Source organism: Staurois parvus, unplaced genomic scaffold (assembly GCF_062004578.1).
Source record: "Staurois parvus isolate SC_StPar_1 unplaced genomic scaffold, SC_StPar_1.0 ptg000147l, whole genome shotgun sequence".
Lineage (NCBI taxonomy): Eukaryota > Metazoa > Chordata > Amphibia > Anura > Ranidae > Staurois > Staurois parvus.
This window is the reverse complement of record NW_028317943.1, coordinates 16,364,565-16,425,512: the sequence shown is the minus strand read 5'-3', so window position 1 is coordinate 16,425,512 and position 60,948 is coordinate 16,364,565. Positions and strand designations below refer to the sequence as shown.

The 60,948-nt window shown below is 42.0% G+C and overlaps 1 protein-coding gene across 1 annotated transcript; it reads right to left on the bottom strand.

The window, feature by feature from the left end:
• Window positions 1-473: 473 nt before the first annotated feature.
• Window positions 474-27,372, bottom strand: KRR1 (KRR1 small subunit processome component). Its single transcript, XM_089674088.1, has 10 exons — window positions 27,262-27,372; window positions 22,781-22,959; window positions 20,621-20,755; window positions 12,842-12,967; window positions 12,679-12,762; window positions 9,619-9,675; window positions 9,328-9,498; window positions 5,234-5,311; window positions 4,953-5,046; window positions 474-2,377 (listed from the first exon to the last, which is right to left on the bottom strand). The coding sequence occupies exons 1-10, from the start codon at window positions 27,326-27,328 to the stop codon at window positions 2,238-2,240; spliced, it is 1,131 nt and encodes a 376-aa protein (XP_089530214.1). The 5' UTR covers window positions 27,329-27,372; the 3' UTR covers window positions 474-2,237.
• Window positions 27,373-60,948: the final 33,576 nt, after the last annotated feature.

Sequence of the window (60,948 nt, the reverse complement as noted above, 5' to 3'; positions counted from 1 at the left end):
ATTTTCCATCCTTCTTTACAGTCACTGGCTTTAACAGCATTGGCTGGTGAAGCCAGGGTCCTAAGGGACTGTACAAGTTAAAATACTAGTGACTTAGCCATAATATTCTCTTACCTGGAACAAGCATAAAAAGTTAATGCAAATTTGGAGCTCCTAATCTACATGCTTGTTACAGGTGTACATAAAGAAATATAGAACAAAAACAATGAAAAAGCACGACAGGCAAGGTGCCAGTATTTTCAGAAAGTGAGCAATCTTTCATAAATCCTGGACAGGCGAAAAAAAGCATATTCTTAATCTTATATTTTAAACTCTGACTTACTAAGACGAAAGTGGGTGTAAAGACCCACCTTTTGTAGCACATCACACCTGTCAGTCAGATTTTCATGACAGAACACAATGTGTGCATACATTTTAAAAAAAAAAAAATGTATGCATCAAGACATTCATTTATCACACACACAAAAGATAAATACTGATATGTAAAAATATATATTTACAAAAATGATACAAACAGCTGCAATGCTAGTTGGAAAAAATGCATTTTCTAGAAAACAGCACCACCTGCAGGCTTAGAATGACATTAGTCTCACTGTTTCCAGCTTTGCTAAACGATTTATGCATATACCCTCTTGAAAAAGTAATACTTATCTGGATAACTTGGTGTTATTATATCATAACACTTGAAGTAAACCTATCTATGGAGGAGGGGGGCATGTAACATGAGACAAGTGTCACTATCCACAGCCATGATCCACCATTCGAGCCCCCAAAGATGGTATGCAGTCACATTTTTTTCTGAAAATATTTATTTGCATAGGGTCAAAAATAGTATCCCTTATTACAAAAATGGTAGACCACAGCAGACAAAAATGCCAGTGTTTGTATCTGCTGTATCCTACTATTTTGGTACTGCAATCTATCGGAAGCTACCTGTTCAAATTCAGGCACGAAGTACTGTTTTACATTCTGGGCTGCGGGAGGATGAGTAGGTTTGCTCAATACCCATTTTTCAATTCACGTTTTCTATAAAATAGCTTGCTATGACAGATAGGGCTGACTTTCAGGACCACTGAAAGGTACAATAAAGCCAAACTCTGGGCATCCATTGTTTCATTGATTAGAAGGACTTAGTAGATGTTTAGTTCTGGTGTGCAGTAAAAAATGTCGGCTTTCTTCAAATAACTATTAAAAAAAAAAATAGATTTTTGTTTTGTTGGATAGTACCACAGTATTTCTGGCCCAGCGCCAGACATCAGCAACTCAAGTAGAAAACACCAGCACTGGTATTCAGGGCTAGGCAAGAGGGACAGCTAGCCTCACTGCATGCTCCAGATGAGTGGCTGGCAACCAGTGGGTCACAGCTACATGTCTGCTACTACATCTGCTGTCTGCCCACAAAACCACACTGTGCATGCACAACTACCTTCTAGCTGGAAAAAGTAACTGACTGGCCACACATGTACAGTGCACACTTCATGCCAACCATGGGCAGCTACAGCAAGGTGGCAGAGGATGGGGGCAAGGCAGTACACCCGTTCTACGTCATGCATTAGCAGCAGGAAAGGGGCGCAGTTCTGCATTGTTGCCCTGTGCTTGGGATTATCCTGTCCCAGGACTGTAGGTATTTTGTAGCTATCCCTGCCTCCTGTAAGCCATTCTGCCATACCTACAGTGCTGATGTCAGCACGGCACCAAAAGTAAAGCTGAAGTTGTGCTATGCAGCAAAACTACAAAGAAACTTTGTAAGCGGTTTGAAGAAAGCACACATTAAAATACTACACAGTAGCGATTGACACCTGCTAGACCCTTTAGAGGTTTTCTATCTTAATATTAATGCCCAACGTTTGCACTTTCATAACCTTAAAGTAGGCATTTATGTTAGAAAGGGGACATTCAAAATAACCTTCACTCCCTATACTAATATTTGGGTTTACTGTTAAACAAATGGATTTCAGATGAAACTATTTTGAATAATTTTGCACAGAAAACTGGTGAAAAGACTTTTACAATGTCATTGCACTAAACCAGCAGCAACTGTTATCAATGCTACCCCAAATACTCATTTGCTAGATGAAAGGTCACAGTTTATGAAAAGGAAAGTACAATATTCTCAAATATGTACTCTATTTAACATGATGTTATAGTAGGCCATTGGAGGATTGGGCTATCTTCTTAGAACAAAACAATCTGATAAAACTTTTCTATTAAGGAAGAGTATCAGAAAAGCACATCTATCATTTTTTCTTTTTCTTCTTGTCAGATGTTAACAACTTTTGTTTTACTTCTGCTTCTGGAAGAGCACCAAGCTTTTTTCCCTTTGCTTTCTTTACTTTTTCTTTAATGGCATTCACATCAATTTTGGTGGAAGTGGGCCCTGGAAATATAACAGACAGTGTTTTGGTTAGTACGATTCAGATGACCATACACAAAACCACCTTTTTTCAATTTTATATACAATCCTAAATGATCAATAAGCCAGTCAACAAACAGTTCGAGTGTACACACGAATAGAAACTTTGTTAAACGATTGCAAGAATTTCCCCATTCTTTGGATAACTATTTTAATCTGATTGCAATGACTACACTGAAAAATATCCAAATCTTCACCAGCACAATATTAATACAGCCAGCTTAAGGGCCCTTTCAGACGGGCAGACCGATCGGGTCCGCCTGTCTGATTTTCATTGTTTCATTGTTCTCTATGGGGAGGCGGAAGTAAACGGACATCCCATCCACTAAAAACAGGTGGATGGCGATCCATTCCACAGCCGTCTAGTGGATCAGATGACAGTCAGATGTAAACAGATCTGACCGCCCCATAGAGAATAGCAGGCTGTGTCCATGTCCACACTGCATGTCCACCAGTGTGAAGGGGTCCTAAGAATTAGTCCATACGATCAGAATTTTAGCTCTGCGATCACAAATATATGCAAGGTGAATGGATGGAAAATGCCAGAAATATTTACAAGAATGGTTGTTAAAAACTTCTTGTGAAGTGTATTCCACTTTTTGACAGTCGCTGTTACTGGGACTCCTAGAAACATGCTGCAATCTTTCCAGTCATTTCATTATCCTAGCACCAAAGCTTGCAGTAACCAGGGTGCCCAGGCACCCTGGAGTGCCTTGAGGTTTCTTCAGGGGTGGCCTTGGCAAAATGTCTAAAAATTGCCCAAAATTTGTATACAAGCCAGCAATGGAACGAGCCTGCCTTTTAGTTACACAAAGCCACAGGTTATCATTGTGCTCCATTACGACCTTCTAGTGTCGGCATCCTGATAACTAATGACATCATTTGATAAGGAGGATGTCAGCTGCCTGCACAGCATCCTAGTTTGACCCTCCTCTGCCCTTCTCCATCAATGCTGGGGTCACATAGTTTTTCACATTTTAGAATGCGGTGCCCTTTTAAAATTATGGACAGTCTGGAGGCACCCCATTTTAGAATTTTAGAATGGGGTGCCTCAAGATTGTCCGTAATTTTAAAGGGTGCCTCGGGACTGTCCATAATTTTAACCATTTGACGCCCGGCCAATAGCCGTATGGCATCTGGAAAAATCCACTAGCTTTCCGGGAGGCCGCCATATGGCGTACTCCCACACATGCGCAGTTCGCATGCTTGCAGAGCCGCGCAGCAGCGCGATCTGTCACCGGCCGTGTACCTCGGATACGGCCGATGACAGATCTGAGTATCGGCCCCGTTGCCGGTACCATGTGACCTGCTGTGACCAATCACAGCAGGTCACATGACAGTTGTATACAATGGATGGCTTAATTCATGCCATCCATTGTATGCTAGTGTCTAGCTGTGAATGGTCACAGCGATCACATGCACGTCATGTGATTAGCTGTGGCCAAATCACAGCTAAGCACAAAAAAAAAAAAACCTGAATGAATCGATGTCATGCAGGTAAATGCTTGCTTATAGCAAAGTAATTCTTTGCTATAAGCAAATTGTGTAAAAAAAAAAAAATACTGATCACTTCCCCAAAGTAGTACAATGTTACTATGGTAACACTGTACTACTTTGGACATAGTGAAATCTTAAAAAAAAAAAAGAAAAATTTTTTTATAAAAAATTAAAAACAAAAAATAAAAAAAAAATATATATTTTTTTTTTTTCACACTGTCACCAGTCAGTGTCCCTGATCACCGCCATGCCAGTTATATGATGACGCTGTACTGCACTGGTGACAGTATGTAAAAAGAAAAATAGTGAAATTTTTTTTTTATTTTTTCATTTTCCGAAAAATGACAAAAAAAAATACAACTTCAAAGAACTCGCCATGCCTCTTATGAAGTACGTCAGACTGTCTACTTTGCAAAAAGGGGTCATTTGGGGGATATCTGTACTATTCTGACATTCTTGGACCTCAAGAAAATAGATTGGCTGTCAGTACTTCAGGATTGATCAATGTTCAGATCCATACCATAGTTTGTGAACTCTATAACTTTCCTACAAACTAAAAAATACATCCTAATTTGGGTTATTTTCACCAAAGACATGTAGCAGAGTATAACGCGGCCTAAATTTATGAAGAACAATTATTTATTTGCAAACTTTTATAACAGAAACAAAGAAAAACGTATTTTTTTTTTCAAAATGTTCTGTCTTTTTTTGTTAATTTAACAAAAAATAAAAACCCCAGTGGTGATCAAATACCACCAAAAGAAAGCTCTAGCTGTGTGAAGAAAATGATAAAATGTTAGTTTGGGTACAATGTTGTATGACCGCGCAACTGTCATTTAAAGTGTGAGAGCGCTGAAACCTGAAAAATGGCCTGGGCAGGAAGGGGGGAAAATGCCCGGTATTGAAATGATTAAAGGGAGCCTTGACTTAAAAAAGGTTGAGAAACACTGGTCTACACACACACACACACTAAAGAAAAGCAGTTTACACTATGTTGTCAACCATATAATGTTAGGTGTACAGCCGCCGTGGCTCCTATTACCTTTCTGAGGCTCTATTGCTGGTTTCTCCTCTGGTGGTATAAACGCTTTGTTTCTCTCTTCCTGCCGTTTAGACACAGCTTCTGCTTGTTTGGTCTGGAGGGTGACAAATAAAGATCACATTTTAGACTAAGTATTCTGAGGCAATGCAGTTGACTGGTATATCACTATGTTGACAGCAAGAAAGCAAACCTGGATTATCGGTTTTGAGCAGAGATTTTCTTTAAAATACAATACACAGACATACACTTATGTGTTTTAAAAGTATTAGACAAAACATTACTTTTATTTCTTCCAGTTTCTTTTTCCTCTTCTGACTTTTTTTCAGGAAGTACGCTCCACTTTCCAGTTCTTTGTCAATCTATAAAGCCAAAACAGGAAATAGTTTAAACAGTTTTACATATAAAACTTACAGAAGAGTCATACATGCCACCATGTTAGAATAGTTGGTACATCATTCTTTCAGACATTTAACCATCATATGTCCATCGGCTCAATTTCCTCAATTTTTCAAGGGACTACGAAGAAGTCATTAGCTCATTTATTACATTATAATGATAGTTATTTTTCTGCTACATGCTTCTCTATCTTGTCACTAGTGTTGCATGTGGTTTTAATTTGAACACTTCACTGGATTTTCTCAATTCCAATGTAGTTAAATAAATTCTGTAAAACAACCTCTATGTAGAAAACAAAAAATAGGTATGGAATTGTAGTTATGTGAAAAGCACAGTCCTTAAACTGGCACTACTTATGGGAGTCTTGTAAGCAAGTTCCAGTGCAGTCTGAGACCATGGACCAGTGTTCAAACACTTGCAGGCATGCACACCACTTGACATGCATACCACAATCTGATGGCATGCAGGACCCTTTGGGATCCAGCACAGAGGTCCAGTGTTTACAGGAGGAGAGCCGTGAATTTTCCCTGCATAATCTACAGGACTGAGCGATCAGTTTGACAACTTGGGTCCTGCCCAGCAATCCTTTATGAAAGAAAGCTACTATTGTCGCAAGGGGCAATTGGGATTTGTCACACCTCCGCCATGATCAGGTATGTGGCTGGTCTGATCATACTGGATCTCCTCCTGGCCTGATCATCCATTTTCCTCTTCATCCTCCCCCTTCTACTCTGAGCTTCAGCCATGGGTAAGCATCGAGGCATCATGGCGGTGCAGCCATGGCTCCATTGTCTCCAAAACTGTGCAAGGCCACCATCATTGGGTATTTTGCTGCACTGACACAAATTGTGTGGGTTGTTCTTGCAATCACTAGCACAGATGTTGTGGGTTGTTTTCGCAGTCACTGACACAGATGTTGTGGTTTCTTCACACTTTTAACCTTGATGTTAATTTATTACTATGGTTTGCTTTACAATTTATTTACTGAATCCTCATTTCTATCATTGAGAGTGTGAAGTAGACATTTTGTAACATATCTGTCAATCTCAATTTACCTATAGCCATTTTTTGCTACATTAGGTTTAAAAGATTGCCTACTCTTGACCTAGACTATGACAGATAACACAACTTTATTATAATTAGTACAAGGCAGTTTTGATTGGACTGGGACTGCCTTTGCGCTTTTTGACTTTTATTATGTCTCTATATATAGCCCCCACAGCGCGAGTGCGCGTTAATGGTCACCTTTCGGACTCCTTCTCAATTGGCAACGGGACCAGACAGGGATGCCCCTTGTCACCCCTCTTATTTATCCTTACATTGGAACCTTTATTGAATTGCATTAAGGATAATGCTAACATCAAGGGGATTTTGATCAATGACAAACTACATAAAGTGGCAGCCTTTGCTGATGACATACTTCTTTTCCTAACAGACCCGCATATCACGTTGCCAAACTTGCTACAAGATTTCAAACTATTTCAATACTTGGCTAACTTTAAAATCAATTTTTCTAAATCTCAAGCACTTAATGTATCATTAACTCCGGATGTGTTGAAACAAGCGACATCAAATTTTCCTTTTACTTGGCAACGTGAAGCTATCACTTATTTAGGAATCCAATTACCAACACATCTTTCGGAATTATATACAAAAAATTTTCTACCCCTCTTACGTGACATCTCCAAAGACCTACAGACATGGAATAAACCCTGGTTTTCTTGGTTTGGTAGGGCAGCTATACTAAAGATGAACGTGCTCCCCAGAATATTATATCTTTTGCAGACAATCCCAATCCAATTACCAAACTCATTCTTCAAATCCTATAGAACGCTCTGTACCTCCTTTCTTTGGTATAATAAACGCCCAAGAATTAGCTTTGCCCAACTCACCATGCCCAAGAGGAGTGGAGGTATAGGACTTCCAGATATTACCCGTTATTACAGGTCCTGTCACCTAGCCAGAATAGTGGACTGGACAACAAACCACACTCGTAAGGTGTGGGTTGGTGTAGAGGCTGATTTCTCAAAGATACCACTCTCCACCTCCCCGTGGCTGAAAACCTCTCACGTCCCTTCCGAGTTTCGAGAACACCCACTTATAGGTCCCACTCTATGCTGTAGTGCTCAGTTGTTCCAGAAAAAAGAACTATCTTCCTTTCCGAGCCCTCTTACTCCGCTTAAATTGAATCCGGACTTTATTCCAGGGATTTCTCCGACCTTTCTCGCTGGGTATGGCCGTGATGAGAATCTTACAGTGGGTCAATTCTTCAAAGATTCTAGCCTATTATCTAAAGAAGACATTGCAAAGACGTGGCCATCCATTACACTAACACCATGGATGTATAGACAAATCCACCATTTCTTACGTAACTCCCCACATCTAAAAGACTATTCAAGACCGCTTACTGCATTTGAGAAGCTCTGCTTTACAGACATCCCCCAGCGGCATGTTATATCTAAGCTCTATTCCTGTCTTGAAAGTACTAACACATCTCATTCGCGGAAGACCTGTTCAGCCTGGCAACGTGACCTACAACTTCAAATCTCACCAGAGGACTGGGACCACATTTACGACCATATGCATAAAGGCTCCATTTGTGTCTCTACACAAGAAGGCAATTATAAATTATTTTCCAGATGGTACAGAGTTCCATCTGTGGTTCGTAAATTTGATCCTAACGCCTCAGATCTATGCTGGAGATGTTCCCGGGCAACAGGTACTCTTCTACATATCTGGTGGGACTGCCCGCGGCTGCAACCCTTCTGGAGAAAAGTTTTGGACATAATAACACAAGTAACTACATACACCCTAGACTTTACCCCAGCACAGTGTCTACTTCATCATTCCTCACTTTCAGTGAGGACTTATCGTAGGTCGCTTGCTTTACACATGATAAATGCGGCAAGACAGTGTATTCCGATCCATTGGCGATCGGAATACGTTCCCACCGTGCGAGAGTGGTTTCTTAGGATCATCAGGTTCGCAGAGATGGAGGAGCTGATTTCAGTGGCAAAAGAACACCCCGAGAGATTCAGAAAGACTTGGGCGTGTTGGAATCATTTCCAAACTACCGATACTTATCATTGTCTAATGAAGGAATGAGCGAGAGGAGATTTGGTGACACGGAAACCCCTAGAACGTGCACCTCAGGAATAGTTACATTACGGGACTTTAACGAAATTGTATTTCTAAGTAAAGATTGAATCTGTCTCAGCCTGGAAGCTGCTAACTGATATGTCTGGTTTGGTTATGCCTATTTAGTTATATAACTCATCCTTCCCCCATTCACCTCCCCCTCCCCCCCTCCCCCTTTTTTTTTTCTCTCTCTCTCTCTCTCTCTCTCTTCCTCTGTATTCGTCCCCTATGTCCTTCCTCGCCCCACTATGATATTTTTCCTCATACTCATTCTCTTCCTCCATTCCCTTGCTCGTCTCATTCCCATCTCTTCTTTCTCTCAGTTTCACTTCTTTACCGTATTCTAACTAACTATATTTTTCATAAGGTACAGAGTACTTACAGACACACAGGTGTAACAATACTCCTCAAATCTAATCTATAATGTTCAGGTACGGAATCCTAAGACATATATGCCTTGAGTTGACACGACTATTGTTATATACCTCACTGTCCTGTCTCTTTAGATCTCCCTACACAAGGGCTATTGTACCCCGTCTTTCTATATATTACATACTGCTAACATCATTGCTATGGGTATATACTATGCCTTCCTCTTAGGACTGTATTTCAGGTTGTGCTACGATTTACTTATATGTCCTGAACCCGTCTGCGTTACGGGAGAACATGCTTAAAGACTTGCGCGGACTGCGATCCGTATTTGTTTATGACTTGTTATGCCTTTCATATCTCAATAAAAATTTCTTGGAAAAAAAAAAAATAAATAATTAGTACAAAAAAAGTGCCCCTCTTTTTTCTGACAAATTTTTCTTACATTTACGCATTGGCAGAAGCACCATACCTTGCTATCTGGCTGTGGTGGTGGAAATGGTGTATATTCTTTCTTGATTTTCTTTTTCTTCGGTTCTTTCCTCTTGCTCACATTTTTGTGTTTAAATTTTGGCAGAAACCTGTCCCAGCTTTTTGTTCTCAGATCTGGGTCTTTTGACAACTCGCGTTTGATCATTAAAGCCTATAGGATACAGCATAAAATCATGGAAAAACACATAGGTAATTCCTTTCAACCACGATACCACAGCTTTTTAAAAAGCTGGACATATTATCAAAAAGAAAATACAAAACTACCTTTTACCTTAATGTTATATATAGGATGGATATTCTTCATGGTGTCCAGAACAACTTTTCGAACCTGTAGGGTTAGAAAAAAAAAAAAAAAATAATGCTACTGGAAAAATGAAAGGTGGATGTTATTTAAGCTAGGATGTCTCATATGAGGCTGTTTGCATAGCATGGACACTGAGTGAAGAGATATTCCAGTATCAGAGCACCACTGTGCTCTAGTTAACTGCTTCCCATCCACCCTATAGCAGACGTACTGCTACAGGGCAGCACGGGTGCACAAAATCACGTATATATACGTGATTTTTCATTTCCCTGTAGGGGGCGCGCACACCCTACCCGCACTGCCATTCACGGCTGAGGGTGTCAATCACTGGGTCCCGGCCGGTGATTGCCGAGCATCTCTGACGCTCGCACCAAATGTTAACCTCTTCCTTCCCAGTACCATTAGTAGTGTCAGTGCTTTTTATTAGCACTTCTCACTGTATTGGTGCCACTAGGGATGTCAGTGACACAAAGTCAGTTTCCCCCCAGTGTCAGAATACCCATCACAGTCCCACTATAAGTCGTTGATCGCAACCATTACTAGTAAAGTTAAAAAAAAAAAAATTTAAATCCCAGTGTATATATACACCGCCATTTGTAAACGCTATAGCTTTCATTTAAACCAATTCATTTACTCGTATTGGGATTTTTTTCAGCAAAGGCATGTAGCAGAATACATTTTGGCTTAAATTTATGACGAAATTTGATTTTTAAAATTTTGTTACTGGATATGTTGTTTAATAGCAAAAAGGCAGAAATATTTTTTTTTCTCAAAATTGTCAGTCTTTTTTTTTTTTTTATAGCACAAAAAATAAAAAACCGCACAGGTGATCAAATACTACCAAAAGAAAGCTCAATTTGTGGGAAAAAAGGATGTAAATTTCATCTGGGTGTAGCGTTGCATGACCACACAATTGTCAGTTAAAGAAACGCAGCGCATTAACACAAAAATGGGCTGGTCAGGAAGGGGGGGTAAATCCTCTGGAGGGCAAGTGGTTAAAAAACTTTTTAAACCAATATCAGCTATTAAAGTGATTTCAAAGGTATTTTTTTAAATAACAAAATGTCATACTTACCTACTCTGTGCAATGGTCTTGCACAAAGCAACCATGATCCTCTTCTCCTCAGATTTCCTGCTGGCACTCCTGGTTCCTCCCTTCTGATTAGCCCCATAGCAAGCCACTTGCTATGGGGGGGAAGCATTCTGGTTAAATCCCAAACTGGGCTCTGTGTGTCTATTGGCTGTGATTAACAGCAGCAGAAGGCAATGGCTTCCGCTAATGCCTTCATGTCCAATGAGGAGAGAACTGCTCCCAGGCACTGCGCTGGATCAAGATCGGCTTAAGGTATTTGGGGAGAGCTTTACCTTACCTAATGACTTCTGCCTTTAGAAAAACTTTAAGTATATGCACATATAGTCACTTGCACATACACTCTACTCTCTATAAGATTATGTACTCTAGATATCCCCAAACCTAGAATGTGAATATTAAAGTGGAACTTTAGGTAAAAATTTAAAATGGATGGAGAGGCAGCATTTTTAATGCAGAAGAGACATGCTTTGTCTCATCTGCATTAAAGCTACCTACCTTCCCGTGTACAGTGAGCCACGCAGGCCTCTTGGACAAATGCCAAAATTTGACAGAACTCCTGCACATGATATCATCCCCACCCAGCCAATGAGAGCAGCCGGCTTTCAGGACCCAGAAGCTGGGTGCCAGGCAGTGAACCCCGTGAAAGCACATTGTGAGATCGGAGGTGAGTATTGATCTACTTTAACTTCTAGCTGCAATGTCAGAGCTCAAACATTCCCGTTCTTCACAAGAACACCCCTGAATTGGTTAAAGTCTTGATGTTGTCACGTTGAGGGATAAGAAGCATGCCAGAGCTCTGATTTTTGAGCAGAAAGCTGATATTTGAATCCAGAATGCCCTGGGATTTCTAAGTGTTTACCGTCTCATTGGTCCCCAAAGCCCTACTACCTAAAAACAATTGTTTCCATGCAATGCAATGATGATAGTGAACAAGCCTAAAACAGCCATATAAAATTTAAAATAACTGGCTCTATAATTAACGGCTATATCTCTGCTAAAAAAAACAAGCAGTCCTGGATGTACAGTTGTCCAAAGGGGAAAAAAAGAATTGATTTGAATTGCTCTGTGCAGAGCTCAGCGGCTCCAAAACTGAAAAGAGTGCAGAGCATGCCTGGGGCTTTTAACAAGTACGATGCGCATTCTTGTGATGCTGGGGCTGAGTTTCCAATGGCTGGCTCGACCTAGCAACCGGACAGGATGGAGCTATGCAGACTTTTTCTTAAAGGTGAACTAACCTTCTATGTCTGCCTCACCATAACCTGTAGGAATTGGGCTTGTTTTTAACAGTTTCATTGGGTTGGAAAAAGTAAAAAAATAAGTGTACTTTTCTGCTAAAACTGTTACAATGCCATTTGCCTACCAGCAAAATATTTAACTTTTCTGTGAAACCCATGCTCAGTTCTACTATTGTATTCCATTCTATTATTGCTGCTCTATCCTAACTACGAAGGCTCAATTTTTCTGATCCTGCAGTTATACCTCTGAATGTCATCTCTGCTTTCTGATATAAACAAACTGTGTGCTGCTTAGATACCAACCAGCACAGTGCCATTTTAGGCAAATGACCACACCGTGGATGTGATTAGTGTCAATCATTTTAGCTATACACTTTTCTTTTCTGCAGCTACAGCAGACACTTCTATAGTTCACTTAATGTAAAATGACAGCTGGTGGGAATGATGGGAATTTACTGGTAAGTAAGATTTAACATAATTATACTTAGTACAATTGGAAAATCTATTGTCTTTCATGCACACCCATGGACTAAAGAGATATTCCATTTCCCTGGGGTTCCTAAGATGTTTAACAACCATATGGACTTCCTTTGTCAGATTACACTATGAGCACATTACCTAAAAGAGCAATGGAATCACTCACATACAATCAAACCAAGAATAATACTTGTGAAAATATAAGCTTTTTTTTTAGATTACCTCTTTAAGGCCATTAAAGGGTCCAAGAACAGATACTGTATTTCCCTGAACCATTATGTAACAGTTTGTGAGAAGCTCCAGGGCCTGAAAAGAATCATACGTTAAATAGACAATCTTGTGAAAACAATATTTCTGGAGCAGAGATGAATGTTCTGTAAAATACCTTCAGAGTAGATCCCTTAGGTCCTAAAAGCCGCTGTCTCCTTTTAATGAACCTTTCCCTGTTTCGAACTAAAGTGCCAATTTTAATAATGTCACAGGCCATGTCATCTTGGAGAACCCTTACTGCCTGAGGGAAAGAAAGGTGAAATAACAGTTATAAATCATTTTTTCTTCTCATATAGCAAACAAAATCACAGGTAATTACATCAGGCAACATTAATAGTAACAGTTATAAAGCGGGTAATCAAAAGTGAAGATTTTCTAACAGTATATTCTGAGACAACTGCATTTAAAGATACAAAAGTAAAAAGAGAAAGCATTAGACGACCATCAAATCAAGCTCTATTAAATAATTAGTATGAATTTATGGTTAATAGTCTTTAAAGTATTGGGCCTCTTGCACACTGCAGCATGAAAAAGGCTCAGTACAGTGTTTTGGGTTTTTTTTTACAGATCTAAAATGCAGCCCATTGTTTACAATTTGCCTGTACACATAGGTGCATGAACAGGCACTGCATATTCTTAACCACTTGCCTACAGGGCACTTATACCCCCTTCCTGCCCAGGCCAATTTTCAGCTTTCAGTGCTGTAACAATTTGAATGACAATTGGGCGGTCATGCAACACTGTACCCATATGACATTTTTATCATTTTTTTGAGACAGTTAGAGCTTTCTTTTGGTGGTATTCAATCACCTCTGGGTTTATTTTTTTGTTAAACCAAAAACTGAAAATTGTGAAAAAAAAAAAGTTTTAGTTTTTGTCATCAAATTTTGTAAATAAGTGATTTTTTTCCTTCACTGATATGTGCTAATGAGGCTGCAGTGATGGGCACTGATAGGCTGCACTGATAGGTGGCACTTGTGGGCATTGACAGGCATCACTGATGGGCACTGAAAGGCAGCACTCATATGTCACTGATAGGCAGCACTGACAGGTGACACTGAAAGGCAGCTCAGATGGGCACTGATATGTGGCATTGATGGGCACTGCTGGGGCTACACTGATCATCTGTACCCTGATGATCAGTGTACATGTCCTCTCTGTGTAATTCCAATTACCGGCTCTTCTCTCGAGCTGTCAGCGTGACAGCTCAAGAGGAGAGAAATGCCGATAACCGGTATTTCCCTATTTACATGCGATCAGCTGTGATTGGACACAGCTGATCACATGACCAAGCTGACATATTTGGCTCTTTCCGTTGATGGGTGATAAGGCGGTACTGACTGGCACTGTTAGGCGGCACTGACTGGCACTGATAGGCGGCACTGAATAGCACTGATGGGTGACATTGAAAGGTAGCTCACATGGGCACTGATATGTGGCATTGATGTGCACTGATATGTGGCAGTGACGTGGCACTGATGGACACTGACAGGTGGCACTTCTGGGGCCACACTGATCATCAGTGGCCTGATGATCAGTGTACATGTCCCCTCCGTGGAAAGCCGATTACCGGCTCTCCTCATCAGGCGAAGAGAAATGCCGATAACCGGCATTTCCGTGTTTACATGTGATCAGCTGTGATTGGACACAGCTGATCACATGACCGAGCCGACATCTTCGGCTCTTTCCTTGATCCGCTGTGTCCGAGGGACACAGCACTCCGGCGATCGCCGCGCTGCCTGAGCCGCGCATGCGCGGTGAGAATGGAAGGACGTCATATGACGTCCTATCAGAACGGGAGAACCACCTTGCGCCCGTCATTGTACTATATGGCGGGCGGGAGGTGATTAAACAAAGTTAATGTTTTTGTAAATAAAGTCCTGAAGACCTGAACCCTAGCAGCCAAGTGCTTCAAAGTAAGCATCCTAGCCTTTGTGCTGTCCCAAGCAGCTTTTAAAAGGACAAGTTCACCTTTAAAAAAAAAAAAAACAAATGCAAATTTTTTTTATAATGGGGCAATGGCCCCAATCCATTTTCTCGAGTCCCTTCCCCAGCACTCCTGGCCCCCTCCCTACCGAGTTACCTGATAGCAATCCGCTTGCTATTGGGGCACTTGTGTGTGCTCATTCCAGAGCTGGCTGTGTCTATAGGACCCAAAAAGCACGGCACGGCTCCACCCCCTCTTCACTGACTGTGATAGCAGCAGGAGCCATTGGCTCCAGCTTATGTCTGAGGAGGGAGAGAGCTCAGAGAGAGCCTGCTTTTGTGCACGTCACTGGATTGAGATTGGTTTCAGGTAAGTATCAGGGGGTCTGATGGGGGTAGCTGCATGCAGAAGGTTTTTTACCTAAATGCATAGAATGCATCAAGGTAAAAAAACCTCCTGCCTTCAGAACCACTTTACCAATTTCCCTCCGGAAGATTTACCCCCTTCCTGACCAAGCCATTTTTTGCTATTTAGCACTGTGCTATTTCAACTGGTAATTGTGCGGTCATGTACCCAAACAAAATGTATGTCCTTTTTTCACACGAATAGCTTTCTTTTGGTGATATTTGATCACACCGAGTTTTTTATTTTCTGTGATAAACAAAAAAATTGAAAATTTTAAATTTAGGCCAAAATGTATTCTGATACATTTTTGGTATAAAAAAAATCCCAAGGCGTGCATATTTATTGATTCGTGTAAAAGTTTTTACTTTCTATCACATTTCTAGAGGTGCTAAAATGCCAGGAAAGTAGACATCCCGAGGAATTTGCTAAGAGGCATGTTGAGTCTATGGAAGATTTTATTTTTTGCCACAAATTTTTTGAAAATGACCAAATTTTTTTTTCCTTTTTACATACAGTTGTCACTTAAACGATATATTGCTCACGTATGCCATGGCTATATGTGGAATAACACCCCTAAACACATTCTGCTACTTTTCCTAAGTATGGGGATACCACACGTGAGAGACTTTTTGGCAGCCTAGCCACATACAGGCCCCCCAAAATCCAATGACCACCTTCAGGCTTTCAAAGGGCATATTTCCTCATGTCACTTCCTCACTACCTATCAAAGTTTCGGAGGACCTAAAATGCCAGAATAGTACAAGCACCCCCCAAATTACACCTTTTTGGAAAGCACCCCAAGGAATTTGATAACAGGCAGAGTGAGTTTTTTTGCAGATATAATTTTTGTCACAGGATTTTGAAAAAGAAAAGAAAAAATACATTTTTGAATTTGTACATTTCATTTTCCAAAAACTTGTGGCAACAAATGATATCTTAAAAATACTCACTAAGTCCCAGACTAAATACCTTGGGAGAGTCTACTTTCCAAAAAGGGGTAATTTGGAGGGGGGGGGGTGCTTCTACTATCCTGGCATTTCAGGGCCAACATTAGAAGTGTATGCCACACATCACCCACTCATATAACCACTTGAAGACCAAGCCTTTTCTAACACTTACTGTTTACATGAAAAACTATTTTTTTTAGAAAATTACTTTGAACCCCCAAACATTGTATATTTTTTTAAAGCAATGGCCCTAGAGAATAAAATGGTGAGTGTTGCAATTTTTTTTTTATGTCACACAGTAGTTGCGCGGCGATTTTTCAAATGCCAATTTTTTGTGGGAAAAAAAAATAAACTTTTTTGGAATCTTAATGCACAAAAGACAATATATAGCCCAATTGTTTGATACAATATAAAAGATGATGTTATGCCGAGTAAATAGATACAAAACATGACATGCTTTAAAATTGCGCACGCCCGTGCAACGGTGGCAAATTAAGTACATTTTTAATATTGACAGGCATCGCTTTAAAAGACTTTACAGGTCACCTCTTTATATATACACAGGAGGCCTAGCACTAGAATTACTGCCCTCGATCTGAGGTTTGCAGTGATACCTCACATACATGGTGCAGCCTCTATTTACATACCGAAACGGGACTTGCCTTTGCGCATAAGTACAGGAAGGAGGGCGGGGGTGATTGTTTATTTTTTTGTTTAATTCTTACACTGTCCCTGTTTTTTTTTAATCACTTTTATTGTTCACAGGGAATGTGATAGCAATAGGCAATGACAGGTGCTCTTTTCTGAGAAATCTGGGGTCTATTAGACGCTAGATCTCTCCTCTAGCCCTTAAAGCATCTGATCACACCAAGATCGGTGTGATCAGATGCTTTCCCAACTTGAAAATGGTGCTGTTAATATCCAGCAAAACGGAAATTATGAAATGTTCATAGCCTCCAGTTTCTTAGACCATAGAGATGATTGGAGCCATTCTGGTCGTCCCCTCCCGCTGCTTGTAAAAACGATCCAGCAGCTAATTAGCCACTATGATTGCTTGGATGAAAGCTGACCCCCGGCTGAAAAAAACAATACCAGAATGATGCCTGTAGCTGCAGGCATCATCCCAGTATAACCAAAGTCCAGCAATCTAGCAGTATGTTGCTGGTTCTTGTTGGTCATATATGTAACAGCAGACAACATTGGCATACGATGAATTGGGTCTGTGGACCAAAATGACCGCAATTCATTCTTTCTTGTAATACCCACGTTGAGAGTTAGGCACAAAACATTTTTAAATTCCATGCGAATTGTCTGCTAAGAGCTAAATTTGGGTGAGCGGTGATATACTGTGCATATAAATTGCTTTGGGCCACAATCAATTGATGCAAAACTTCCGTGAAAAACAGAGGAGAGGCTAAATGCTAGTGCTGGCAGCAAACGGGAGGCACTGGTATAGTTCTCTTTGTGATCAATATCTTGATCCGTACAAACACTATACTAGTAATGGCGATGATCAGCGACCTATAGCTTGAGTGCGATAGTGTGCAAACAATCTAACGTTAGCTGACCCTGGCTGGGAGAGGTGCTTACAGACCCTGACACTATCTGATCTCGCTAGTGGCAGTAATACAGTGATCAGTGAAAAATTCTATATACTAACACTGTACTAACGGCACTGGCTGGGTGACGGAGTGATCAAAGGGTTAAATGTGCTAATCTAAAGTGTGTATGTAAAATGTAGTGCTTTTACTCACTGTGATGTTCTCTCTTCTCTCCCTGGACCGACGGGGGAGGCAGGGGGGGGCGCAGGCATGTTCACACCCCTAAATAGAAAGTGACGCAAGGGTATGTCGCTTTGACCAGAGCGGCCGCTCACTCGCACATTGCAGGCAGGCGGTTGGCAAGTAGTTAAAAAATTTTCAGTACAGTATTTTATTTAAACAATTTTTTTAAAAATACTTCTATCAGAGTAGTACGATGTCACCATAGTAACATCGTACTACTCTGGGGGAGGGGGGGATGATCAGGGATTTTTTTTTTTACACTTTGCTTTGCAGGAGCAATAAAGTTTATTGCTCCTGCAATGCAAAGCTTGCTTTGAACTGTCATGAATGGGTTAAGTTCATGACAGTTCAAAATGACAGTGATCTGCGACTGGCTACATTGGACACATGGTACAGGGTGCTGTGATTGGCCTCATGTACCATGTGAGAGCTGTAGGCCAATCACAGCTCACCAGGAAGAGAAGCAGAGCTATTATGATTCAGATCGCATAATGATCACAGGGTCCCTTTCAGGGGGATTTTCATTCCGATTGCAGCTTGGGAGCACTGCGTGTATGAAACTTTTCTTGTAGCTGCTGCCCGTCCACAATACATTACAGGTGGGCAGTCAGCAAGAGGTTAATGCTATTAAAAATGACCTTTCCATTTCAATCTGAAGCTGCTGTAACTTTCTAAACCTGTACAAAAAAATTCAGTGCTTTCTGTTGACATATGGAATGCCCTTGGAAATATCTTCTTCTGCTTTTGTGATATTCAACAACATTCTTTATTGTTCCAAATTTTTATACAGGTAGGAATGCATCAACAATAGCACAGATGTAGACAAAGACAGTCCAAAAGACAGTTCAGTACAGCAGGTAATACAAAATCTCTCCCTTTTTTTTTCATTAAGATACACGTACATTTTAGGCATCCCCTGCAATAGGATGTGATGACTAGGCAGCATGGTCATGTAACCATGTGGCGATTAGTCAGCATAGTCATGTGACCACACTGACTAATCACTGCTTGCTATTGCAGACATTATTCTGAAACACAGCCTCCTGGGCTGTGTACTGAGTGAGAAGTGTACTGAATGGTACATTGGCAGGCATGCAAGTGAACTCGTATAACAAAAATTAATTGCAGCGACGACTGGGGAGGGTGCTGAGAGATAACATTTTCATTTTTGCACGCAAAGTGGAATTATCTTTAAACGAGCTGCTGGAAAACTTCAGTAAGTACAACCTGAAAGCTTACAAGCAGCTTTAAAGGAACAGTCAGCGCTCTGTGTTTATCCTTTTAACAGTGCCCCCCACCAGCCCTTAACCACTTGCCTACCGGGAACTTATACCCCCTTGCTGGCCAGGCCAATTTTCAGCGCTGTGGCACTTTGAAAGACAATTGCGCTGTCATGCAACACTGTACCCATATGACATTGTCTATCCTTTTTTTCATACAAATATAGCTTTCTTTTAGTGGTATTTAATCACCACTGGGTGTTTTATTTTTTGCGCTATAAACAAAAACAGAGCAAAAAATTAAAAAAAAAAAAAAAAAAAGTTTCTTTGTTTCTATTAAAAATTTTTCCAAACAGGTAATTTTTCTCCTTCACTGATGTGCGTTGATGAGGCAGCACTGATAGGCTGCACTGATAGGCAGCACTGATGAGGTGGCACGGATAGGCAGCACTGATGGGCACTGATGAGGTGGCATGGATAGGCAGCACTGATGGGCACTGCTGGGCAGCACTGGTGGGGGGCAGTGGTGGGCGACACAGGTGGGCACTGATCATCAATGCCCTGATGAACAGTGCCGATCACTTCTCTGACAATTGCAGGTTATAGGTAGTACTTTCCTCATGTTGTGACAGCGTGAGTAAAGTGTCATTGGACACAGCTGATCACACGGTAAAAGGCCGCTGTGATCAGCTGTTTCCAAAGGACACAACGATCATCTGCAGCGCACCACTGGCGGCGTGTTCTGGAATTTCGTCCATGGACGTAGTCCCAGAAGTAGACACAAGACAAAAGACAGCTACAGCATGGTAGGGAAGAAGTTAAAGTGAGCTTTAGTGGGAGCATGTTCTCAGCACACAATCTCAGGCTGCTGCGGACACATATGGGTGGAGGCTGGGCATTAGAGCCCAACTTTCTTGTCACTGCATATATACATTACAGTCAGCAAGAGGTTAACATTCTCATACTGGAGCTGAACGATATGTTAAAGATTTCTAGAAAGCTGCTGGAAGCTTCATAAAAGTTTGGTGTTCACACTATTCTTTTAAGATGAAGCCCGTGTCAACTAGGCCTAAAAGATAATACTATTTGGGTACATTAGATGTGTATTTAAATTTCCCTTTCTTCTAAAGCCCAATCTGCGTTCAGATCATGCTTACGTAAGTACAGACAGGCAGTGCGAAAGCAATGACGCTTCCTCACCGCCTGTTTTAACACCTTTTTTTTGCTGACAAGCTTGCCATAACTGCATGCACTGCATTCGTAGGACATTTAAGGTGCTTCCCTTTTTGCTTAAGTGCGTAGCCTGCCGATCCATGCACGTCAGGTATGTAAACACCCCCGTCCGCTGCATTTTGCATAACTTAATCCAATCACCCCCTCACCCTCCAAAGACTACCCCCCCACCCACATAGAGCTGAAATGAGAAGGCAATGTGGACTTGAAGGTGAGGCCATCGGCACTCTTTTCCTCATGTGAGCCAGCAGGCCAAACGGTACTGTGCATGTGTGGCTTCTTCTACATAAGCCCTACTGAAAAATCTTTTTCGCTGGTGCTTTGCAATAAGGCTTCTACAAATCAACACAGAAAATGACAGCTTAAAAGTATACTCACCTGCTCAAATGGTACACTTCTGGCCAACAGCTTTATCATATCCCTTGCTCTTACAATAATATAAGGGTCAAATGTCTTTTTGGTAGTGGTAACTGTTATACTGCCTTCAATTAAATCTAATTCTGCTTTCACAAACTGCAAAAAAGAAAAACACTGGGAATTAGATATACTTTTGTGATAAGGGAATTATTAGTATTTAGTAGAAGATTGTCCATACTTATCAGCTGGTAAAGGCAGTATAAAGCTCACAGACAGCAATGCAGACTAGTGGCTCCATTTGAATTCTGATCCTCCCTTTCAGCAATTATAACATGACTAATACCTAGGTTTCTAATCACGTACTGTACCTGACCACCAGACCTGTAGCTGTGGCTTCTGCAGCAAAAGCATGTTCTGTAAATTTTTTTCGGATCTTAGTGGTCAGGGTAGCAGGAAAATTATCCAATATTTGTAAAGAAAACATACTGAAGAAAGCAACCTGAATTTTTACCTTCATAAAATAATTCAAAGTTTGAAGCATTGTGAGTTGTCAGGGACCTTTATCGATATAAGTCTGATGATGTGGTGTTTGCAATATTCATTTGTTGCAAAATACATCTTAAGTTTGGAGAGATACAGACAGAGCTTCCTGTTGTGTCAGCAAGACAAAAAGTGAGGGGAATTTGTGTCAATGGGGGACACCAACAACAATCAATCCATTTTTTAGTGGAGTTAATTGATCCCTAAAGTGAAGTTTTATTTTTTTTCCAATGGGAAAGAAAAAAAGCAGAGATGTTCCCGAAAAGTGTTTCCTACCAATCTCTGTTATTGAACATTCAACCATAAAAAAACAAAACAAACAAAAACATTGCTGTCTTTATATCTCCATTATGTCCCCTGGCTCCAGGCTCACAGAGATGATGGTCATGTGTGGTAGCACAATGACTTTTGAATTTTCTACTTCTTATCCCAAACGGACAGGTAGTGCTGATGACACAGGCAGGGCTGAAGCAGAGAATGAAGAAAAGACTTTGCAATATAAGCACACAGGTAGACTCTTTGTACTGATACACGCATGAAAACCTCCTTCTGAGGAGAGGGTTTTACATGTAAACAAGGCATTTATTTTTTTTTAACTTAAGTGCTTATAATCTGCAGTGAACAATTCAGTCAGTAAATATTCTAACAATGACCAATATTTAAAATTGGTCATGTCCACAACAATCATCTTCTAAAGAATGTGAGCTTCTCTCAAAGTTAGCAAATTAGAATAAAACTTCATTTAGTCCAATAAATGGATTTTTAAATAATGTTGATATAACCTCAGAAAATGCATCTTTACATCACCTACCAGAAATCCCCTACATGGCAGAAAACAGACTGCAAATGGAGGGCTATATTTTAATCAAGACTCGAATATCTCTACCTAATGTCAATCAAATATTTTCATTCACTGGGATCAATGGCAGATGTGTAAAGTAGCTTACATGAGGCAGAAAAATTCAGTAAATCTGACTATGTGACTATGCTAATTGATCATCTAATAAGCAAGTGGGTAACGATGAAATGTCAGGGGCTCAGCCAGCCACTGAGGACTTGGAACCTGACCAAATGTAAGGGAGGGCTCCATTAGAGCCTCAGCACTATGGAGATAGTTATTTCTCTTCCGGTGGAGAAGGAACCTTGAAGAAAACCGAGAAGGTGACGGGGTGAGAAGGTCCCACAACTAGGATACTTACAAAAACCCCAGATATGCAACCCCTCCAAGTTCACGGTTCATGGAATCATGGGAGAGCATATACTAGGAGGCCCCAGCAACTAGCACGAAGGCCTGAGGGAAAAATAAACCATTCTGATGTTCCTGCTAGGCCGTAAGAAACACAAATATTGAGGGCACTAGGTGACTACTCTCTTTTTATTTGATAGTACATAATGTGTTTCCTGTTTTAGATAGGTGGAACCTCTCTCGTGCTGTCCTGGAAGTATAATTAGGAAAGTACTGCAACAGGGATGTATGAAACACAACAGTATTTGAACAGCGTTACCCTTACATTGGCAATGCACATAAACTGTACCCTGTGTATTTAGATGAGTTGCTGGAATTCTACATATTTACTGCCAAACACAACAGTCCTTATCTACAAATTATTATGACTGGTAAATAAAGACCAAGATACTTACACCTTCCCCTAGTGCTTTCTGCACTAAAGGCCAGCACTCCTTCAGATAAGCCTCTCTATATTTGGGAAACAACGTGGCAAAACTGCTCTCCTCCAGCAATCCTTTAGGATTATGATCTCTAGTGAAAGGTTCTTCCTTCCAGCCATCTGGGACTGTGAGAAGTTCAGAGTCATCTATAGCTGTATAAAGCCAAGAAATACATTATTATCAAACTCACTGAACCATACTTATAGAGCAACTGACCATTATGTTCAAATGTATGCAATGATTCAGAATTTTAAAGCAGGTTTTTATTGGATATAAATCCTGGGATATGTCCCAGGATTTAATTTATACCCTTGTAAGGAAAAACTGTAAGCTAAGTGCACTGTTTTAAAAGGGTGAACTTGTCTTTTTAAGGTGCACTTGAGAAGTCCTGCATGCAGGGTTTTTGGTGCACTTTCATAAAATGCACCACAACTGCCCCATGCAATAAAAGTCTATGGCAAAGCACAAGTAATCCACACAAAACCCGCAGTGCAGGGAAAATCACATCTGATCAGCATGAAAGTGCCCTTAGGCTTTGCATTGTGGGAAAAGAAAGAGTGCATTAAATCAGCCAACAGAGTATATTATAAAGGTACTGCCACGTTTATATACTTGGGGAATGGAAAGGATCACTTCCAAGTGAAAAAGCTTTATGTGGAACCTGTGAAAATTAGAACCAGTGTTTGAAGTGAACTATCAGTGTAAAATAAAAACAGAAAAGACAACCATACCTGTTGAAACAAAGAAATGAAAGTAAGGGCATGATTAAACTTTTAAACACATTAAAGGGTAAGTTTCTTTTAAAGAAAATAATACATACGGCATACACTACACTATCAGCTCCAGAGCCTGCAAGTATCATAATGCTAACAATAGCAAGCAGTCATTGAACAGTGGGACCATATGAGCATACTGACCAATGAGGATCTCTTCTGAGCTGCATTCTTCGGGAACAGCTTCACAGAAGCAGTAAGAAATTAACATTGGTCAGTGCAGTCATGAGGCCGCACTGACCGATGACTACTCATCATCCTTGCAACCATTATGTTTACAGGGTCCAGAGCTGCTAGTGCAATGTACAGATCCACTTATGTAAAAGTAAACAAACTTCGGGCCTCTTGCACAGTGGGCTGTTTGGCTGCAGTGTGCCATGAATGACAGGTGTAGCTTCCAGCTCTGCTGAAGGCAGCCCATCACAGTCCAAGGCTGTACATTGTGCTAAGCGTTGACAGCGTTTACAGCCCTGTCCAGTCAGGAACCAGGTTCCAGAATGCAAAAGACCTGCATTCTGGGACCACTTTCCCTACTGGTCAGGACCCTAAATGCCAGCAGCACTCGATAAAACATCCACCCCATACTACCCTGTCCAGCCGCAGCCTGCCAGACTTTGACTGGCTGCTGCAGTGGGGCTGGACGCTGTACCTTTCCCTCTTGGGCACACTGCAACCAAATGGCCCATTGTGCAAGGGGCCTTAAAGGATAAGTTCACTTTTAGTAACATGTTACACCCACATGCCAAAATGAAAAATCCAGATGGCTGCACTCCCTTTTCTTCAGAACAACACTTTATTTGTTCATACAGTCCATAAAAGCATCTCAATGGTACAAAAGTACACGTGGGGAGAGAGACAGGTAACGCACATTTCACACTGGAAGAACTTTTGTCTTATTGAGCATTAAGATACTTTTATAGACTGTTTTTGAACAAATAAAGTGTTGCTCTGAAGAACAAGGAAGTGCAGCCATCCTGATTTTTCATTTGTGCATGTAAAGTGGTGCGCTGGGCTAGCACTCTTCCTGTGATTAGAAAACAGATGTTAATTGTGAGTGTAAACACTCTGCTTCTATTGTGCTATTGCTGGGTGTCCAGTGCGCCCCTATACCTTTAAGGAGGGCTCCAGGCATACCTGCCCTTAATCTATTATATATGTGCTCCAAATTTGGAGGCTCTCAAAATGTATAGAGTTAGGACTGCTGTACACTAGCGTGCTGTGAAGAGGCTCCGCAGGTTACACATATATTTGCAAATGTGTGCAACTAAACCCCTGGTTTTAATGTGGACTTTCAAGACAGCATAATTAAGTGAGCTGGGAATTTTTCATTGTTGTTTAATTGCCAGTTACACCCATATTTACCCATGTTAATAAAGCACCTACTGGAACCCTGACCTGATCACCCATTGTGACAGTGGATAGGAGATCTTCTCCCTGCACCCACTGTCACAATTCAAATACAGCACGGCCATGCACGGCTCCACCCACACAGATGCTTCATTCACAGAGTTCTATGAACAAATGGACTACAAGTACTGTCAGCCATAGTGGCAGACAGCTTGTAGTTCTTGATGAATTGCAATGGCGTTGGTAAGTGCTCTTGTACTTACATAGTTATTCTGGCTTAAAAAAGACAAAAGTCCATCCAGTTCAACCATTAAAAAAAGTTATAATCCCACACCCACAGTTGATCCAGAGGAAGGCACAAAACCCAGCAAAGCATGATCCAATTTGCTCCTGCAGAAAAAAAAAAATTCCTTCCTGATCCCCCGAGAGGCAATCGGATATTCCTTGGATCAACTTTACCTATAAATGTTAGTATCCAGTTATATTCTGTGTATCTAAGAAAGAATCCCAGCCTTTTTTAAAGCAATCCACTGAGCTGGCCAGAATCAACTGTTGAGGGAGTCTATTCCATATTTTCACAGCTCTTACTGTGAAGAAACCTTTCCATATTTGGAGATTAAATCTCTTTTCCTCCAGACGTAAAGAATGCCCCCTTGTCCTCTGTGATGACCTCAGGGTGAATAACTCTACATCAAGTTCACTATATGAACCACTGATGTATTTATCTGTGAGCCGTGCATGAGCCATCGATGCGACTGACGTAAAGGAATGTTAGCCCGCATCGGTGCTGCTTCCCGTCCACCATCTATGTAGAATGGGCGGACAGGAAGAGGTTAAGGCATAGTGTTAATTTACTAAAGGCAGATATACTGTGCACTGCAACTGCAGTTGCTCCAGAGCTTAGTAAATGAGGTAAAGCTTCACTTTGCAAAATACCCAATCACAAGCAAGGCAAATTTAAAAAACAGCATTTTGCTTGCACGTGATTGGATAGAAATCAGCAGAGCTTCCCCTCAGATCTAGAGCAACTGCACTTGCAGCGCACAGACTATTTGCCTTTAGTAAATCATAGTATGTACCACATACGAGCACGTTATGACAGACTTACCTTGAGCCTGGGTTCACACATGTGCGGTGCGGTATATCGCATGTGATTTGCACAGGAACCGCACCGCATTCCTGTACAGATCACATGCGATTTGTGTGCGGTGCAATTGGAGCCATTCATTTTGTATGGCTCTAATTGCACCACATCAAAAACATGCAGGACCCTTTTTTGATCCGCACTAGAATCAGATCACATGGCTATTCACACCTATGCGATCCAATTCTGAACATCGCACCATATTTTGCAGACTGCTTTCGGGGTGTTGTTAACTTAACATACACACCCACAACGGTTCGCATGAATGGGGTGCGATTCTGAAGCGGTGCACCATTCGCACTGAAAACGCCGTGAATTCTGCACATAAATGTGAACCAGGGCTCAAACGAAGCCCCCCCAGGGGCACACTGTCAGCACTTCCACCTTCATTTGATCTTTCTTCTGGGTTTGCACTCTCCACCTGTTTGAATGTCTGCTGTGTGATGACATCACTCCTGTTCATGCACACGGGGTTGCGGTACAATGGACGGCATACTCCAGCGGGCCATCCATTCAGAGCGCATCCACTAGTGACGTCACCAGCTGCTACAAACATGAATATCTCCTCAACAGTGCATGTTTAGGAGATATTCGCTGTACCCAGAGGCGGACTGACCATTTGGAAACTCAGGCACTGCCCGAGGTCAGTAGGGGGCCCCATGAGATGTCCCTGGTACCTTTTTTATAGGCTTTTTTGAGTTTGGGCAAGGACACAGTGGCCCCATGATCCCCTATTGCCCGGGGGCCCCATGAGTTGCCAGTCTGCCCCTAGCTGTACCTACAGGTAAGCTTTATTATAGACACTTACCTGTAGGTAAGTCATAACGCCCAGTACAGCCTGTACATACAGTTTTTACAGGGCTCTCTGCAGGCACATCTCTTAGTGAAGTAAATAGTTCATTTGGATCTATTTGGTCCAAATGAACTTCATAAAGTCACAGCTTGGAGTTAGGATTTAATGGGCAGGATGGAGCACTTCATTCCACATTTCCATAACATCCGGATTGTAATGTGCACGGTGCGATGACAGGGTCTTCCCTCCATGTGGGTGCACTGTACAGGAAGGGCTCTCAATGGCATGCTCGGGGATATGCTGCACGTAAAGGACAACCGCATGGCCGCTTCCCCGGTCAGTGAAGACAAATAACAGCGAGTTATCAGGACAGGGGCTCTGCACCTCACCCACTCACCAGGTTTACTCTCTCTCGGTCTCTTTTTACCGGCACTGGATTGTAATTCCTGCTTCTCCTCCGCCATGCTGCTTCTACACACGTGACCTAAACAGCGGCGGTGCGACCCGAAACCCCTTCCTCCCGACAAGCAGCGAGAGATTAGTTCCGCCTTCCTTTCCTCTGACTGATCAGTTCAGGGGGGAATGTGCTGTCTGTGTTGTGGAAACGGATTACTATCACAGTGGAATCAAATTGCAGTTCATTTTAGCATGTGATTAAATTGTGCAGCAAGGACCATTTCATGAGACATATATTTTATACAGAATTCCCACTGACCTCCTGTGCAGTAAAATGATGTATTATTATTATGCAGGATTTATAAAGCACCAACAGTTTGCTCAGCGCTTTACAAAATGACCTTACGGATGATTTTACAAGATGTCATCACTATCAGCCAGTGTTGCCAACCTCCCGCAGCATTTTTTACTGACGGCACATTCAAAAATTTACTGACGGAGCACGTATTTTACTGACAACCTGAAAAATGACAGGACTCCTAATAAAAACTAAGACAATATTTAAACAGAAAATGGAAACACTGACAATACCCATAACAAGCCATCTGCCTGGTTTACGCTCAAAGGATAAGTTCACCTTTGGGAATATGTTCCACCTGGTTTTAGGGGTTTACCTTGTTCCCAATGCTGCAGCCGCTGCACCCACCCCCCTGTGACAGAGGTACAGCCATGTCATTCATTCACAGTGTTCTGTGAATGAATGAACTACAAGTCCTGACAGCCTTGGCAGCTGTTGGCATGTGGTTCTCAATGAACTACCAAGGTACTGTGGTAGTTCATTGAATCTTTCTGTCAGTATTTATTTATTTCAGGATTTTATATAGTGCTGTCAATTTATGCAGTGCTTTACTTATATATTATACATTCACATCAGTCCCTAACCCTCAAGGGGTGTACAATCTAAAGTCCCTAACTTACATTCACACATACTACAGCCAATTTAGACAGGAGCCAATTAACCTACCAGCATGTCTTTGGGGTGTAGGAGGAAACCAGAGTACCTGGAGGAAACCCACACAGGCAGAACATGCAAACTCCAGGCAGGTGGTGCCATGGTTGGGATTCAAACCAACAATGCTAGTACTGCCAGGCGGAAGTGCTAACCATTTAGCCACTGTGTACATCCCATACAGCAAGCAGATATACTGACAGGTCTGCAGGAGACCTGCATGGCACCCATGATCTCCTGATTGCTGCTGCAATGCTTTACAGGATCCTGCAACCAAAAATAATAAATGCACATTTTTTTACCTTCAAAATTTTGGTCCAAAGGTGAACTTATCCTTTAAAAGGTCAACACAGTATGACAAATTGTCAGCCCCTGATATTTCCAGAAAGTTGTAAATGTAAATATAACATCCTTCAGAAATACTGAATTACAGGATGTTAAATGGACACAAGATGGCAGTGTCCTGCAGCCCAGTTGTAAATAGGAGAACAAGGGTGACGCCACTGAGTTTAGTATTAGCCAAAGTGAAGGAACGAGGCCTGTAGAAGGAGCCGGAGAGCTCCAAGCACGTAGCCTGCCTTCACAGCACTGTTCCTCCTCCGGTGACGTCACTTGCACCTACAGATGCGCTCCAAGCTGGTTCCTAAACTTCCGGTCAGCATTCCCATGCCGGGACTGCGGTGATGGCATTCCGCATTATCTGTGGAAAGGGACTCCATCCCTGGGACTCTTGGGCTGCTTTAAAGAGGTAGTAGAGTCAGTACTTGTACCTACAGTTAAGCCTATAATAAGGCTTACCTGTAGGTACTGTAAATATCCCCCAAACATGCACTGTTTAGGAGATATTTACCTATGTACAGCAGTGGTGCATGCACTCTGAAGGAACGGCATGCCCATGCCATTCCTTTAGAGCTGTGTGCTGTAAAAAGTGACTCCCGCAGTTTACTACTGCTTTAACTGACACCGTTCACATGTTAAGGCCTAGTTCACCCGGCCTACTGGTTACTACACTTTCAGCATAATCCATTCACAGGAGCCCACTGCCGTGTCTTGCCCTCCACAGGTTAAGCCACATAATTGCTTCCATTGCAGTTGGCCCACACTCACCAAAAAGTTCCTACATTGCTTCAGTTTACCACAGGGGTCGCAAGAGGAATTAACAGAAAGGGCTTCTGCTCATTATTTAATCTCTGCCAAAATTTACATCGTACCCTGTCTGTGTTAAAGGGGTACCATCCAGGCTACCTACCACTTAAAGGGGCAGCTCCTTTCCTTTCTAGTCACACCATATTAAGGAACTTCTACAGTTGCTACCAGAGGGATTTGAATTCTTAAAGTGCACCAACTCGGGCCCCATCGAGCGCGTAGAAGATCTTATACTGCAGTTTAAAGGAACAGTGACCTACTTTATTCAAGAGTTTTTTGCTTAAGCTCAGAATTGAATCCTGTCACCTGCTTCTGAGAGCCCAAAGTGAGCCAGCTGCTCTGCTTGTTATTTTTTTTTTTCTTGCTCACTGGGGAAAGACATCTCAAGACTGGGGTTACTGGCTAAATTTTCAATTGCAGGACGTCCATAACTATTTGAGATTTGTGTTTGATTTTTTTGCTTGCAATTACTCCAAGTGATAGCTATTATTTTATACAGAAACTGTTGTTTTACTGTGCTTACATTTAATCTCAATACAACTAAGATATCAGTTCACTCTAAGTGGTCTGTGAGTCTAATTTGTGGTTGCAGTCTAAGGGTCTCTTTGACTGGAGGTTTAAGATGGTGTCAGCAGGGGTTGGGTTTTCAGAGTGGAGTCAGGCCAGACAGGGAACCAAAGAATTACTTAACGACCCCTGGGGGGGTAGTGCTACATAAAACAGTGATTTTTACAAACTGTCCATAAATTCACTAATAGTTGGCAACCCTGCTATCAGCTGACTAGAGCTGAAGTGGGAAAAAAATGGTGAGGGTATAGTTTTTGGTACAAGAGGCTTAGCGGGCTCATTTGGGCTTTGTTTAGACTTGCGGTTGTAAGGAGGTGGCAAATATGCACGGTTGAGCCATGTCATGACAACCTGCCAACCCCCCTCCCTTAAGCTGCAATACCCACCCACGGCAAAGTTGACCTGACATGTTGCAATTGGCGGGCAGCAAGCCTGCTGAACACTACATGTTCAAGTAAATAGGGTTGCCACCTCACCCCTTTAAAACCGAACACATGTTAACCGCTTCCACGCCGTTCTATAACAGAAATACTGCTACAGGGTGGCACAGGTGCGCTAAATCACGTATATATACTTGGTTTTGCAGTTTGGGGTAGGGGGCGCGTGCCCTACCCGCGCCGCCATTCATGGCCTCGGCTGTCAATCACCAGGTCCCAGCTGGTGATTCCCTGCCAACACCCGTCAATCTGCGAGTATTACCAATGGGGGAGAGACCTGTATGTAAACAACACAGATCTCTACCCTGTGAGCTCCTGCACACTGCTTTGTATGGCTCTACATAGCAGAGCCATACAAAGCAGTGTGCTTACAGTGTAGAGCACACACACAGCACACAGTAAAACAGCACACAGTTAATCCTTTGATCTCTTCACATGTTAACCCTTTCCTGCCCAATGCCATTAGTACAGTGTCAGTACTTTTTATTAGCACTGATCACTATATTGGTGTCACTGGGGCTGTCAGTGACCACCAAGTCAGTTCCCCCCAGTGTTAGAATGCCCGCCGCAGTCCTTCAGTCCTGCAGTCCCACTATAAGTCACTGATCACCGCCATTACTTGTAAAAAAACCTTTTTTTTAATTCCAGTATACTGTATATACTGCCATTTGTAAATGTTATAACTTTCACGTAAACCAAATAATTAACACGTATTGGGATTTTTTTTTAGCCAAGACATATAGCAGAATACATTTTGGCCTAAATTTATGATGAAATTTGATTTTTTTTTTTATTTTTTACTGGACATGTTTAATAGCAAAAAGTAAAAAATATAGTTTTTTTCAAAATTGTTGGTCTTTTTTTGTTTATAGAACAAAAAATATAAAACACAGAGGCGATTAAATACCACCGAAAAAAAGCTCTGTTTGTGGGAAAAAAGGACATAAATTTAATTTGGGTGCAGCATTGCATGACCACACAATTGTCAGTTAAATAACAAAACGCCTTAATGCAAAAAATGGCCTGGTCAGGAAGGGGGGTAAATCCTCTGGAGGGCAAGTGGTTAATTAAACTGGTTCTGTGGCTGATTAAGGTTGTAATTAAACTCCGACAAAAATTAATTATTGTGGCGTCAAATTATACGTGTTAATATATTAACCCCCCTAAAGGGTTGTTTACAGCTGCCCCTAAAAGTGAATGCGACACTTGCAAGTGAATTAGTGATAAATAGATAGGCGCTGTGCTCAAATAGGGTAAGTAACATAAAGTATAAGTATGCACCCTACACTCCCCATATAATAGCTAAATGATGAGTTTTGTGGATGAATACCAATAAATAAATATCAAACAATACATATACCAAACATAAATGAATTAAACATATAAAGTGACTGAATATTTCCAATTTTATAAAACGCCCTTATGCTTCCACCAAGTGCTGCATGAATTCAAATTGTGACAGTCCTTCTTTGACTTTTGGTGACATAGAAATCCATGTATCCACACCTCAGTGCAGAAAGCAAACCAATGGATCACTCACCAGACCTATATGACTCCCATTACAGTGGTCATATATCGCATTGTGTGTTTTAAATCTCTGGAGGTTCCTCTCCGTATGATCACCAACAACTGCACTTCCAGGTTGGATAGCCTGATGTATAATTTCCAATAAATTCCCCAAACGATAGTTGAAGGGATACGAATAGATAATCCTGGCTTTCTATGCCATAATACACAAAAAAACAGTAATGACGACCTAAGCGTAGTATTTAATATGCCAAAAGTAAGAATAGTAACAAACTAAATGCACTCAGATGATAGGTGCCTAGGAAGCTGGCACCAGCATGTATTGCTTGTATATTTTAGATCAAAGATGGCCGACGTGCATTCCAAGCCTCTGTCCCGGCCAGATGTGACGTCATCGGAGCTTTCTTCGACGTACGTTTTGCCTGGCGGCATCTTCAGGAAGTAGTCAAAAGAGTCAAAGTAATTAAACTCAGTTAGTGCCTTATCTGCAATAAATTAGCATCAGAACCAGTGTAATAATATGTGCTCAGTTTTAAAGGGATGACTCTACAAGTACACGAGGAGTGTCACAAATGCTCCGCAACTGCATGCAATGGGGCAAAAATGGGGTTAAATTGATAGTAGTCTGGAGGAAAGAAAAAAAAAAACTTCCCTGCAAGGTAAAGTCATAAAAACTAAGCCCTCTAGCAGCACGCTGTCACCACTGCAGAGGCTACCATCTTCACCCGATCTTCCTTCCGGGTTCGTGAGTTCAGGCCGTCTGACAGGCCGGGACGCGATGACGTCACTCCTTTAAAAAAGAGAGAATATCTCCTAAACGGTACATGTTTGGGAGATATTCATTTTACCTAAAGGTAAGCTTTATTATAAGCTTACCTGTACATAAAATAAAAAAAACTTGTTTACTACCACTTTAAAACAGGCGGTGAAGAGGCATCACATTACTTCCTCACCACTGTCAGTAGCCTCTGGAGCACAATCCGAATGTAGATCAGGCTTCAGCGGCAAGGGAGATTTAGACTAGGGTTGCCACCTCATCCCTTTAAAACTGAACACACATTAATTACACATGTTCTGAGGCTAATTTAATGCAGATAAGGCAATAAGTGAGTTTAATTACCACCTTAATCAGCCACAGAACCTGTGTAATTAATATGTGTTCGGTTTTAAAGGGATGAGATGGCAACCCTAACTTAGACGCATGTCTAAATCTACCCTTAGACTTGTGGTTGAAAGGGGGAGGTGTTAAAAACTTGTGGTTGAGACTTTTTTAGCACCCTCCAACCACCCCTCCCCCCTTAAAATGGTAAGCTTGTCTGAGGGTTCAGAAAAAAGGGGGCGGAGAGCTAAAATTACACTCTGCAGAGCTTGTCAGAAGTGATTCATGCAGATAGGAGAGGAACAAGGCAGACAGAAATGACACTGTTAAGTGCTGTTAAATGATACAAGTACACACTATAAAGGGATATGCTTTTTTCATATTTCATGTCTGAGGTTCACAAGCACTTTAACCTTCAATGGACAGAGTTGCACACATGCCATAGTTGTGGTGCTTCGTTTTGTTCCTGCAGCAAAAATTGTCCAACATGTTACACTTCGCAGGCAGCAAGCCTGCAGAATACGACCCATTCAAGAGAATGCAGAAGCGGTGTGTTTGTGCAGCAATTATGGAGTTAAGGCTGGTTCACACCATAGAAATGCAGTCTTGATGCGTTTCGAATGTGTTTCTGTATGGGCATTTTTTACACATTTTTTATGCGTTTTGGTGTGTTTTTGATGCATTTTTTACGTGTTCCAGTTAATTTTTTTCCCCTCTCTTTTTAACTTAAGCAATCCCAAGATTTCTGATAATCACATTTTGCGATCTGTTTCAGGGTGTCATTAATTTATCATTGACATCCGCACCAGATCATACAGTATGCATACAATTGCTATGCAGGAAACGTACAGGATTCACAGCGTTTCCCGCACTGCATTGGTGTGAACTGGTCTAAATAAGGACATGTGCGGTTTTGGTGCGCTTAGTTGCGTTCCAGTGCCTTTTTGATGCATTTTAGTGTGTTTCAGTACAGTTCAGTGCAGAAAAAATGCAGTATGTTCTACTTTTTTTCTGGAACTGGAACACCCTGGAACTGGCTGCACTGGTGTGAACTATGTAACCTACTATCAATGCATTTTTGATGCAGAAAAAAAATTCACTGGACTGCATGTGGTATGAACAGGTCCTAAGGAGTGAGGAGGCTTTACATGGCCACCTTACGACCTGTTAAATGGCTCTGAAAAGCAGTCTGAGAGTGAATTGCTTTTCAGAAGAACAGCGGTTTGGGCACCTGTCCAAACCTAGCCTAAATGTCTCTGTCAAAAAACTCGCCTTTTGTCACACTTTTTTTGCTTATGTTGCTGATTCAGAACAAGAAGAGAAGATAGATCAGGACCCACTTACCTCCCAGGTTTTTTGGGTTTATTCAAACTAGAATTCACAGAGCTGTAACACGTGTTTGCGCATTAAGACACATTGGATTAGGCAGACCATTCAGAAAGAACGCGTTGTGACACACCTTAACACATGAAAATATGTGCTTCATTTTTTGCGACACCGGTGCATTCTAGTAGAAATAAGCTCAGGTGTGTGTATTCTCCTCCAGACCCATGTGGCCAAGTCCACCATAAATGTATCACCTATAGTGGGCCAATCATCTGCAGTAGGCCCCGCAGCTACATGTGTACAAGGGGTGTGTATACTTGTGGCTGCAGATTGGAGAATGCCTTGGATGTAAATGATTGGTCCATTATAGGAGATAACTTCCTGGTGGGCTCAGCCTCGTAGGTCCTGAAGAGACTCCAAACACACCTGAGCTTATCTCTACATTCTAGATTTGCATTGAGGTACCATTCAAAATAAATGGTACCACGGTACAATAACATGTGAACAGCAAACACTGCATGTTGTGGTAACATGTACCGTGCATTCTGGTAATGCAAATGAGACCTTAAGGTGAACTCCAGGCAAACACCTAAATGTACCGTTAAATACAGGAGTCATCTTAAAGAAGAATTGCACGTATGGATATTTTCGCATAGTTGCCTTGGGAGGCAGCAAAGTGGCTAAGTGGTTAGCACTTCCTGCCTGGAGATTGCATGTTCTCCCTGTGTCTACGTGGGTTTCCTCCCACACTCCTAAGATATGCTGATAGGTTTATTGGCTCATGTGTGAATTGGCCCTATTGAGTGTGTATGAATGTGAGTTAGGGACCTCAGATTGTACGCTGCTTGAGGGCATGGACTGATGTGAATGTACAACATATATGTAAAGCACTGTGTAAATTGACAGCACAATAGAAGTACCTATAATAGATACATTGGTCCAGCTTTGACCAATGTTAATATGCATATGTCATGGGACCACTGTAGAAGCAGAAAATCATGTAGTAGCTACTGCTACTGCAGTGATCCTTACTGTTGTCTGGTTCTTGAGCAACTGCTCTGCTGCGGAAACAGAGGAACAGCAGGCTGATAAGGAGGCTGATCACCGGCATGACCTGGAGATGGCCAGGCTCCAGCAGCAGCAACTGGCTCAGAACCTTGGGTCCATAATTCACAGGGACGCCTTTCTGCCTCTGGGACTGGCATCCAAATTTCTGGTAATGGAAAAGGACAGTGACATTGATGTGTATCTACTGTAGTTTGAAAAAACTTGCTGTCAGTACCATCTGTCCCAAGCACAATGTGCTCGGTACCTGATACTAGGGCTGCGAGGCAAGGCCCTGGATGCTTCTGTCGAATTGCCAAAAGAGCAGGACAATGATTATGAGGCCATAAAGGACGCAATCGTCTGAAAGTACCAGCTAACCCCGGAAGTGCACCGGAAGCAATTTAGGTCCTTACAAAAGGGACTTGGGGACTCATACATGAATGTGGTAAGTAGCTTACACACCACATTCCGGCAGTGGACCAGAGGCTTGACCGGCAAATCCTTTTAGTCCCTGGAGGACCTCATGATCTGAGATCAGCTGCTACACACCTGTCCTGTAGACGTCAGACAGTTTGTGTTGGAGAGGGGACCAGCACCTGCCAAAGCAGCAGCAGAACTGGCAGATATATATCACCTATATCACCACTCGTGTATCAGCTCACTGCAGAGAGGCTAGGCCTTATTCACATTTGTGATTAGGGCTATAATGCAAATGCCAGCAGCAAGAATCAGAGGCTTCTGTTAGCCAGAATGACAGGCAATTGTACATAGTTGTGTCCACTCAGCCTATACAAAGCAATGATAGACTGACAGTGGTCACAGCTGTCTGTAGTTGTTCAGATGTAATCAGACATCCACCTGCTACCTGTGGTTTTCCTCTCTGGATACAGTCTGAATCCAGGGATGATCATGCATGTACAATTATATCCAAACAGCCAAAGACAGGTGGGGCCATCATTAGCCTGTCATTGCTTTGCATAGGCTGCATGGCTGTAGCTATTCGCAATCACTTCACATTCAGGCCCCTTTAAGCCTCTGACTCTTGCCACTTGAATTCACACACTGTTTTATGAAACAGAGATCAGCTGTGATCCTGAGGATCGTTGCTGATCTCTGATCATTTGTGGTTTAGGAAACAGAGATGATCAGCGGAGAACATGTTCTCCACTGATCATCTCAGCACACAGATGGCCAGTGTATGAAGGAGCGATGTCAGCCCTTCATTGTTGATCTGTGTTCTCCCTCCAGAATCTCCAGCCCAAGCTGGAGAATCGGAGGAACCGCAAACTATGCAGCGATAATTTACGCTGCTTAGTAAACGGTGTTTGACTGATCTCTTACTGTAATCTCACGAGATTATAGTAAAAGCAGCCGTTTTCCAACATTTGTAGATCGTTCTCCCTTCATTCGGAGAACTGATCTACACCGCTTCATAAAAGGCATTCACAGAACTGTTCTCTGAGAATGCCGGAGAACTGAGCAGCGGTCATTTACCACTGCTTGATAAAAGAACACCTAAAACCCTATTTGAAAGTGTGAATGAGGCCAAAATCATATACTTACACTAGTTTTACTAAAAAAATACTTTGAATATTGTTAACAAATGCATAACTGCCTGTCATGAAGTGTATGTAAACTCTAACAACAGATTTCTCCTATTTGCTCTGATAAATATACCACTGAATATGTTTTATTATATCTGTTCCAGAAGTAGAAGAAAAAATAACTGTTCATCCATCCATAAATCTTGTGAGATTTCTGTACACTCTGCGTCTGGACTGTTACCAGTTATCATTATTCTCTACTGTCTCCATGGACTACAAAACAGTTCCCCCTGTTATGGAGTAGAGAGCAAGGTGTTATTTTTTCCAACGTATTGAAACAGCGGATTTGTCGCTCACATAACATTTGTATTGCTGTAGCTCATATGTGTTTTTTGGGGGGGGGGATTGTTTTATAATAATAGCATCACTTCATTTCTAATCTCTTCCACCTGTATCATCTTTTTTGGGGAGGGTGGAGAGGGTGGAGGTATAAGAAACACCAAAGGAAGAAAAACAAGTAGCTTCAAAAATTTTGACTGTATTTAAGGGTATGCTCCAAATATATGTTCTTACAGAGCCTCTATCCTTTAGGGGCCATTTACATTATTGTGGTTCATAGATTCATTTGCTCAAGACAAGTGTATCTCAATATTTCATTGTATTTCTAATCAAGTGTTAATATGGAGACAATTAAAAAAAAAAGATTTCTTTCCAATAATGTTTATTGAAAACTTGTTTTTCCAAGACAGTATAGTACGTCCAACAAAATAAATGTGAGATAACCTGATCATATCGTAAAACAACAAGAAGGGACCCTACCTCCCACTCCTCACAACGCAGCAGCCCAGCACCAAGGAATTGATGACCATAGTAAGGCATTTCCCACTCATAGTACAAAGAGGTCCCATCTATGCTTAAATAGATGGCATGGAGATTCTAATATCACAGAATACCTGACAAAAATACATTGTATGTAATGAAACTAAAAGAAAATATTCAGACAGAATAAACAATTATCATAAAACCATATAATGTTCCCAGCGTCCATAAAACCATATAATGTTCCCAGCGTCCATAAAACCATATAATGTTCCCAGCGTCCATAAAACCATATAATGTTCCCAGTGTGTACCAATACAGCAATAAAGGGTCCATTGAAGAGACAGGTAGTAGAGAGGAGAGAGGAAAGAGGAGTGGAGTAACAAAGAGCAAAAAAGGAAAAGAGAAAAGAAAGCGACCAATCACCCCAGTCCCTCCCACCGACCCCCAGGCCTCTCTACCCACTAGGGAGATTGGAGATATCTGATCCAGGGGTTCCATATCTTTTTAAATCAAGGCTGTTTATTCAGGAGAATGCTGACCAATTTCTCATTAATCATAATCCATGAGATTTTATGTTTATCGCAAGGTTGACCAAAGATGTTTTCTTCGCTTGTGCCATAGTGATCTTGGCTGCCGAAAAGATATAGAAGGCAAGGGTTCTGAGATGCTTGGGTACCTCAATTGACAGGTCAGAGAAAAGTGCCCTCTTTGCATTTTTGGGTCTTCAGCCCAGTAACTGAGTAACGTAAATTGAAAATTCTGATCCAAAACCGCTGGACCTTTGGACATGTCCTCCAGATGTGGAACATAGTGCCTTCTTGCCCATACCCCCTGAAACCTAGCAGCAAGGCATCAGGATAGATCTTAGCCAACCGTATGGGAGCAAGATACCAATGGGACAAAACTTTGTAATTCGCCTCCACCAGGGAAGTGTTGAGGATTCCCCTATGCACCATGGTTGACCATTGGGCCCAGACCTCCTTTAAAAAAAAGATTTCTATCAAGTTAGCAGTTTTTTCTTTAGATTTGCCACATGTGTCCTGAATGATTTAACCCTTCAGTTAAAGCCCACAAACATATGTTTTCTGAAAGCAAAGACCCTGGAGAATAAAATGTTGGTAGTTCCTAAATTTTGTGCACATTATATTAGCACAACAGTTTATTTTTTACTGAAAATATATGTTTGATAAAGTTAATTTTAGTACACGGCATATATTACCAATTTTTTGGTAAAATATAAAAGATACGTTTGTGTCGAGTAAACAGATGCCCAGCCTGTCAAGCTTCAAAATTGTGTGCACCCAGCAACAAACTTTGTTACCGAAAATTATTCATAGGTGACATTTTAAAAGCCCTTGCAAGTTATGAGTTTAAACCAAATGGCGAATAATGACCCTAGAATTATTGCTCTCACTCCAGTGTGCATGGCGATATGTAACATGTGTAGCACAATTGTGTTTTTCATGTGTAGCGGCACCCAATGTTTGTGTTTTCTATTGTATGTGCATGTATTTTGAGATAGGGAGCTTAAAAAAATATTTTTTATATGTCACTTACATTTTTTAAAACTTTTTTTTCCATATACTTATTGTTATTGCATTAGCAAGAGCTATGGACCAATCCCCCTATGTGATAGCATTATTACAGTGATAAGTATTCAGGGGCCTATCGGGAATTAAGGGGGATCTAGTGCCTATAAAAATGATCCATAGGCTCTAACCACTACCAGCAGACAACTGACAGTCAGCTGTGAAAGTAAACATACTCCTGGCTGCAGTCACTAACAACAAGGCAAGCCTTACATACAGTAAGTAGCAGTGAAAGGGTTAATGGATACGTAGAGCCAACGCTTTTTTAATTTTTAGAAAAATTAGAAAGAATAGAACCCTTAGGTTATCTTTGCTGCTTGTGTTCCACTGGAGAGATTTCCCTTTACTTCCTATCCTGGTAATGCAACAAGAAATGAGAGGAAATCTTCCCAAAGTGAATGGAATTTCCACTTTAGAGAGTTGTCACAGGAAAAGGCATCCCCACTGGAACATTTTGTCTCACCTTTTCCTTTGGTGATCACTCAGAATGTTTGGATTTCCCCTCAAATCCTGTCTTGATGAAAATTATCACCTGGACACACAGAGGGGTGAATTTCTCCAGCAGGGACGCAACAATAAAAACTTGACAAAGTCTACTTTTCCAATCTCCAAAACTAAAAATAAACCCTTTATACACCTTTAAGGGGATCCTAATGCTTTTTCACTATGCCATTCAGTCTAGATATCTATAAAAAACTCATATTTACTGGCATCTTGATTCAATAGGACATAGGATGTGTGAATGGAGTTTAGATGCTGCCTTTTTGTTTCAATTTTGTTTCCTGCAACAATCCCTAAAAATACTTGAAGCACTGGAATTGGTTTATGATTAGTCAGACCTGGATTTTGTGTCTTTTTTGTTATATGTTGCAGTATAATTCAGGTTTCGCAGTCCTTCAAATGCTAACTCCACCTGGTGTCAAGCAGGCCCCACCCACAAAATGCCTTCCCCTCTGACAGTGTACAGAGGTTCTGGTTCCCCACAGCAGCTGCCAGATTTGAAATTAAATCAGAGATCTTTGAATGAATGAACTACAAGTCTGCAACTGCAGAAGACAAGCTTGTCGTTCTCAATAAAACTTGTAGTCTATTGACACTTCTTTCAGATCTCTACCTCTGTACAGGCATAGAGCCAGAGGAAGAGTCAATGGACTACAATTTCCATTGAAAACTACAAGCCTGTCTGCTCCGGTTGCAGATGGAACTTGTAATGCTTTGAAGGCTGATTTGCAAATAATAATGTACAATTTTTTTCTCTGCAAATATATATGCCTTTATTTTTATTTTATTTTTAAAAGATGGACTCAGCCTTTAAATGTAGATGTTCTAAAACTGACAACAAAAAAGGGCTTGATTCTTCCATTTGTTTCTTAATCAGCAACATTTTTATTTTATCTTTTATACTTTTGAGAAGAAGTTCAATTCCATGTTGTTTTTGGTACCCTTTAAACTCACCTCTGTTGAATTAGTTAAGAAGTGTGATTTTCATCTACAAAGCTCTCTCCTTTAAAACGCTTCTTTGTGTGTGGTTAAGGCAGTGTTTCTCAATTCCAGTCCTCATGGACCCCCAACAGGTCATGTTTTCAGGATTTCCATTATTTTGCACAGGTGATTTGATCAGTTTCACTGCCTTAGTAATTACCACAGCTGTTTCATCTGAGGGAAATCCTGAAAACATGACCTGTTGGGGGTCCATGAGGACTGGAGTTGAGAAACACTGGGTTAAGGAAACACTTCTATCATTCTTCCGTATTCTAATTTTAACATTGTAATTCAATTGAAAAATTTAATGTAAATATAAATCAAAGTATGAATTTAAATGAAACAAAACTGAACTTGTATATTTAGGCTCAGTCATCACTCACTTGGCCCCAATCTAATCAGATGCATTCAATGATTGGGTGTCACTGTACAGCTGACAATTTTGAACCCGGCTCTTTCAAAGTTGAGTGAGCCCAGTGCTGCCAATAGGGCCACCTTCAGCTTGAGCTTTGTCTGAAATTAGAGCCATATATTCTCAGCATTACAAACTCTGTACTACTCACTATACCTTAACAGTAAATTGTTAATAGTAGATCCTTTTCTTTTTAATTGGTTAAAGTTTTATACATTATAGTACCCTGTACTGTAGTAATTACTTTCTAAAGTATTTGATGATAAATATTATCTTGGGGATCAAAACTGCATTGCCACAGCTAGTCTGTATACACAATATATCAATTTCTGTTCATAAGATGTTATAAGTTCATACGTTCTTTTAGATGGCCACTAGATGGAGACATGTACATAGCTTTTCTTATACAGATGCAATTCAGAATATTAGTAGTATTTGCTTTAAATATTGGAATTTCCAGCTGATACCAGGTTGTTTTCAAACAATGGAAAATTTCTGCAACTAGCACTTTCTAGTAAGTAAATAAATCTTTAACCACTTGCCATCCAGAGGATTTACCCCCCTTCCTGACAAGGCCATTTTTTGTGATACGTCGCTGCTTTACTTTAACTGACAACTGTGCAGTCATGCAACGCTGCACCCAAATGAAATTTACGTCCTTTTTTTTCCATAAGTAGAGCTTTCTTTGGGTGGTATTTGATTGCCTGTGTATTTTTCATTTTTTGCGCTATAAACAAATATTTTTGACTTTTTGCTATTAAACATGTCCAATAAAAACGTTTTAAAAAATCAAATTTCGTAATAAATTTAGGCCAAAATGTATTCTGCTACATGTCTTTGCTAAAAAAAAAAAATCCCAATACGTGTAAATTAATTGATTTACGTGAAAGTTATAGCATTTACAAATGGCAGTATATATATATACTTTTTTTTTTCTAGTAATGACGATCAGTGACTTATAGCAGGACTGCGGCGGGCATTCTGATATTGGGGGAACTGGCTTGGTGTCACTGACATCCCCAGTGACACCAATACAGTAATCAGTGCTAATAAAAAGAACTGAAACTGTACTAATGGCACTGGGCAGGAAGGGGTTAACATGTGGGGCGATCAAAGGGTTAACTGTGTGCTGTTTTACTATGTGGACTGTGTGTGCTTTACACTGTAAGCACGCTGCTTTGTATGGCTATGCTATGCAGAGCCATACAAAGCAGTGCGCAGGAGCTGACAAGGGAGAGATCTTTATTGTTTACATACCCTGTCGGAAATACTCGGAGATCCCCGGGTGCTGGTGGGGAATCACCAGCCGGGAGCCATTGATTGACAGCCGAGGCCGCAAATGGAGGCGCGGGTAGGGCACTACCTGGAACTGCAAATATATATACGTGATTTTGAGCACCCGTGCCGCTCTGTAGCAGTATTTCTGCTATAGGGTGGTGTGGAAGCGGTTAAAAAGATACATAATTTATTACACAACATGAAACATTTATCTGGTCCTTGACTGCAACAAAATGTACAGTATTTACAGTAAAATGTTTCTGCTACTTAACCTCTTGCCACCCACATGATGCATATGTGCAGCAGCAAAGAGGGTGGGCTTTAATATCTGCATGCCGCACATATGCATCCATGGGCAGTAGAGCTTTCTGTGTTAAAAGGGTGCTCACTGCCACGCTCCCAGCATAGTATCCGAACTGTCAAAGACAGCTCTGAGCCTGAACTAATGACCAACAGGGCCACCTCCTGAACATGTGATCACTGTGACAGCAAATCACAGTAGTTACGTGGTTGGCAGATCCCTACTGTCCCCCCCCCGGAAGTACAGGCCCTATTAAAGGGATGTCAGGACTGGACGGGCAGGGGTTAAAGCCCAAATCCAGGCATCAGAAAATAATCTACCCATGCAGTGCCCACCAGGGCTAATAACCTTGCTTGTACATGGAGGAGGCGATCATGCATTGCCTTAGAGAGTAGACTGCAAGGGACCTGCTGGAGTGCGGAATAAGGTATTTCTACTTACAGGTATTCTGACATCCCTAGACATAATGACTATTTAAACTACAAAGGGGTTTTTTGTTGTTGTTGAACTGTTTGAATGCTTTGAATTCTGTTTAAGCACTCAGCGAGTAGGGCGAGAAGCAGTTGTCTGTAGGGCTGTAGACCATGTCATCTGGGCTCAAGTCGTCTAGAAGAGAAGAGTGATCTGAGTTGATCTTTACTCTTGCAGATAATAAAGCTTGCTCCAACTGGTTTTCAATTTCATTCCTAGTGGAGGTCAGCATTGTCCCTCAGGTTACCTCGCATCCCCCCACATTATCCCATGTGTTCTCTGTATTATCATATATAACCCTCATATTGAAGCCCAACCATGGCAAATCTGAGAATTCCCCACTACATGGGTTAACTGCTTGTTTTATTTAGTCCTTACTTACCTAGTCCTCTGCTCCCCATATGCTAAAGCAGTGTTGTGTCCTTGGGCATCCTCATGGCCAATGCAAGGCCATGAACCCTGCACTGGTCTTGATGATGTCAGGATCTTAGACCACTGGAGCATGGGGAGAAGACTCAGTGTGCAGGAACAAAGGATCAGATAAGTAAATCTTCTTTTCTATGCCCCCTAGACCTAAACAAGTAGTTTACCTTGCAATGTGGACGTAGCCTGACTGCAAAGGCGAAAGTTCAAGTTTCCTGGCGTTGGGGATTTAAAAGAGAACTGAGCAATCAAAGACCGCTAATTGCTCAGTTCTTGGTTCTGCTCTGAGCACAGAGTGGTAACTGTCACTCACCACACTGTGCTCTGCCCCTCTAATGCTCACTGAAGCACTGGGCTGTGAAGGGGGTGGGAGCTGCTGCCCAAAAGAGCTTTGGCAATACTTCTTCTTCAAAGCAATTAGAATTATGTGAGTGAACTTAGAATTGAATATTTTGACCTTAGTGCCAGTCAATGGCTTCATTACTGCTTCACAGTCATTCTGGACTGTGAGCTGCTGTAATTATCCTCATTATTGATGGGCTGCATGTTCACCCGCTGCGTCCCACAATGCACTGCGCCCTAACAGTGCATTTTGATTGGCCAAAGCATTGCACCTGACTGGTCAGGTGCAATGCTTTGGCCAATCACAGGGCATGATGACGTTACAAGGGGTGGGGGTGATCCCTTGTGAAAGCGGCACAGCTGTCAGACGGCGGGAGCCAGTGTCGAGGGCGGAGTGATTGTGAGTGATGTTGGATCTACTTCGGGGGTCATTTTTTAAATATTTGTTTTTAATATAGGACTTGTCAAGGACTGTCTCCTGTCTTTTTTTACGCTATCAAAATCGATATCATGGCATGGATGGGAGGGGGGACCCAAGCTGTTTTTTTTTCTTTTTTAATTGTTGGGCAATGCCGGCAATTCTTTTGACATTCAACTGTCAGTGGGGAACCCCGGCGAAAGCTGAAACATGAATGAATGTTTCATTACTAAAATACCAATGTAGGTAAGGTAATGGAAGTGAGCTCTCTAAGATAAGCAGCTGGAACACTCAAGGAAACCAAATAAAAACCTTGTCATAAACATATAATAGAAAAGTGCAGCACTATGTATTGAGTATTGATAAATAATGTCCCTAATAACATAAATATATATCAGTGACAATCTATATGGTGAAGATAGTATGGTATAACAATCCAATCCAGGGGCGGTGCTCCCAGTGATAAGGTAAAAATTACGCACTCACCAGATGTGTAATTTAAGTACGCAATGTATAAATCAACAGAAATCTCCTTCACAGATATAGGTCTGGTCTGGAACACAGGATAATTCTCCCTCAGGGTGGTATGGTTATGAGCCCTCAGAGAATATGATGATCCAGCTGGCCAGAGGTCCCTTTAAGGGATGGGTGGGTACAGGTGCCTGCTTACAGGAGCTTCCCTCTCTGGGTACGGTAGGCGGATGACTGGATCACAGCAGTCCAAGGCTTCTGTCTTACTTCCAGTGCATGCTATCAAACTGCCTTTTTCCTGGTGATCTGACAATTATGTGGTCATGCAACGCTGCACCCAAATCAAATGTAAGTCATTTTTTCTCCATGAACAGAGCTTTCTTTCAGTGGTATTTGATCGCCTGTGCGTTTTTTATTTCTTGCGCTGCTAAAAGCTTTGTTGTCACTGCCTCCCTCTCTGTGCAGTTCCCCACACTTACAGCCAGGAGTGCACATACCACCCTGAGGGAGAATTATCCTGTGTTCCAGACCAGACCTATATCTGTGAAGGAGATCCGTGTTGATTTATACTGAGCGGCTTACTTCTCTGGCACATTATTTTGTCTGTATTTAGTCTCTTATTTAATGGTGAATACAAGGTTGATAACTATCTATCTTTCTTTCTATCTGATGCTGGGCTACATAAATATGGAGAAGGAGACATTGCCTTTTATTCTTCTCTCCCTCTGCTGAGATACTGATGTTATGTTGCACCATTCTCTCCGACCAGAAGGGGGAGAGCTAAAGCCAAGCAAGCCCACAGACTTCTAGGCAGAGCACTGAGGAAAAATGGGAGTGGTGAGATGGGTTTTATCAAACTGCCCAGAAAACATTTTCCTGGAGATGTGAGAACCAACAAGAGCACATTTGCTGCACACTGAGCAGAGTGTTAAGAGGCCAGACCAGCGGAGATCGCGCCTGAGATTTGGGAAGAGAGATACCCGAGGCAGTACAACTCAGACTGTAGTGATCACCATTACCTACTACAGTGAGAGATCACTGCATCATCGCGGGGACTAATGAGACGGCTATGTGTCCATTGTTGATAATGCTAGCAGAGACTGAGCCACTTAGAGCTATACACCAAGTATACCCAATCTATACGGCACCCATACTGCCCTCTACAGTATACCGCACTTATTCCAAACCTAAACTGAACCTATACCAACCCTATACCACATTATACCAAACCTTTACCGCATCAGAACCACATCTACCATGCACCTGTGCCAAGACTATACCATATTGTACCTATACTGCATGCAGGTTAACTGGGTCTGTCGTTAAGTGCACTGATCCTCTTAAATTGCCCCAATGATAGCCGGAAGAAGAGCATCTCAAAGGACTGCCTCTCCTGTAATAATTATTCTGCAAGCCTCCTTTGTTCCCTTGCCCCCTCCACTACCATCCTCCTTGTCTTTTGGATAGCACATACCCAATCAGCCTTGGACTAGCATTGCTGCCATGAATGCGCTCTGGCAGTATAGTTCCAGCACTTGGTAGATTAAACTTTATTACTGCTCACTGCTGCACTTGAGTGAGCCTCGCTACTTTTCATGCTGATCTGGAGGCCAAATGTCATCTTATTCCTAGTTCTTACTGTTAATCACTTTGAATGCTAAATTGTGTTATTACCATTGTTTACCCATTTTATGACTGCCTAGTTACCAACCACATTGGGTGACAATATATTACGTTTGCCTTTACTACCTGGTTTGGTGCTTGTTTTCTTTGATATACTGTATCACTTCTATTGGGTACTAAATTTTACTTTCAGTGATTTCCCGTGGTAGTGTTTGTACATTCAACCTGGTTTGCCAGAGGATCTGAGGTTCTCAAGAAGGTCAAAGCAAAGAACAAAGAACCAATCCTATCCAGTGGCCATACCAGCGTCCTGATCACCACCTTACCACCTTACCAGTAACATTGTCAGCAGAGCCAATGTCCCCAATCATTTCCACTTTTCTGGTTCCTGGTTCTCCAGGGCCTCCAAAAATGTGATAGACTGTCAGGAAATTAGATGCTTAATTTATGCCCCTAGAATACTTAAAGGTGCTTCTTGGATGTCGGGGCCCTCTGTGAGGCTAGACTGTGAAAAAGTCTGACACATGTGGTATCCCCATACTCGTGGGGAGTAGCAGAATATGTTTTGGGGTGTAATTCTAAATATGCCGGTGCTGTGTGCAAGAAATATCTTGTTAAAGTGACAACTTTGTATAAAATAATTCATTTTTATTTTCTTTAAGCATTTTCCAAAGATTTGTGGCAAAAAATTAAATTTTCAAAAGACTCACCATGCCTCTTAAAAAAGACATTGGGGTGTTTACTCTCCAGAATGGGGTCATTTTGTGGGTGTTGCTACTGTTCTGGTGCTCCAGGGTCTCCAAACATGCGATGGGTAGAAAGGAAATTAGATATGTAATTTATGCCTCTAGAAAGCCTGAAGGCTTTCCTTCAATTTTGGATCCCTCTGTGTGGCTAGGCTGTGAAAGGCTCACACATGTGGCATTGACACACTTGGGAGGAGAAGCAGAATGTGTTTTGGGGTGTATTTTTAAGTATATCTATTCTGTTTGTTAGAAATATCTTATTAATTGTCAACTTTGTGTAAAAAAAATACATTTTCATTTTCTTTTCTACATTTTCCAAAAACACGTGGCAAAAAAATTGAATTTTCAAAGGACTCATGTATTTTAGAACATACCTTGTTTGCTTTTCAAAATGAGGTCATTTTGTGAGTTTTTCTACTGACCTAATGCTCCAGGGCCTCCAAAAATGTGATAGGTAGTCAGGAAATTAATTTATGCCCCTGGAATGCCTGAAAGTTGTTCCTTGGTTTTGGACCCCACTATGCATCTAGTGAAAAAGTATCACACGTGGTATCCCCATACTCAGGAGGCATGAAAGAATGTGTTTTGGGGTGTAATTGTGGGCATTCCCATGTTGTGTGTGAGAAATAACTTGTTAAAATGACAACTTTGTAGAAAGAGAAACAAAAAAAAATGCCTCTTATTAAATACCTTGAACTGTCTACTTTCCATAAAGGGGTCATTTGCAGGATATTTGTACTGTCCTGGAATTTTAGGGCTTCAACAAATAAGACAGGCAGTCAGCACATTTAAACTGATCAATTTTCAAATATATATATACAGTATATATATATATATATATATATACTGTATATATATATATATCATAGTTTCTGGCTCTATAACTTTTCATGCAGACTAAATAATATACAATGTTTTGGGATATTTATACCAATGAAATGTAGCAGAATACATTTTGGCCTAAATTGATGAAGAAAAATTACTTGTTTACAAAATTTTATAACAAAAACTAAGAAAAACATGTTTTTTTCAAAATTTGTGGGGTTTTTTTGTTTATATAGCAAGAAAAAAAATAAACAACCAGCAGTGGTTAATACCACCAAAAAAAGATCTGTCTAAAAAAAATGATAAAAATTTCATTTGACTGAAGTAATTTCTATTCAAAATGTGACAGTGCTGAAAGCTCAAAATTGGCCTGGACTGGAAGGAGGGGACAGTGTCCGGATTTGAAGTGGTTAAAGTTGGGGAAACAGAACTGTGTAGCCTCAGACTATATTGAGGCATTGGATGCTGTATTTGGACAAGTAGAGAAGAAAGATATACCAATAGCTTCTACATGTATATAATCTAGCAGTTGCTAAAGAGGTTTGACCATATGTTAACCCTAACAATTCTGAATGGACCCTCTTCAGACTGCAAGACACCCTCTCAAGCAAACTTTGTAATAAATAAAAAATGGTGATTTTAGTTCACATACATTGTAATACATGTTTAGACTGACAAACTGTGCCAAAGAAATCCCTCTCTGGTCAGTCCTATTCTACTCTGCAAAATGCAAATGTTACATTAGATACAATGCCAATATGGGACAAATAGACACAAGTTTAAACACAGGTATATCTTTCTTCTATTGCATACAATATACTGTATATACAGTGAAGAACAGAAGTATTTGAACAGCCTGCCATTTTGCAAGTTCTCCCACTTAGAAATCATGGAGGGGTCTCCATGATTTCTAAGTGGGAGAACTTGCAAAATCGCAAGCTGTTCAAATATTTCTGTTCCTCACTGTATATATATATATATATATATATATATATAAAAATGTTGGGAGCTCTCTGAGCTCAGGCCAGTGAGGACATGGCCTATTTTTGGCTGGGGTGATTGTTTAGGGTTTTGCTGTGTCTCACAGGCTGCAGATGTAATTGCTTTCACTGTGTATTTCCACAGCTACCTGGACAGTTCTGGAACATGTGTGGAGTAATGTAAATTCACAGCATGAATATTTATACTGTTCCAGCCAATCTTTGTGGGTCCTGCTGGGAAATAAGTATAAATAGTCTGAGATCTAGACTCTTTTTGTCTTGTCCTGGAAAGGAGGAGTCCAGCCTAGAGGGCTTGCTGCCCTCTGCACAGTCCTGCCATTTGCTTGCTGTTCGTGAAGCCTCAGCTGGGCAATCTGAGAGGCATGGAAACTGACTGAGGGACTGTGTCCTGTTGGATCTGGTCTAGGGTCACTGGCAGGTGTGTCTGGATGATATTGAAAGGAGGCATCCATTCGTCTGAGGACATTTGTGTGTATAGACTGTGGAAGAGTTCCTAGAGACTGTGGGCCGCTGCTACCATCTGGTGCTAGAGAGTCAGCTAAGAGTGCAGGAAAAGAGGGTACCAACTGGTATCCTATAGAGCCTAGTCCATCTTGAAGAAGGTTAGTCTCCTCGCCTTGTAAATAGCATCCCACTCTTCCCACTTAACCCTAAAAATAAAAACACCAACAATAACACCTGTAGCACAACCCCTTAGGAGTCGCTTAGTTTTGGGTCCCCCTAAAGCTCTGCACAGCCAGGCAACACTAACTTTCCTCCTCACTTTGCACTCTGTCAGTAAACAGTTCTTGGTTCTTGAGCTTGGTTTTGTGATTTTTTTTTAAGGGGTTTAGAACGTGGACTGGGTTGAGGGGTGTATGGGATGCCCAAGGAAACTGCAAACTTGAGGACAACTATGTACAAAAATGTGGACCAAAAATAGTCTCTCCTTTAATAGCCTTCAAAGTTCTCTCATGAACCTCCTCAGACTCTAGATGAATCCTCCTCTTCACCCAGCTGCCTGAGGGTATTCCCTGGGCAAGGGGACCCAGAAACTGCCAGCTTGAAACAGTCCCAGATAAGGAACTAGTTAGGTTTTCCACCTGACTGCCCCCTCCCTATATCCAGCCCAAGGTGTGTAAGATTACTCACTTTGTCTCTCCTCCAAACTTAGTGGGTTGGTGGTTGCCTTCAGGCCTGAAGCTGGGCTGGCTCCTTCCCTGTTCCACAGGCTGTCCTCTCTCAAGAGACATTAAGACAGAGAGATCCTCCTTTCCAGCACTCTGCTAGTAGGTGGGCCCCTTTCCTGGGACCCCTCCATGGCTTCACACTCCAACCTTCAAGCCCTCTTCCATTGGACACTGACCCCTGCTGATAAGGTTCAATCATATTTAAGGGCTGTCCTGGCCCATGCCAAGCCTCCTGTTTGAGGATTGGCCAGGGTCCCTTAAGTATGAAGGCCAGCTGCTCCTCAACCCCACCCACTGGCTTCTAGAAACTTCTTCAGCTTCTATAGCAGGAGGAGGTATCAGAGAACTGACCTGCAGAGCCCTGACCTAAAGTAACCTGAATGACTCACACACAGGCTCCTAACTAGCCTCTATACAAAAAAATGAACTTCCCCTAGCTGAACCTAAAGGGTGTTAGACACCCCTGGACGGTTTACTGAGTCAAAGAGTGACTGTGTTCATGTGCCTGGCTGCAGGGCAAAACTATGGGAAAATACCCCAGGTGCCTATCTAACTGCTGGCCACTACAGGAGTACCGTTACACTGACAACAGCTAACAGCAATGAGATGATATACAAAATTGAGATACAAGATCATGGGCTAAGGCAAGCAAGAGATTAAAGCCAAAAAACAATCCGGCGGTGGACTGTTCCATGGCGTTCTCACTTCCAGAGCAGGGCTATGGACCCTGTGATTTTCATGGTGTCAGAACCCTAGAGTGCGAGGATGCAGAAGCTGTGGGGACCGGTCTAGCTGTGTGGAGGAGTGGAGGATCAGGTAAGCATATTTCCTTTTATTGTTCCCCTAGACATAAAGGAGCAATTAACCCTTTCAGTGCAGGCACAACCCCATTACAAAGGATACATTTTTATTTGCTTGGATCTGGGCTTTAAGGCAGATGGCAAGTAGGATCAGTACAGCAGACAGTAATTGAGGTAAGCAGAAAACAGGAGTCATGGTCCGCGGCAAGTAAAGCCAGCATCGGGTATCAGAAACTGGAACAGGAAATCAGGAGTAAGGTTATTGGAGCCTTTAAAAGATTGTGTGAACATCTTAACCATCCGGTATAGCCACACACATGCTCAAGAGATTGTTTTAGTCGAGGACTTAATCGTCCAGTGCTTATCTGTTCCTGTCCTAATTTATGACGCTAGCTTTGGAATGTGCGCACATTGGAAGAGACTCACGCTGACACACAAGTTCAGTCTATGAACACTTCTAGTTTATTATAATGAGAAAGTGAACTTATATATGCAGAATGATGCGAGAGTCATGTGACAACAGCATAAGCATTATATTAGTCTTTGATTGGTCATTTCCACACGAAAACAATCTCCGTCATGGTATAGGTGTGATCTTCTTCCATCTTATCTTATAGAGAAGAAAAACATTCCTTTGTTTCCCAAATCACACGGTGGGAGGGGGTCTGTGTGTGTGAGCAGACATTTCTTAAGCAAGGATTTCTTATAGTACCACAAAGCCCAGCAGGCAGAAAATATTCACACAACATATGTATTAAAGTATAAAAGTAAATATTTATAAAACTTATAGAAATAGCGTATATATATATATATATTCAATAGGAAACGAAATAGGCATTTTACCAAATCCATCACAGTCCCCCCTTAAAATGACTATTTTTACTCTGTCCCTATAAGACCTAGCTCATCTGTCCTTATGTACCTTGGAACTCTTTTATGCTGCACGTTAGACAGGTGATGACTATTTCATCACCACCCTTGCCACAGACTTTGTTCATAAGGAAGTCAGATGCTATCCCTACAAAATTGTGAGATTACTATTGGCGGAGAGGGACCGTAACGGGGTATAAGGTTTTTCTTCATCTACCATATGGAGATCCTCTTGCTCCTGGTTCAGGAAGGTAGGTGTTCTGTTGTCTACTGCTTTGCTCATCAATTTCCTCACACATGGTATAACACAGCATACAACCAGGGCCAGGAGAATCAGAATTATTAATACAGTTACCCCTATTTGGGCAAGTATCTTTTGCCACCCACTCATCCAACTGAAATATTGATCCCACAAGTCTGTGATCCCTAAATTCTTTTTCAACTCAACTGACAGATCTTCCAATTTCTTTATAGACAGAGTAACCTTACCATTCGGGCCAGTATTGTCAGGAATATATGTACAACATGTTCCGGTTCCTTCTATCATTTTACAGACACCTCCTTTTTCTGCTAAAATCATGTCCAGAGCCATTCTATTCTGGAATGTCATGTAGGATGTAGGGGCTAACTGGTCAACGATTCCTTGAAGGGCATCCCTGGTGTAATTCACAAACCTCTGTTGGTTGTAGTATATGTAATTTATCTAATCTACATTTTTATTAACAGTTATCATGGGAATCAGGGATTCAAAACCTGCTTTACTTGGTCTCTGGCTTTAAATTTATTAGGCACCCCCCTTGGGACTCCAATAGCATCTATATACACATGTGGGTCAAAACTACCAGAAGGAGCTTTTCGTTTCCTCCTACGGCCAGGCATTGGGTCATGGGTATTTTCTGCTAGGATGTGGACAGGCATAATGGCCTTTGCAAGAGCATACTCACCAGCCCAAATCCCTTCCAATCTGGTTCTAATCTTTTGGTCCCCAGTAATCATCCATGACATTTATGTATACCTGGTCACTACTATCGAAACATGCTTGTTGTGTCAAGATCATATAGATTATAGTCATTAGCACCACATGGGATCTATACTACAGAAATCAAAGGTGAATATAGCTACATGAGTGTTGGATGAGTTGTACCAAAATATAGTGGTGTCACCTATTTCAGTGATATCCACCTGTTGAGCCTCTGTCAGACTTATAAGAAAAAGGATATACAACATAGTTGTCATGGTGTAGATGACGCCTTTTCCTCAGGGGATGGGACTTTCTTGCAGTGGGCAGCGTGTATCCAAGTGTTCTTCCCGGCCACCTTGTCAGAAGGGGCTGTGGTCAGCAGAACTTGGAAGGGACCATCATATCTTGGCTCAAGGGAATGTTTCCTCATAAATTTCTTTACTAATACCCAATCTCCGGGTAATAGGCTGTGAGTTCCTGTATCTGACTCAGAATCTGGAATGGAGAAAACACTTGGACATAGATACGGGTTAATTCACGTGATAATACAGTCACATAATCAGTTAACACATCAGATTGTAATTGCAACTGTTGTGGAAAATAACAACCAAGTCTGGGGGCTGAGCTAAACAAAATCTCATAAGGGGACAGGGCATGTTTCCCCCGGGGGGTGTGTCTGACACTAAACAGAGCAATGGGCAAACTGTCTGGCCAACTCATGTTAGTCTCTTGGGCCATTTTTAGCATCCTGTTTTTTTAGAGTCCCATTCATCCTTTCTACCTTCCCACTGCTTTGAGGGTGATATGGGGTGTGTAGGGCCAATTCGACCCCCAGTGCTGTCCAAATCTCTTTTGTAAGGGTTGCTGTGAAGGCTGGACCCTGATCACTCTCTATCACCTCTGGGACCCCAAATCTACAGACTACCTCACTCAGTAATTTCTGGGCTGTCATGTTTGTAACAGCATAGGCTTCTGGCCAACCAGAGAACATGTCCACCACCACTAGGGCATATTCATATCGGCCACTTTTTGGCATCTGTATATGATCAATCTGTATTCTCTGGAATGGATAGAGGGGTTTTGCCAAGTGTTTCTGTGGTGTCTTCTCTGTGCGTCCCATATTGCATTTTTGCACAGATGGCACATGTTCTGCAAAAATTGTTCGTCAATGTGGTGATTCCAGGCGCTATATCGTACTTGTTGATAAAAGAGTTCATGAGGCTCTTTGACAGATGGGCTGCTCTGTGTGCCCACTGGACTACAGCTGGGAACATCATCCTGGGTAAACAAAGCCTCTTGTTGCACTCAAACAGACCGTCTTTGAGAATAGCTCCTCTCCGTCTCCAGCTTTCTTTTTCTTCTTGACTTGCTGCTTCTTGGAATTCCTTGAGGTAGCTTCTGTCCACAGGTAAGGTCTGTAAGGTGAATATTGGTTCCCACTCTCCGATTGCCTCTCCTTCCATTTCTGGTGGTCCCATGGCTGCTCGTTTTGCCGCCAAATCTGCCAGATTATTGCCTTTGGCTTCTGAAGAGTTTAATTTCCCATGAGCTTTTACCTTCAGAATAGCCACTTGAATGGGTAGAAGGAGTGCTTCCAGCAGTCTTCCAATGGCTGCTCCATGTCTTATGGACGTACCTGCCGCAGTCATAAATTCTCTTGCCTTCCATGTGGGTCCAAAGTCATGGGCCACCCCAAAGGCGTATCTGGAGTCTGTGTAGATATTGGCCCTTTTTCCTTCCGCCATCTGGCATGCTGTTGTAAGTGCTTGAAGTTCAGCTCCCTGTGCAGATATTGCTGGCGATAGGGCTCTTGCCTGTAGGACTGTGTCTGCAGTAGTGACCGCCAATCCTGTATAATATTCGCCTCCTTCATCTGCATATCTGGAACCATCAACAAAAAAAAAGGTGAAGTCTGGGTCCTGCAGTGGTGTTTCACTCACTGTGGGGAGATGGAAGGTTTCCATTTTCATCACTTCAATACAATTATGAGGCTCAGTGGCTCCATCATCCTCTATACTTTCTGCATTACCTTCATTACCCCCCTCAGCAATTGGGAGGAGAGTGGCCGGATTCAGGGTTTGGCAACGTAGGAGAGTGACGTTATCAGGAAATTGGAGGGAACACTGTAGTCTAAGATGCCTCGCTGTGGACAAATGTTTAGGTTGGATTTGGTTTAAAATGGCAGCAATGGCATACGGTGCCAGAAGAACAAGTTCATGTCCCAGTACAATATCAGAGGTCTTATCCAGCAGAGCTGGAGCAGCGAAAACTGCACGCAGACACGAGGGTGCTCCTCTAGCCACTGGGTCCAAACGGCATAGTAGCCTACGGGTCGTAGGCAGTCTCTGTGGGACTGGGCCAATACTCCTGTGCCATGGCCTTGGCGTTCAGACACGAACAGTGTGAAAAAACATTTCTCATAGTCTGGTAGACCTAGGGCTGGGGCTGAAGAAAATAAGCGTTTTAGAGCCAAAAAAAGTTGGAGTCGGCCTCTTCGGACAGATGGAAGGGCTCAGACTTGAGAGCATCGTAGAGTGGTTGCATAAACCAAGAAACATCAGGAATCCATGACCTACAGTAGGATATGAGGCCAAGAAAGGCATGGAGTGGCTTCTGGCCTAAAGGGAGTGGCAAGTTCTGGATGGCCTTAACTTTTTCCTCCATAAGATGCCTTGTTCCATGTGAGAAGCAGTGGCCCAAGAACACGACTGTTGTAGAGCACCATTGCAACTTTGGTTTAGAGGCCTTACAGCCTTGGTGTGCCAAGTAACATAGTAAACTCTCTGAGGCATCTTCAGCCGTGGGCAAGTCATCAGCACAGAGGAGAAAGTCATCCACATATTGAAGAAGGACCACTGCCGAATGTTCCTTTTGCCACGTGCCCAGTATGGTGGTCATGGCTTTGGCAAACTGGCTTAGGGAATTTTTCGCCCCCTTGTGGCATAACTGCCCAGGTGTATTGCTGCCCCTCATGGATAAAAACGAAGAAGTATCTGCAGGGAGGATACAAGGGAACGCTGGAGAATGCATTTGCCAGGTCCACCACAGTGAAATACTTTGCTGTTGGAGGTACCCCTGTGAGTAAAGTGTGGGGATTTGGAACGATAGGTGTCTCTAAGACAGTGGCTTCATTCACTGCTCGCAGGTCCTGTACCATCCTGTACTTCTCTGGTTCTCCTTTGGGTGTCTTCTTTTTTTATCGGGAACAAAAGTGTATTACATGGAGAGGTACAAGGTATGAGTGCACCATTTGCCACAAGGGACTTGACCTGCTTCGAAATGGCCTTGGATTGCGCTGGTTTCAGTGGGTACTGTGGTTTCCTGGGTAGGGGAGTTCCAGGCTTCAGTTCCACCATAATTGGGGGTACCTTTTAAACGTCCAATATCTTCGGGTCCTGTGGACCATAGACAACTTGGGATTCTGCTCAGCACATCCGGTGCCAAGTAGAATGTACCATTGACTTGTAAGACCGGACACACTGGGTAGAGGCGGCTCACTCGAGGCGTTGGCCTTCCAGTTGTCTAATTGGTGTACCAATATGGCCGCCTCCAGGAAGTGTACTGGGCTGGGCAGGAAGGGACAAAGCAGGTGCAGCAAGATGGCTGCCATCAGGAAGTGTACTGGGCTGGGCAGGAAGGGACAAAGCAGGTGCAGCAAGATGGCTGCCATCAGGAAGTGTACTGGGCTGGGCAGGAAGGGACAAAGGTGCAGCAAGATGGCTGCCATCCGGAAGTGTACTGGGCTGGGCAGGTTCCTGCCCTCCTTTGTTCTGAATTCTATCATCATAGGGCGGTGGTTTTAGCACACTTCGATTTTCACTTTTATGATACACATACATTATACAATCGCCATTTTATTGAATTTCTTCCAACCATCCTTCTTTATGCAACGCTTTTGCGTTTTTTTTTTAAATTTTATTTTTTTTTACCAAGCTTCTGTCACGTTCAGTAAACCTTTATCACATAAAATTCCTCTCTGTTCCTACAATAATTTATGCCAGGCAACGCTGACCTTCAGCTTACAAACTTTCGCTACTTTAGATAACTTTTTTAACTGCTTCACTTCCTTCACACCTCTTCACAATATGACATGCCAGTAATCCTTTTCAATATTTAACACATTAATGGTACACATAAACAGTTTTTTTTTTTGTTTTTTGTTTTTTGTTTTCTGTAGCAATACCTGTTCTGTCCACTGCTCTTTGTGGATAACTTTGGCTACATTATACCAAGCTTCTTGCTGTCTTCAGCAAATATTTGTCAACTAAGACATCTTTCTTCTCTTCTTTTTTTTTTTTCTTCTCCATTCTTCTGGCTGTAAACGACCTCCCTTATCTGTGATTCCACATACTTTCACTAACTTAACTAATCCCTTCACATACTGCTCCCCCTCCCTCTGTGCAACCAGGTCACGTGCTAACATTCCTTTCTAGGGGTCTTATCAGCGTCTGACCCATCTCCTCCCCCCTTCTCTGTCCTTCCTAACAGAAATCTAAGACACTTCACAGGCTGCTGTCCAGACTTTCCTTAACCCTTAACAAACCCCAACTTTCTGTTATGAATGGCAAACATTAACTCACAGACACACATTTAGGACATAACATAGCAGTCTATCTTGGTGGGCTATGAGTACAGATCACTGAGTAAATCTTCCTAGCCCCAAACATGGCTAGGGCACCCCGCTGCCACACTAAAGTGATGCGTACCCGACACCTCCTCTGCTGGTCAACACACAAGGTTACCACACCCAGAGAAATTATGTGTCAAAACCCTCAGTAGGTCCACTCCTCTTCCACCTCAAGACTGATACATAAAAACAAATACACAACAGAGACCCAGGTAACAGATAAGCACATGCAGGTAGATTTAAATAAACTCCGGGCAAGCAAAGTTACCTGCCTTTAGTGACCTTTAGCAGCCGTACTAGGCACAGCTATGAATCAACAACAAAGACAGGATAAGCAATGGTAAGATAGCAAAATATATCTTACCATGCTCCGAGAGGTGATCAAGCTCTCTGTCCCGTCCGGTTTGACTGACAGCTAATGCCCTTTCAGGTCGGCTGGCTGCAGGTTCATTACCCAGAGTTCCCGGGTTTCTTGGCACCAGCTGTTTTAGTCGAGGACTTAATCGTCCAGTGCTTATCTGTTCCTGTCCTAATTTATGACGCTAGCTTTGGAATGTGCACACATTGGAAGAGACTCACGCTGACACACAAGTTCAGTCTATGAACACTTCTAGTTTATTATAATGAGAAAGTGAACTTATGTATGCAGAATGATGCGAGAGTCATGTGACAACAGCATAAGCATTATATTAGTCTTTGATTGGTCATTTCCACACGAAAACAATCTCCGTCATGGTATAGGTGTGATCTTCTTCCATCTTATCTTATAGAGAAGAAAAACATTCCTCTGTTTCCCAAATCACACGGTGGGAGGGGGTCTGTGTGTGTGAGCAGACATTTCTTAAGCAAGGATTTCTTATAGTACCACAAAGCCCAGCAGGCAGAAAATATTCACACAACATATGTATTAAAGTATAAAAGTAAATATTTATAAAACTTATAGAAATAGCATATATATATATATATATATATATTCAATAGGAAACGAAATAGGCATTTTACCAAATCCATCACAAGATCATATTCGTAAGTGGTCTACACGTTTTGCGGGAAACCTGCTTCATCAGGACCTTGGATCTCACTATACAGTAACGTATGTTCACATGTGCGACAGTGTGCTTAGTGATCCTGCATGCTGGGACTCTGGGGAGAAATCTAGTCGGAAGGCGTCTCACAACCTGCAATAGAGTCTGAAAAGTTCTATAATGTTCAAATTATTCCAAACTTCACCTAACTTGGGGGAGCCCCCAGTAATTAGAGCTATTGGCTGCATGCATAAAATAAGCTGTTGGAAATGGAAGATAGCCAGCTATTGCCCAAGTTGGCCAAATATTGTCTTCACAGGTGAGTCTATAATCTGGTTATTATATCACCAACCCACACAGAGCACATGGTCAAAATGGTGGCAGAGAGCCACTTTTCAAATTGTGAGGTGCCCAGCAGGCAGAATCGCTAAGCACACCGCCACACATATGAACATAAATTACCATGTAGTGAGATCCAAGGTCCTGATGAAGCGGGTTTCCTGTGAAATGCATAAATCATTTATGAATATGATCTCATGAACATGTGTATGTCCATACTGGATAGTTAAGATGTTCACACATACTTTTAAAGAATATTTTATGGATTTTTGTTATACATGTACAATAAAATAATGATTTTATATTGACATAATTGGTTTGTACTTTCAGAGGTACACTTAGAGTCTCAATTTATATTGTTGTGGGTTTATTAACATTTAAAAGGTATGGTACCTCTCAAGGTGGAAGATATCTAATATCCACCCTCCACATATGACTCACATTTATATTTCTCCTTCTGGAGTTTCAAAGCCAACAGCCAGGGACAAGAAGTACATAAATAATATATTTACAGGAATTTACAAATTCAGACAGTAGAGGACAGCAGATCTCTACACTGCCAATTATTGTAGTAGTCAGTGTTACTACAGTGATAGCCATTATCTTCCAGGTCCTATGTTGAGCAGCTTCCCCACTGCACACTGACCACTGGGGGATGCTCAGAACCCCTGTATATTTTTAATAAATACAAGGCATTCTCTTTTTGTATGAGGTAGAGAGGAAGAGGGGTGGCATCACACACTCCACCTCATCCAAAGATAATGCCTTGTATGGATTGAAAAAATACAAGGCATTCTGTGAATAAGAACAGTGTGCAGAGGGAAAGCAGTTTGGCACAGAAACTGGAATGTGGCAGTTATCACTGTATTTAAACAAAAACAAAAATGCCATATCATAGGGTATGATTACCCATTAAATGTCTCTGACTCACCATAAATAGAGATGTGGATTTTCTAAACCGAACACATAGCATACAAAAAAGGAGCAGTTGACAAGAGCAAACTGCAAAAAGATCTGTATCTAAATCCAAAGCAGAGTAGAGTACATCAAAGTAGATGCAAAACAATAACTTTATTATGATCACAATGATCCTCTGAAGGATAGGCTTAAGACATGGTGGACACACAGTCAATCAGATAATAAAAACAGTAATTAAAAACAAAAACAAAAGTCTGGCGCATTCACTTAGCTGAATAATTGTGAAACAGTGTAAGTCTAGGGAACTGTTAGATCAGCGGTTCTCAACCTGGGGGTCGCGACCCCTTTGGGGGTCGAACGACCATTTCCCAGGGGTCGCCTAAGACCATCGGAAAACACATATTTCCGATGGTCTTAGGAACCGAGACACCGCTCCTCTGACTCAGTCGATGTGTGGGCGGGATGACACGGTGCCCTGTCACCTGGCCACACCTCCGGGATCGCTCAACAACTCCGCCTCCTCGCCGCTGATTGGCCACCGGAACTGTAGCTCAGGAGAGGCACACAGGCGGCCAATCACCGGCGAGGAGGTGGAGCTTGGAGAGGAGGAGCCGAGCGGCAGCGCGCGTAGAGAAGATCGAGGGAACTGCCGGAGTAAGTGAAGAGGAGAGCGGCCAGAGAAGGAAGACAGCTGACAGGTAAGTGAGAGAGCGAGCCCAGGCTGGAGCAGGGGTCAGCAAGGTAAGTATCATTGGTGTCAGTGGGAGGAATAGTGCCCCATCATTTGTGTGACTAATACCAACAATGGGGCACTATTTCTCCCACTGACACCAATGATGGGGCACTATTTCTCCCACTGACACCAATGATGGGGCACTATTTCCTCCCCCCCCCCGCACTGACACCAATGATGGGGCACTATTCCTCCCCCCCACTGACACCAACGATGGGGCACTATTCCTCCCCCCACTGACACCAAGAATGGGGCACTATTCCTCCCCCCACCGACACCAACGATGGGGCACTATTCCCCCCCCTGACCCCAAAGATGGGGCACTATTTCCCCCTCCACC

Coding starts and splice junctions, on each gene's coding strand:
- KRR1 (XM_089674088.1), bottom strand. CDS start 27,328: ATGGCGGAGGAGAAGCAGGAATTACAATCCAGTGCCGGTAAAAAGAGA. Junction 5,312..9,327: donor CACCACAGCCAGATAGCAAG/GTATGGTGCTTC, acceptor TTGGCTTTATAG/ATTGACAAAGAACTGGAAAG. Junction 2,378..4,952: donor AGCAATAGAGCCTCAGAAAG/GTAATAGGAGCC, acceptor TTATATTTCCAG/GGCCCACTTCCACCAAAATT.